The sequence below is a fragment of the Bufo gargarizans genome, chromosome 6 (genome assembly GCF_014858855.1).
Source record: "Bufo gargarizans isolate SCDJY-AF-19 chromosome 6, ASM1485885v1, whole genome shotgun sequence".
NCBI classification, from domain to species: domain Eukaryota; kingdom Metazoa; phylum Chordata; class Amphibia; order Anura; family Bufonidae; genus Bufo; species Bufo gargarizans.
This window is the reverse complement of record NC_058085.1, coordinates 246,719,118-246,782,502: the sequence shown is the minus strand read 5'-3', so window position 1 is coordinate 246,782,502 and position 63,385 is coordinate 246,719,118. Positions and strand designations below refer to the sequence as shown.

The 63,385-nt window shown below is 43.8% G+C and overlaps 1 protein-coding gene across 4 annotated transcripts; it reads left to right on the top strand.

Moving 5' to 3' along the window:
- The first annotated feature begins 11,510 nt into the window (after positions 1-11,510).
- LOC122939822 (zinc finger protein OZF-like) lies at positions 11,511-51,832 on the top strand. 4 transcript variants are annotated; one of them, XM_044295995.1, is made up of 3 exons: positions 11,511-11,617; positions 20,244-21,422; positions 51,055-51,832. In XM_044295995.1, the coding sequence occupies exons 2-3, from the start codon at positions 20,459-20,461 to the stop codon at positions 51,711-51,713; spliced, it is 1,623 nt and encodes a 540-aa protein (XP_044151930.1). In that variant the 5' UTR covers positions 11,511-11,617; positions 20,244-20,458; the 3' UTR covers positions 51,714-51,832. The 4 variants fall into 4 exon arrangements, with proteins under 4 accessions (XP_044151930.1, XP_044151931.1, XP_044151928.1 ...); XM_044295996.1 differs by lacking the exon at positions 11,511-11,617 and adding an exon at positions 18,113-18,188; XM_044295993.1 differs by lacking the exons at positions 11,511-11,617; positions 20,244-21,422 and adding an exon at positions 40,114-40,220 and having other exon boundaries at positions 49,733-51,832.
- The last annotated feature ends 11,553 nt before the right edge of the window (positions 51,833-63,385 follow it).

Below are 63,385 nucleotides of genomic sequence, written 5' to 3'. Positions count from 1 at the left end.
CCATTCAGACGTCCGCATGATTTTTACGGATCCATAGATACATGGATCGGATCCGCAAAACACATGCGGACGTCTGAATGGAGCCTTACAGGGGGGTGATCAATGACTGGCGGGTGATCACCCGTATACACTCCCTGATCACCCCCTGTCATTGATCACCCCCCTGTAAGGCTCCATTCAGACGTCCGCATGTGTTTTGCGGATCCGATCCATGTATCCATGGATCCGTAAAAATCATACGGACGTCTGAATGGAGCCTTACAGGGGGGGTGATCAGTGACAGGGGGGTGATCACCCTGATTACCCCCTGTCATTGATAACCCCCCTGTAAGGCTCCATTCAGACGTCCGCATGTGTTTTGCGGATCCGATCCATGTATCCGTAAAAATCATACGGACGTCTGAATGGAGCCTTACAGGGGGGTGATAAATGACAGGGGGGTGATCAGGGAGTCTATATGGGTGATCACCCCCCTGTCATTGATCACCCCCCTGTAAGGCTCCATTCAGACGTCCGCATGTGTTTTGCTGATCCGATCCATGGATCCGTAAAAATTATACGGACGTCTGAATGGAGCCTTACCAGGGGGGTGATCAATGACAGGGGGGTGATCCGGGAGTCTATATGGGTGATCACCCCCCTGTCATTGATCACCCCCCTGTCATTGATCACCCCCCTGTAAGGCTCCATTCAGACATTTTTTGGGCACAAGTTAGCGGAAATTTTTTGTTTGTTTTTGTTTTTTCTTACTAAGTCTCATATTCTACTAACTTGTGTCAAAAAATAAAATCTCACATGAACTCACCATACCCCCCACGGAATCCAAATGCGTAAACATTTTTAGACATTTATATTCCAGACTTCTTCTCAAGCTTTAGGGCCCCTAAAAAGCCAGGGCAGTATAAATACCCCACATGTGACCCCATTTTGGAAAGAAGACACCCCAAGGTATTCGCTGAGGGGCATATTGAGTCCATGAAAGATTGAATTTTTTGTCCTAAGTTAGCGGAAAGTGAGACTTTGTGAGAAAAAAACAAAAAAAATCTATATCCGCAAACTTATGCAAAAAAAATAAAAAATTTCTAGGAACTCGCCAGGCCCCTCATTGAATACCTTGGGGTGTCTTCTTTCCAAAGTGGGGTCACATGTGGGGTATTTATACTGCCCTGGCTTTTTAGGGGCCCGAAAGTGTGAGAAGAAGTCTGGGATCCAAATGTCTAAAAATGCCCTCCTAAAAGGAATTTGGGCCCCTTTGCGCATCTAGGCTGCAAAAAAGTGTCACACATCTGGTATCGCCGTACTCAGGAGAAGTTGGGCAATGTGTTTTGGGGTGTCATTTTACATATACCCATGCTGGGTGAGAAAAATATCTTGGTCAAATGCCAACTTTGGATAAAAAAATGGGAAAAGTTATCTTTTGCCAAGATATTTCTCTCACCCAGCATGGTTATATGTAAAATGACACCCCAAAACACATTCCCCAACTTCTCCTGAGTACAGCGATACCAGATGTGTGACACTCTTTTGCAGCCAAGGTGGGCAAAGGGGCACACATTCCAAAGTGCACCTTTTGGGTTTTGCAGGCCATTTTTTACAGATTTTGATCGCAAGGTACTTCTTACAGATTTGGGCCCCTAAATTGCCAGGGCAGTAAAACTACGCCACAAGTGACCCCATTTTGGAAAGAAGACACCCCAAGGTATTCCGTGAGGGGCACGGCGAGTTCCTAGAATTTTTTATTTTTTGTCACAAGTTAGCGGAAAATTATGATTTTTCTTTTTTTTTCCTTTTTCCTTACAAAGTCTCATATTCCACTAACTTGCGACAAAAAATAAAAAATTCTAGGAACTCGCCGTGCCCCTCACAGAATACCTTGGGGTGTCTTCTTTCCAAAATGGGGTCACTTGTGGCGTAGTTATACTGCCCTGGCAATTTAGGGGCCCAAATGTGTAAGAAGTACCTTGCAATCAAAATGTGTAAAAAATGGCCTGCGAAATCCGAAAGGTGCACTTTGGAATATGTGCCCCTTTGCCCACCTTGGCTGCAAAAAAGTGTCGCACATCTGGTATCGCCGTACTCAGGAGAAGTTGGGGAATGTGTTTTGGGGTGTCATTTTACATATACCCATGCTGGGTGAGAAAAATATCTTGGTCAAATGCCAACTTTGTATAAAAAAATTGGAAAAGTTGTCTTTTGCCAAGATATTTCTCTCACCCAGCATGGGTATATGTAAAATGACACCCCAAAACACATTCCCCAACTTCTCCTGAGTACGGCGATACCAGATGTGTGACACTTTTTTGCCGCCTAGGTGGGCAAAGGGGCACATATTCCAAAGTGCACCTTTCGGATTTCACCGGTCATTTTTTACACATTTTGATTGCAAAGTTCTTCTCACACATTTGGGCCCCTAAATTGCCAGGGCAGTATAACTACCCCACAAGTGACCCCATTTTGGAAAGAAGACACCCCAAGGTATTCCGTGAGGGGCATGGCAAGTTCCTAGAATTTTTTATTTTTTGTCGCAAGTTAGTGGAATATGAGACTTTGTAAGAAAAAAAAAAAATAAAAAATCATCATCATTTTCCGCTAACTTGTGACAAAAAATAAAAAGTTCTATGAACTCACTATGCCCATCAGCGAATACCTTAGGGTGTCTACTTTCCGAAATGGGGTCATTTGTGGGGTTTTTCTACTGTCTGGGCATTGTAGAACCTCAGGAATCATGACAGGTGCTCAGAAAGTCAGAGCTGCTTCAAAAAGCGGAAATTCACATTTTTGTACCATAGTTTGTAAACGCTACAACTTTTACCCAAACCATTTTTTTTTTTTGCCCAAACATTTTTTTTTTATCAAAGACATGTAGAACTATACATTTAGCGAAAAATTTATATATGGATGTCGTTCTTATTGCAAAATTTTACAGCTGAAAGTGAAAAATGTCATTTTTTTGCAAAAAAATCGTTACATTTCGATTAATAACTAAAATGAATGAAATACCACCAAATGAAAGCTCTATTAGTGAGAAGAAAAGGAGGTAAAATTCATTTGGGTGGTAAGTTGCATGACCGAGCGATAAACGGTGAAAGTAGTGTAGTGCCGAAGTGTAAAAAGTGCTCTGGTCATGAAGGGGGTTTCAGCTAGCGGGGCTGAAGTGGTTAAAGGAGGATTTAATGGAAAAAAAATGTTTTTTTTTTATCGAACATAGATTAGAGTTCCTTAACTGAAATCATGCCATTGCCTCCACTAGAAAAACTTAAAGGAAATGTGTCATCGGAAAATAATGACTTTTTTATGCTTAACATTTTTATAATTTTTAATATTTTTAATTTTCCATGTCACTTTTTATATTTAAACTACAACAAACAATCCTGCAGTGTTTGCACTGGCCACTATGTCTAATAATTGACGCTGTTTTTCGGTCTGTACAGATCATTTTACTGAAGTTAATTCATTCTAATCCAGCCTGTAATTATATCAACTTAGTGTATAGATAAGACAAGATCCACTATTTACAATATGTGATGGTCAGAGCTTATCTATTCATCCACTTCTGCATAGGTCAGGCCTAGAAAACTCTCCCATAGAAGGCAATAGGGTCCCCTCCTGTCATTGTGTCTATGGCCCATGTGGCTGCTGTAAAGCAATTGTTTTTAATGCTGAGTAAATGTTAAGCACTGCTCAGGCAAGATGGCAGCCCCCATAATAATGTTCAGGAAATAAAAAAAAGCTGTGATCAGAAAAAACCCTGAAAAAAAAAAGGAGATGTGTTACTATTTGGTTTTAATTGGCTAATACAATTTTTGGTGACACATTTCCCTTAAGGTATTTTATAATGTGGTTCCTTCCATGTGTTAGCTCTGACCATTACATGTCCCTCATTTGGGGTTAAAGTGTTATTCCCATCTTGGTCTTTCATAGCACTGGCCAGGGATAGGCAGAATTACGCAAATGGCTATGGAAACAGCTTGCTGTGCTACGATGTTTGTGCACCTCCCATTTACTTTTATGGGATATTTCTATAAGTCTGTGCACCCCTATCTGGCACTTTCTGTGTTTATTACCATCTTGGACATGAAAAGCTGAGATGAGAATAATCCCTTAAGACTACCGAATGCTTGTTCACCCACCCTACCACTTATCCTTTGTAGGAGAGAAGGTTGATGGGAAACCCCATTGTCAATTAGATTTTTTTCTATTTCCTTGGCAATCCAACATATTTTTAAAGACAAATTGGAGAGCAAAAATGACATGATAAGGCTACTACCTGCACATATACAATCATACCACCATACAAACCATACCTGCACACTATTAGGCCCCATGCACACGGCCATTGTTCACGGCCGTGTGCGGGCCGTGGAACCGCGGCCTGGATCCCTCCTGAGAGCAGGAGCGCACGGCGTCACTGGTTGCTATGACGCCGTTCGCTCCCTGCTGCCGGCACAGTACAGTAATACACTGGTATAGATCGTACCAATGTATTACTGTACTGTGCCGGCAGCAGGGAGCGCACGGCGTCATAGCAACCAGTGACGCCGTGCGCTCCTGCTCTCAGCAGGAATCCAGGCCGCGGTTCCACGGCCCGCACACGGCCGTGAACAACGGCCGTGTGCATGGGGCCTTACTTAAAGGTTTTTTTAAACCGATCACCTATCCTCTATCAGTATCTGATCAGTGGACATACGACACACGGGACCCTGCCGATCAGCTGTTTGAGAAGGCACCGATGCTTTGATTACTGCTGTGGCCTTCTCCGTGCTTACCAAACACAGCTGTCACATAGTGATGTGGGAGGGAACGCCACATGGACAAAAGGAGGGAAGGGAAAAGGAACTAGGCCTCAAAGCTAGGGTAAGGGAAACGGACACCACCTATGGAAACCCTAATCCTAGCCCTGAATCCTATCCGTATGAACGGACTTTGAGGGTAGGAATGTTAATACAATGGAAACTGAGACCCTGTAAACCCTGTATTTCCCTGGAGTAGTGTCTGGGCTTGAGACAACCTGTTCCTTCCAATATGAAACAACAAGCGTCTCCCTGAGGCCTAGTAACAAAAGACAGAACAAAATAAAAAAGGGAAGTAGCATTTAACTTCTGAAGTAAATGGATGAGCAGGAACTCAGAAGAGGACCATACACCAGCTCTTTCAATACCAAACTGAAGCTATCAACCGCATAGCATGATGGCTGAAGCCAAACTCAATAGGGGAATTGGAATGACCACTAAGCTACACCTGAGACAAGAGATGTGGTCTTTACCAGCAACCACACTTAAACCAGTGAAACCAAATAAGCTGTCAGATCACTTCACGTTCAGCCAGTCTCTTAGATCTTCTGACACCTGTCACGTTAGAAACCGTGACAACAGCGCAGTAAATTGCATAGTAGCTGTGCTTGGTATTAAGCTCAGCCTCATAAAAGTGAGGACTCCCACTGATTAGATACTGATGACCTATCCTGACGATAGGTTATCAGTATCAAAATCCCAGAAAACCCCTTTAATTTTACCTCTGCATAATGACTGAATCCCACGACACCATGAGCACATACTAACGACACATCAGTGATCAATTCCATCATCCTCAGTAATCAATTCCATCATACTATGAGCACGTATTATAACTATTTAATAATACTAATGGTTGTAATTAAATAAAACAATTATATTCAGTGATGGTAGACAAAAAGTTTACTGGGTGACCCTTAGTGCTTTAGAGAGATCCAGAGGCAGTCCCATCAGGTGCCATCCTGTGGGGCCCTGCAGAACAACACTGGAAAGTAGACAGTAAGACACTTTAGAGTACTTGGGTTGTGATAGGCTAAGCCGATAATGTGAAAGGTTGTTGCTGAAGCGGCTAGGTTTACAGTGGCCCCCCTCCTGAGTATAATGACGTGACATCTGTGGCTTGAGGCCTTGTTAAAATGCTTGTAATTGAAAGACTATTGGGAGTGGGTTCCAAAGAGCAGTGTGCAGTTAATACAGTCCCAGAGGTGTCACGTCAACACTGACCTGAGGACAAAGTAACCATTGTATCCTAAAGAATGTTCTTTTAACTCTCAAGCATATGGCACCACCTAGAGTGAACTGCAACCATTAAACAGATTGTGCCCTATTAAAGAGGCAGTAACTATCACAAGTTGTTTTCCACTGTTGCGTGAAAACAAAAAGTAAAATCTTATGTTCAACTATTGCTGTCTGTGATCTTTTTTTTATATTTTTTTTAAGGGACCCCAACACTACTCATCCACCCTTTTAAAAGCAGATACATATTATTTGATATTGCTTCAAGTTAAAGGACCATTAAACCAGGAAAACAAGATTAACCTACTAAGGAAAGCTTGTCATTAGCTCTTTCTGCATATACATCTGCAAGCTGCACCAGAAGGCAATTGTAGCAGGTATCCTGCAGTCAGAGAAGTGCCTTCTTCCTCCCAGCCCCTCCCTCTCCTACTGAGGACCAACTCTGTGAAACTAGGATGACCTCACAGTGAGATTGGGAGAACTAAGATTGGGAAAAGATCAGGCCTTTACACTATATTCACTTTGATCCCTTCCCAACTTGTGTGGTTCCGCAGGTCAGTAGCTCCCGCAATGTGTGGTGATCGTGCCCACACAGGAGCTGTTCTCGTTCGATCATGGCAGGGGTGAGGCTGTTACTAAAAGACAAGGCTCATGCTGTAACTGCCAGCCAGGGGCGTAGCTAGAAATGACTGGGCCCCATAGCAAAAAAAATTATGGGCCCCCCCTCCCGGATCTCCCACCCCCACATACCTATTGGACCTCCCACCCCTTCCAGAGCTCCCACCCAAACACCCCTCCAGGACCTCCCACCCCAACATCCCCCCCAAGTGTCGTCCACAGATCCCCCCCAAGTGTCGTCCACAGATCCCCCCCTTAAGTGTCGTCCACAGATCCCCCCCTTCAGTGTCGTCCACAGATCCCCCCTTTAGTGTCGTCCACAGATCCCCCTTTAGTGTCGTCCACAGATCCCCCCTTTAGTGTCGTCCACAGATCCCCCCTTTAGTGTCGTCCACAGATCCCCCCTTTAGTGTCGTCCACAGATCCCCCCTTTAGTGTCGTCCACAGATCCCCCCTTTAGTGTCGTCCACAGATCCCCCCTTTAGTGTCGTCCACAGATCCCCCCTTTAGTGTCGTCCACAGATCCCCCCTTTAGTGTCGTCCACAGATCCCCCTTTAGTGTCGTCCACAGATCCCCTTTAGTGTCGTCCACAGATCCCCCTTTAGTGTCGTCCACAGATCCCCCCTTTAGTGTCGTCCACAGATCCCCCCTTTAGTGTCGTCCACAGATCCCCCCTTTAGTGTCGTCCACAGATCCCCCCTTTAGTGTCGTCCACAGATCCCCCCTTTAGTGTCGTCCACAGATCCCCCCTTTAGTGTCGTCCACAGATCCCCCTTTAGTGTCGTCCACAGATCCCCCTTTAGTGTCGTCCACAGATCCCCCCTTTAGTGTCGTCCACAGATCCCCCTTTAGTGTCGTCCACAGATCCCCCCTTTAGTGTCGTCCACAGATCCCCCCTTTAGTGTCGTCCACAGATCCCCCCTTTAGTGTCGTCCACAGATCCCCCCTTTAGTGTCGTCCACAGATCCCCCTTTAGTGTCGTCCACAGATCCCCCTTTAGTGTCGTCCACAGATCCCCCCTTTAGTGTCGTCCACAGATCCCCCCTTTAGTGTCGTCCACAGATCCCCCCTTTAGTGTCGTCCACAGATCCCCCCTTTAGTGTCGTCCACAGATCCCCCCTTTAGTGTCGTCCACAGATCCCCCCTTTAGTGTCGTCCACAGATCCCCCCTTTAGTGTCGTCCACAGATCCCCTCTTCAGTGTCCTCCACAGATCCCCCTTCATGTCCTCCACAGATCCCCCTTCAGTGTCCTCCACAGATCCCCCCTTCAGTGTCCTCCACAGATCCCCCCTTCAGTGTCCTCCACAGATCCCCCCTTCAGTGTCCTCCACAGATCCCCCCCCAGTGTCCTCCACAGATCCCCCCCCAGTGTCCTCCACAGATCCCCCCTTCACTGGCCTACCTCATCTTCTGCTCGTGCAGCAGTGCGCCTCGGGCCCGCCTACTCCAGTCCTGACCTGACTACTGCTCTGCTTCCTTGGCTTCCCCCCCAGCCAGGCCCGAGCCGCGGACCGCCCAAGCCCCGCCCACTACAGCAGCGGCCCGCCCAAGCCCCGCCCACCTGGCTGCCCGGCTGTGAAAAAAAAAAAAATGAATGCAGTCCGGGACGGGCCCCCAGTGGCGTAGGGCCCCATAGCCACTGCTATGGTTGCTATGGCTATCCCTACGCCACTGCTGCCAGCATTGGAGATAACTTTGATGCAGGACTGCTGACTGCTGCATCTAAGGGGTTCACCACATCGGCTCCCTGCAATGCGACAGTGGGGTGTCGATGGTTGCTATATCAGATTATATTACCTTTCGTTGGCTGTTCTTTTCTTTTTTGTTGGATTCTGGGTTTAGAATCCTGGTTAGGCTACAAAAACCCCAAAGCATATGTACTGAATCCCCCCCCCCCCCCCCCAAAAAAAAAAATAAGATTATATAAATTTTAGAATGGAACACTAGAACCCATAATTGTAGTGTGGAGTTGATGCTCTGGCTTGAGATCGTTAAGACACCAATTTCAAATATCTGTCCAATCCCTGACCCTATTTTCTGATTTAACCACCTGTTTTTAATAATTTTAAATATCTTTAATTTCTATGGGGAATTGCAGATAATTGAGATCAACGCGGTTTAAACAAGTTTTTAAAAATGTACAGCAATAATATGAAGAACTTTTTGAAGAAAGAACATGGAAAAGAAAAACAGTACGCCACAAGGACATAAAGCAAATGTTAACGTCTTTCATCAGTCTGTACAATGTTTTAGAAATTATTTGAAAAAACCCCACAAATTTTGGTAAGCCACAAACCTCAACTAATTATCAATCCGTAATGTGTTGGTCCAAAAACATGACTCAGATGTGCTGCCCCTTATTTGTTCTTTTGGATTTATCAGTCTGTTAATTTTTGTAGGTGAAAAAGTAACCCCAGGCATAGGCCTACAGGTCTAGCTTCAACAATAGACATAGCTTATTGGATTGCTCTTGTTTAGAAGTTTTGTTCCATCTTGTGGTGTGTGGTTTTTGTATCTGAACTATGCTCAGCATAAACACAGAGACTTATGGGGGACTCAGATACACCATGTTGGAAATTCCCTATTGGAAAGTCCCTATTCTGTTTAGTTCACCGCTAAAGCCTATGATAACTGGAATGACATCAGTTAGTAAAACTCAGCACTTTTTATTGCAGCATAGATCAATATAATTTTTTTTGTCTCCGCAATATTTTTAAGCTGTGTTTTTTTCTAGGGTAAATTGCAGATGATTGAGAACAACACTCTTTAAACAAGTTTGTGGAAGTGTACAGCAATGGTCAACCATATCCTTCTCCGAAATACCAGTCTGTAAGGTATATGTTTACCACATGACTCCTATGTGTTGCCCATTGTTTTTCTTTTGGATTTACAAAGCTGTTCATTTTCATAAGGTATAAGGCAACCTCAGCTAATTCTGGGTACTGTGGTGCGTGCCTTTAATCCTAGCTATCATGAGAGGCTTAGGCTATTGGATCATTTGAGGTTGGCAGTTCCAATCCATATTGTGTTGTGTGGATTTGGTGTCTGTGCTATGCTCAGCATCAATGATGTGACTCGGTAGGATCTCTGAGGCACCAGGTTGACTTAACAGGGGTGCACTTGCCGAGGTTGGAAACAGAGTAGGCATAGCTGAAGTGGAGCAACCTAAATAACACAGTTAAACACAGCCTATATATTGGGACAGAGGTCTATAGTTTTTTGCTCCAATCATTTTAAACAGCATTAACCCATAGGATACCAGCGCTGTACATGTACGGCACTAGAAAGCGGGTCTGAAATCCCAGCACCGTAGATGTATGGAGGGCTGATCAGGTGGTTGCAGGAGCTACGCACAACCGATCAGCGGCAGGGGTTTGGCAGTCACTGATAGCTGGACCCCCTCTGTATGCGCCGGCATCAGTGAAAACATGATGCCGGTGCATTAACCCACGCACTGCCGGGGGCAGCGCTGACCGTGGCACGCGTGGGATACTGCCGGGTGCGGATGGCCATCGGGTTCCCATGCTGCTGTGACAGGGACCCGATGGCAGGGAAGGCAGCACGATGTCTTCCTTAGGCATCAAGGCTGCCTTCCATGACAGCCTGTGAGATCCAGCCCCCTGGATCTCACAGGCAAGCAGGCTGTAAGTGTATTACAGTCTGTAATACACTCACATCCAAAGTATCACAATACAGAAGTATTGTGATGCATTGTAAAGGGTATCAGTTAAAAAGTTGAAGTCCCCCAAACGTTGAAGTCCCAGAGCGGGACAAAAAATAAAGTTAAAAAAAAGTTAAAAAATAAAAAGTTTTGCAAAAAATTTAAAGTTTCAAATAAAAAAAACTTCCTTTTCCCAAAATAAAGTTAAAAAAAATTTGTAAAAAAGACATTACTCTAATTATGGTCACTCTAATCACAATGAAATTATCCCCTTATATTTATTGGGAGGGAAAAAAAAAACTTTAGCACATTCAGGTCACTGTTTTCAAGGACTTGCAGTTTTACGGCCTGTCTCTGCAATAGCTATTGCTCCAAACTCCTGATGAAGCTGCATCGCGGTGAAACATGTCGGGTGGAGTAGTGTTAGGCGTGCCAGTTTAGGCAGGAATGAAGGTTGAATGTGACCCGTGTATGTGTGTGACCACTGTAAGGAAATTATGTCTGTATCCACACACGTTCACATATATGTATTAATTCAGCCTTATATGCTTGTATTAAAGTATACAGAGTTCTTCTTTAAAGGAAATATTTTATACTCTTATAACAACAAGGTCTAGTAACACAAGCTAACAGGAAGTGGCTGTCTGAAGCTCAAAACCGCATGGCTAGAAAGAGATATGCATGCTTTAGCAAAAGAATGCCACATTTGTGATGAAGGTACCTGAAGAGAGAATTGCCCAATGCATGGCATCATAGCTGCAGAAACATATATATGCATATATACCTTTTACACATATATCTAACATGTGCATTAGACATATATTTTACTGCAATACGGGTTATATAAGCATCTTGTATATTGACGTTCGCCTTTGATTTAGATAAGTGAAGGACGTTTTATCAGGTAAATGTTGGTACGAAATAAACAAAGATAATTCCGCGAAATATTTGAACAAAGCGAAGGTCGACAAAGATGGTGGTTAGATATCTGAATTCTAAGAATTATAAATGCGTCACATATGTACCTTGTTTCTAAGAAATTATCATGACTTTTTTACTTTGTTTGTATAAAGGTGACCATGGTAAATTCGTTACCTGATTGGATTAAGCTAAGGGGAGGTTTATGGTAATTATATGGTAATGTTGTGGTTTGAATCTATAAATTAGCTACGAAGTAAAAATAAAGACGCAACCATTTTAAACCTATCAACGTGTATTGGTCTTCAGTAGTTGTCCGGCCGGTGATTCACCCACAGACAAACCAGGGGCCCTATCAATTGGTAGCAGAGGATGGTTCACTGACTATCCAGGTGAGTAATAATTTCTGCCACTATTTGTGTTGGTTGGAATGTTTCTCTCCTGGATACGGTGGATATCTGATGTATACTGGATGGCAGGTTAGTTTAGTGTTCATAAGACTGTGGGACAGACACGAGGCAGCACTCAGTGTTCTGCGTATCCTGATGGGAGCAGCGTCTCCCATAGGCACAGTGGTTGGCAGGGGATGTTGTTCCAGGAACATACATCATATTGTTGGCAGGGAATTTTCCGAATGTAGAACTAGTCTCTTCGGACGTTGGCAGGGATTTTTCAAGTGGGAATTAGTCTCATTTCACGGTTTATTGAGTTAAAGGATAACTCTGGATTTATGTGAAACAATGAAACAAGGTACCCGGAATATGTATAAGGAAAAGAAATACATATGATATATAAAAAAAAGGAAAAAACAGTGAGGGAAACGCATACATCTCAATGCAGATGTTGGTTTCTAACTCACTAGGATTGTCTGTGGAGTGAATTGTTTAAAGAACATAACTGTACAGTTAAAACTTGGAAGGTGACATTGATTACTGCAGTCTATTAAATTCATAAATGGTGTTGCCCATATTAGATATTTTACACGTGTTATAAGAATATTGTATGGGACCACCATAATGTGAGTAATATTATATGCTTTATCCTATATGTGTATGTTTTAAGAAACTGAAGTCAAGTATAATCTCATAATCAAAATATATTCTTTCACTATAGAGAATTAGGTAAGGTTTCCAATATAGTCTCTGAGTGTGTAAATCACTTTTGGAGCTAATTACCTCACTGGTAATTACTGGTGTTCGGCCGAGCATGCTCGATCAACACTAGTCTGTAGTCGGTCGGCCATCTTGTCTGAGCTGTTCTTAATAGCATTTAGAGATATGCTTTACAGCAGTTACCATGGGCCATAGACACAATGGACAGGAGGAGACCTAACTGACTTCTACGGGATAGTTTTCTGGGCATGCCTTGTGACCTGTGCAGAGGTCAGGAAGGAGTAGATATGCTGTGATATCACCTATTGCGGTGGATCTTGTGTTATCCACAACCTCAATTCCCAATAATTGGGATGCTGTGCAATATAAAATGCAATGCAATGATTTGCAGATCTCATAGACCCATATTTTATTCACAATGGATCATATAATGCATATCAGATGTTGAAAGCGAGACATTTTACCACTTGATGGCAGCAACACATCTCAAAAAAGTTGGAACAGGGCAACAAAAGACTAGAAAAGTAAGTGGTACTGGAAAAGAGTCTATCAGAAGCAAAGCTGGGCAGAGGTTCACCAATCCGTGAAAAACTACATCTAAGGCCTCATGCACACGACAGTTTTTTTTCACGGTCCGCAAAAACGGGGTCCGTAGGTCCATGATTCGTGACCGTTTTTTCGTCCGTGGATCTTCCTTGATTTTTGGAGGATCCACGGACCAAAGTCGTTTTGGTGTCCGCCTGGCCGTGCAGAGCCAAACGGATCCGTCCTGAATTACAATGCAAGTCAATGGGGACGGATCCGTTTGACGTTGACACAATATGGTGCCATTTCAAACGGATCCGTCCCCATTGACTTTCAATGTAAAGTCTGGAGCTCTTTTATACCATCGGATTGGAGTTTTCTCCAATCCGATGGTATATTTTAACTTGAAGCGTCCCCATCACCATGGGAACGCCTCTATGTTAGAATATACTGTCTGATATGAGCTACATCATGAAACTCAGATCCGACAGTATATTCTAACACAGAGGCGTTCCCATGGTGATGGGGACGCTTCCGGTTAGAATATACTGAAAAACTGTGTACATGACTGCCCCCTGCTGCCTGGCAGGTGCTGCAAGGCAGCAGGGGGCAGACCCCCCCCCCCTGTTTTTAACTCATTGGTGGCCAGTGGGCCCCCCCTCCCTCCCCTGTAGTTAACTCATTGGTGGCCAGCGCGGCCGCCCCCCCCCCTCCCTCCCCTGTAGTTAACTCATTGGTGTCCAGTGGGCCCCCCCTCCCTCCCCTGTAGTTAACTCATTGGTGTCCAGTGGACCCCCCTCCCTCCCCTGTAGTTAACTCGTTGGTGGCCAGTGGGCCCTCTCCCCTCCCTCCCCCTCCTAATTAAAATCGCCCCCCCTATCATTGGTGGCAGTGGAGAGTACCGATCGGAGTCCTAGTTTAATAGCTGGGGCTCCGATCGGTAACCATGGCAACCGGGACGCTACTGCAGTCCCGGTTGCCATGGTTGCTTAGCAATTTGTAGAAGCTTCATACCTACCTGAAGAGCTGCGATGTCTGTGACCGGCCGGGAGCTCCTCCTACTGGTAAGTGACAGGTCTGTGCGGCGCATTGCCTATAGCACAGACCTGTCACTTACCAGTAGGAGGAGCTCCCGGCCGGTCACAGACATCGCTGCTCGCAGGTAAGTATGAAGCTTCTACAAATTGCTAAGTAACCATGGCAACCGAGACTGCAGTAGCGTCCCGGTTGCCATGGTTACCGATCGGAGCCCCAGCGATTACACTGGGACTCCGATCGGTACTCTCCACTGCCACCAATGATAGGGGGGGGCGATTTTAATTAGGAGGGGGAGGGAGGGGAGAGGGCCCACTGGCCACCAATGAGTTAACTACAGGGGAGGGAGGGGGGGTCCACTGTCTGTGAACACAGTTCACCATTCAATCCACAAATTCAAGTTAAAGATGCATCATGTGAAGAAGAAGCCACATGTCAGCACGATCCACAGTCTTCTCTGGGCCAAAGCTATTTTAAAATGGACTGAGGAAAAATGTAAAACTATTCTGTGGTCAGATAAATCAAAATTTGAAATTCTTTTTGGAAACCATGGATGCCAAGTCCTGTGCACAAGAGTAGAAGGACCACCCAGCTTGTTATAAGAGTACAGTTCATAAGCCGGCATCTCTGATTGTACAGGGTTGCATTAGTGCCTATGGTGTGGGCAGCTTACACATCAGGAAAGGCACTATCAATGCTGAACAGTATATGCTCCCATCCAGACGTCTCTTTCAGGGAAGGCCTTGCATATTTGAGCATGACAATGCTAAACCACACTGCATCCATCACAGGATGGCTTCACAGAGTAGTCCGGGTGTGGAACTGACCTGCCTGCTGTCCAGACCTTTCCCCGATAGAAAATGAATGATGTATTTGATGGCAAAGAAGACCCAGAATCAGGCATGGGATCCAGCCGGTTCTCTCCGGTTCTGCCGAACCGTTTGTTAAAATTACAGGCGGTTCGCAGGACCGGTGAGAAGCAGGGATCCCGACCCGGTCCTGCAGCTGCGCCTGCACCAGTGGCGTAGCTATAGGGGTGGGGGCGGAGCGGAAGCCGAGAGGAGAGGGCCGGCCCTGTGTGACGCGCACTGTGCAGGGCAGCTGGGCAGGCGAAGTGAGGAGGGGCCGGGCCGGGGGAGCGGCTTCAGTTGAGGTGCGACGCAGGACTTAGTCACGTACCTCACTGTGACCTCCTGCGGCGGATCTCGGGAGATGACGCGATGACGCGGCGCGGGAAGGCACAGTGAGCGAGGCATTGGTGACCGCCTGTACCAGGATGCCACAAGCTGTGAAGGAGAGAGAGAGGTAAGTATTAATTATTTCTCCTAAGCAGGTGCCTACTCCACCTTCCCCTCATCCTGACCCAATGTTTAGATTCTTTTAGCCAAACAAGAGTTATGGATGGGGTTGATGACAATATTTAAGGTGGCCACACACAGGGAAACACATCTATTTTGCCCACAGAGTAAGAGCAGCTTTTTTAAGCGGTACTCCACTATGTAATGGCCCACTCTTTATTTTTAATGTAATGGCCCCCACTTTATTATTAATATAATGGCCCCCACTTTATTATTAATATAATGGCCCCCACTTTATTATTAATATAATGGCCCCCTCTTTATTATTAATATAATGGCTCCCTCTTTGTTATTAATGTAATGGCCCCCTCTTTGTTATTAATGTAATGGCCCCCTCTTTGTTATTAAAGTGGGGGCCATTATATTAATAATAAAGAGGGGGCCATTATATTAATAATAAAGTGGGGGCCATTATATTAATAATAAAGAGGGGGCCATTATATATATAATAAAGTGGGGGCCATTATATTAATAATAAAGTGGGGGCCATTACATTAAAAATAAAGAGTGGGCCATTATAATAATAATAAAGAGGGGGCCGTTACAGTAATAACAAAGAGGGGGCCGTTACAGTAATAACAAAGAGGGGGCCGTTACAGTAATAACAAAGAGGGGGCCATTATATTAATAATAAAGAGGGGGCCATTATATTAATAATAAAGAGGGGGCCATTATATTAATAAAAAAGAGGGGGTATATATGGTGTATGTAAATATGTCGTGACTGTGTTGCATATATATGGTGTATGTAAATATGTGTCATGACTCGTGACGCGCTGCGTATCCACCGCTGAGTAGGGAACCTGTTGTTAAAAATTTGAATCCCACCCCTGCCCAGAATCCTACATCAGGCAAGAATGGGACAACTTTCTTCTACCAAATTCCAGCAATTGGTCTTGCAAGACATTCACAGACTGTTAAAATAAGTTTGTATTCTACACAATGGTATACAGTACATGGCGCTGTCCCAACTTTTTTGAGATGCGCTGCTGTCATCAAGTTCTAAATGAGTTTTTTTGTGTGAAATGGTAAAATATCTCATATTCGGCATCTGATATGTATTCTATGGTCTACTGTGGATAAAACATGGGTTCTTGTGATTTGCAAATCATTGTATCCTGTTTCTATTTACAGTTATTTACAGTGTACACAGCGTCCCAACTGTTTTAGAATTAAGGTTGTATATATAGGTAATATCTATCATTCTAATCCTGCCAGTAATGATAATAAGATGACTGCAGTAAAGTGATCCGTACCGACCAAGAAGTGGCATCTATTAGTAGGCTTGGTGGTCAGTGCGAAAACTGCAGAATTGTTCAAACATTGGCAGGTTGCCCTAGCAACTGAATTGCTTCTGCAATCTCATTGTATGGGGGCTTTCAGTCACCAAGAACGCACTCTCAGTTCCACAATCAGTTCAAAAATGACCATGGCATCTGAGGGGCTAAAAGGCCGTGAGGCAATCACGGTCTGCCACTGAAAAACAGCGGGCACCTTTCTTTGGAAACCTGACATCTGCCGAACAGTTTTCTGCCTCTGGAACTATGTAAGGGCATTTTTGGGGGCGATCTGTAGGTATTATTAATACCAAACTGGCAATTTAGCTATTTTTTTTTTTCTGTTATGGCATTAACCTAAAAATTATGGGGCACATTTATTAAGACTGGCATTTTAGACACCGCCAGCCTCTACATAAAGTGTTAACATTCAACAATTAATTGAATTTGTGACAATACATCTGTGCTCAACGATGTACGTGTGACTTCTTTAAGTACGATATGCGACATTTAATTGCTAAAGTTTGACTTTTTAAATAAAAGTGGCATCTATTTGATCTGCCGTGCGCCTTTTTAATGATTGATACTACTACAGAAGCAAGCTAAATATACTGCTACATTTTGCTTCTTTTAAGCCGACGTAATATATGCCAGTTTGGTAGCCCCGCCCCTTTTGACATTCAGAAAACGGCAATATTTTTGGCTTATTTTAAACCATAATTTTGGCGCAATATGATTAGTGAATTTCCCATCGACTTTGGTCTACACAAAAGCTGTGGGATTCACAGAATTCCGCTAGTTAAGAACCCCATAAAGAATTTCATCAAATTATTTTGGCAATTATCACCTGATCGAAAAACATCAAATATTCAATTATATATTATTTATAAGTGATACGTGTGACTGATCGGCCCAAATGTTTAATTCACATTGGTGACTCATTTTTCTCCATAAAAAGTTCATGTTTTGTATAGCAATATTCTGTGGGAACAACATGCTATACCCATATAACTTCGTCAGACTCGTAGCTGAAAAAAAATCCACTTTGATGGATACATTTTGTATCAGGACTTATGTTTGGGCAATTATCTAAAGTGTATAGTGAGCATTAGGGACCTGCTGGTGGGATCCCCAGTGTTCCTAAGGATAAATGGGTCCTGGCCTGCAAAGAGAGTAGGACATCTATTTTAACATGAGTACATAAAATGCCATTCTTTCCACCTTTGATTCTGCTGAATAAAGTTATCTAATGCCCCAAAACCAGTTTGCTTGGTTGCAGTGTTCGCTGGGTAGTACCCTAAACACAAGCAACAATGGCACTGAGTTTCACAGTGACCTACATAATTATCATGTCTATAGTCCTGAATAGGCCAATCAAAAAGAATCAGATGAACAAAGGGTGACCCAAGGTTATTATGTCTACAGCTAACCTGCCAATAAACTATAGATGTTGAGCTACCAATCAGGTACCTGCAAACTACACTGCAGCAGATACTACTAAACATATAAAGCTCAACTGGAGTTAAAACTTTTATGACCGACACTTCAAGCATGCTCAGTAATGTGCTCCATAGGTAAAGAGGAACTGAAGGTTCTCATTTCATCATTGACCAGGACAACTGAGCAGAGCGGAAAAAGGAACATTCAACTGATAAAGGTATATTGAGCATTCTTGATCTAAATCAAAGGCTGGAGACCAATGTCTTGTGCATGATTCAACGTTTGTGGGTTGTGTTGATCTGCCTCTTAGTTTACTGTAGGATCTTGTAAGGTAGTATCATTTGGGGTTTTAATGCTCACTTATGATTTTCATGTTTTTTGAATATATGTGCCCATAAGGGAAGGAAGTCCTACAGGGGGTGTATTTTTGAGCAGAACTCAATAATATGGGAATATAGTGTCTTCTCCCATTTTGTCTTTGTCGCATATGCAGCACTAATTTTTTTTATTTCCTTTGTCAGGTACACTGCAGATGTTATTGCTATTATTATAGCTTGGCAGGATGTTTCCTTGTAGATTGATAGGATGTGAGTTTGTATAATTGCCACAGATGTTTACTGGTGTAATTCGTACATTTATACTGTATATTTATAAATATCATTCATTGTAATTGGATGACTTTTATTCTCATTTCTTTTCTTTGTGTATAAGCTAAAGAAAAGTCTAATCAAAAATGATCTGATTCAATTGTAATTGGATTACAAAGGGGATAAGATGGAATAAAAAGAGGAGCAGGGAGGCTACTGGTAGAGAGTTGTAGCGACTTACTGTGACTAGTGTGGTGGAAGCTGTGATTCCTGGGGAAGCAGGTATGAGCTGCTGTGACTGCTGGGGGAGTTGTGAAAGCTGTTGTGACTATCAAGAACATTGGGGTGGGGCGTGCTGTGACTACTGATGAAGCTGAGGAGAAGACGTGCTGTGACTACTGTGAGGTGGATAGAGAAAGAGAGGAGGTAGCGTCTCATGTATAGTAGGGCATAAACATTGTAGTCACAATTTTATTTGGGTTGTGGATCTCACAACCACGTAATAGCAGGCTGTTTTTTCGTTGCACAGTAGGTGGCTGTGCTGCTGGAACCATCAGCTGGAACTTCAGAAGCTGCTAAGGTGGGGTTGCTGTGACTCCTAGTAACAGGAGCTAGGGACAGCTACTGTTACAACTGGGAAAGTTGGGGAAGAAACCTACTGTGTATTAATGGGAGTTATGGGGAGGGGAGAGTGGGAAACAAAATGTTTCTTAAAACAGGGGTGGGATCTCTATGACTACCAGGGGTGTAAGTGACCCATACTTTAGTCACTGATTTGTATTGCCTACAGATTTTTGTTACTGGCTCCTAGCTCTTTGACCTAGCTAAGGTTTTTCTAGGCCTGCTGTAAATCATCATCTCTGGTCAGTATTGCCCTTCAACATATCAGACACCTGGATTTTTAGGTGTAAACTTGAGTTAGGCTTTTAACTTTTTATGAGCTTGCTGTAATTTCTTTTCTACACTTTTCTAGGAGTAACCATGAAATTATTGTTTCATCTGACCAGATTTTCAACACTCCTTGCAAAAATGTTACACTCTGTTATGCCTAGTGCAGAGCCTCCAAGGCAGTGAATGACACATGGACTGAAAGAACAAAAAGGCACTGCAGTAGGCATAGCACATGGTAAATGTTTTGTCAGGCGTCTTTTCATAAGTGTTGCAACAAAAAGTTGCATTTCTTTCCTTTTTGGGGGGGGAGGGGGGGTGCATATAATGCTAACACACCAGAAGTAGTATAGCTGTGCAATTTGCTTGATTCCAGCTCAGCTGCATCCAAACATATTGAATCTTTTAATTATGGGCATCTGTCTCACCTCCAGTCTAATCACCAGTCCAGACCTGGATCTCCTGTGTAGACAGAAGGCCAGTCTCTCCTGTGTAGACAGAAGGCCAGTCTCTCCTGTGTAGCTGACTTCTTGTAAGTTACAGGATTGCTTAATTACCTAAGAATTCCCTCCTGGAAGCTCTCAGACACTTTAAAATTACACAAAAAAGGTGGCAGGGCAAAGTTGGATGGTGTAGAAAAACAGGAGTAGCACTCCTAAATAAAATGTAAAAGTGCAGCATATTTAACAAAGAGCATGCAACAGTTGATAAATGTGGAATAAAGTAAGCCAATGCAGACTGTTAACTATAGATGAGTGTTGATTAATTATTAAACTTAATTATGTATTTCCCAACAGGTATATGATTGGCCACAATCAAATCCATTGCCGTGGTTACGTACATGAGGGAATAAAACTTGTCTGAAACTGATCCATAATTCTTGGAGAGCTGTACAAAATCCTGTTAGACTGATATTAACTGATACTGGTGAACAGCTGAAGTCCGTACTATAAAGGAAGAACAAGTCTTATCTTCAGCATTCCTGTTCCTTCCAGTGATATGGATCCACAGAATGTCCACAGTATGCAGGCTAGAAGCAGCTCTTCAGAAAGTGATCATTCTCCTGATGAGCAGCATGACTCTGCTGACAACGGGTATGTTTCCTCACACAGGATTAAAACCTTATAAGTGTGAAGAATGTGGCAGAAGGTTTGCACAAAAATTCCAGCTTTCATTGCATCAAAAAAGTCATACAGGAGAAAGACCCTACAAATGTTCTGAATGTGAAAGGAGATACATTACCAAATCCTCTCTTCAAGCCCACCAAGTCACACACACATCTTTAAATTTATTTCCATGCTCTGAATGTAGTAAAGGGTTCCCTACCAAGACCCAACTCCGTCAGCATCAAGTTGTCCACACAGGAGAGAGAGCCTTTGAGTGCCCTGAATGTGGGAAATGCTTTAAAACAACTTCACAACTTAACTACCATAAGATGACTCACACCGGGGAGAAACCCTTTAAGTGCTTGGAATGTGGCCTATGTTTTGCCAGAAAATCCCATCTTTGTGGTCATCAGAAGATTCATGTTGGTGGAAAGTCATTTGCTTGTAGTGAGTGTAAAAAGTGTTTTTATACTAAATCAGAGCTTGCTCATCATGAAGAAATCCATACTAGGTTGGAAATATTTCAGTGTCCATTATGCCAAGAATGTTACCAGGACAAGTCTGAACTTATCGAGCACAAGAAGACCCATGAAAAATGGTATCAATGTGCAGAATGCAATAAAGTGTTTAACCAGAAAAGTCATCTTTCACAACACAAGAGAATCCACACAGGTGATAAACCATTTGGGTGCAAAACCTGTGGCAAATGTTTTACGCAGAAAATAGGCTTGATCTTGCATGAGCAACGCATACATAGTGGTGGAACCAAACAGTTTAAATGCTCAGAATGTGATAAAAGTTTTGTGATGAAGAGTGATCTTGAGAAACACAAAATGGTCCACACAGGTGAGAAACCATTTTCTTGTTCAGGTACGTCTGCTTGTCCATGAAAGGATCCACACTGGAGCAAAGCCACATGCTTGCCAAGAATGTGGTAAACGTTTCAGAGATAATGATTGTTTGTTTAGACACAAGAAAATTCATGGTGGAGTAAAGAAATGTGTGTGTTCTGAGTGTGGAAAGGCCTTTCTTCGCAACGCACAACTTCTTTCACATCAGAGATCTCACACAGGAGAGAAGCCTTACAATTGTCTTGAGTGTGGAAAGAGATACAAAGATAAAAGCGCTCTGGTGAACCATCAGAAGAATCACACAGGGGAGAGACCCTTTGCTTGCTCTGAATGTGATAAACGGTTTAAAGTGAACTCTGAACTTTCAAGACATAAGAAGATCCATGATGGCAATCTGCCTTTCCAATGCACTGAATGTGGAAAACGTTTTATTTCCAAGAAAAGCCTGAACATACATTATCGAAGCCACACTGGAGAGAAGCCATATGAATGCGTGGAGTGTGGGAAATGCTTTAGCTGTAATTCCAATCTTATAGCTCACAAAAGGATACATACAGGAGAAAAGCCCTATAAAGGCATACTTTGTAGAACATCATTTACTCACGTCTCTGGATTGATCTCACATAAAAAAATACATCATCCCAATGAATAGTGGCTACTGTAAACAATATGCTTTAAAGGAGGATTTAATGGAAAAAAATGTTTTTTTTTATAGAACATAGATTAGAGTTCCTTAACTGAAATCATGCCATTGCCTCCACTAGAAAAACTTAAAGGAAATGTGTCATCGGAAAATAATGACTTTTTTATGCTTCACATATTTTTTTATAATTTTTGATATTTTTAATTTTCCATGTCACTTTTTATATTTAAACTACAACAAACAATCCTGCAGTGTTTGCACTGGCCACTATGTCTAATAATTTACGCTATTTTTCGGTCTGTACAGATCATTTTACTGAAGTTAATTCATTCTAATCCAGCCTGTAATTATATCACCTTAGTGTATAGATAAGACAAGATCCACTATTTACAATATGTGAAGGTCAGAGCTTATCTATTCATCCACTTCTGCATAGGTCAGGCCTAGAAAACTCTCCCATAGAAGGCAATAGGGTCCCCTCCTGTCATTGTGTCTATGGCCCATGTGGCTGCTGTAAAGCAATTGTTTTTAATGCTGTGTAAATGTTAAGCACTGCTCAGGCAAGATGGCAGCCCCCATAATAATGTTCAGGAAATAAAAAATCTGTGATCAGAAAAAACCCTGAAAAAAAAAGGAGATGTGTTACTATTTGGTTTTAATTGGCTAATACAATTTTTGGTGACACATTTCCCTTAAGGTATTTTATAATGTGGTTCCTTCCATGTGTTAGCTCTGACCATTACATGTCGCTCATTTGGGGTTAAAGTGTTATTCCCATCTTGGTCTTTCATAGCACTGGCCAGGGATAGGCAGAATTACGCAAATGGCTATGGAAACAGCTTGCTGTGCTACGATGTTTGTGCACCTCCCATTTACTTTTATGGGATATTTCTATAAGTCTGTGCACCCCTATCTGGCACTTTCTGTGTTTATTACCATCTTGGACATGAAAAGCTGAGATGAGAATAATCCTTTAAGACTACCGAATGCTTGTTCACCCACCCTACCACTTATCCTTTGTAGGAGAGAAGGTTGATGGGAAACCCCATTGTCAATTAGATTTTTTTCTATTTCCTTGGCAATCCAACATATTTTTAAAGACAAACTGGAGAGCAAAAATGACATGATAAGGCTACTACCTGCACATATACAATCATACCACCATACAAACCATACCTGCACACTATTACTTAAAGGTTTTTTTAAACCGATCACCTATCCTCTATCAGTATCTGATAAGTGGACATACGACACACGGGACCCTGCCGATCAGCTGTTTGAGAAGGCACCGATGCTTTGATTACTGCTGTGGCCTTCTCCGTGCTTACCAAACACAGCTGTCACATAGTGATGTGGGAGGGAACGCCACACGGACAAAAGGAGGGAAGGGAAAAGGAACTAGGCCTCAAAGCTAGGGTAAGGGAAACGGACACCACCTATGGAAACCCTAATCCTAGCCCTGAATCCTATCCGTATGAACGGACTTTGAGGGTAGGAATGTTAATACAATGGAAACTGAGACCCTGTAAACCCTGTATTTCCCTGGAGTAGTGTCTGGGCTTGAGACAACCTGTTCCTTCCAATATGAAACAACAAGCGTCTCCCTGAGGTCTAGTAACAAAAGACAGAACAAAATAAAAAAGGGAAGTAGCATTTAACTTCTGAAGTAAATGGATGAGCAGGAACTCAGAAGAGGACCATACACCAGCTCTTTCAATACCAAACTGAAGCTATCAACCGCATAGCATGATGGCTGAAGCCAAACTCAATAGGGGAATTGGAATGACCACTAAGCTACACCTGAGACAAGAGATGTGGTCTTTACCAGCAACCACACTTAAACCAGTGAAACCAAATAAGCTGTCAGATCACTTCACGTTCAGCCAGTCTCTTAGATCTTCTGACACCTGTCACGTTAGAAACCGTGACAACAGCGCTGTAAATTGCATAGTAGCTGTGCTTGGTATTAAGCTCAGCCTCATAAAAGTGAGGACTCCCACTGATTAGATACTGATGACCTATCCTGACGATAGGTTATCAGTATCAAAATCCCAGAAAACCCCTTTAATTTTACCTCTGCATAATGACTGAATCCCACGACACCATGAGCACATACTAACGACACATCAGTGATCAATTCCATCATCCGCAGTAATCAATTCCATCATACTATGAGTACGTATTATAACTATTTAATAATACTAATGGTTGTAATTAAATAAAACAATTATATTCAGTGATGGTAGACAAAAAGTTTACTGGGTGACCCTTAGTGCTTTAGAGAGATCCAGAGGCAGTTCCATCAGGTGCCATCCTGTAGGGCCCTGCAGAACAACACTGGAAAGTAGACAGTAAGACACTTTAGAGTACTTGGGTTGTGATAGGCTAAGCCGATAATGTGAAAGGTTGTTGCTGAAGCGGCTAGGTTTACAGTGGCCCCCCTCCTGAGTATAATGAAGTGACATCTGTGGCTTGAGGCCTTGTTAAAATGCTTGTAATTGAAAGACTATTGGGAGTGGGTTCCAAAGAGCAGTGTGCAGTTAATACAGTCCCAGAGGTGTCACGTCAACACTGACCTGAGGACAAAGTAACCATTGTATCCTAAAGAATGTTCTGTTAACTCTCAAGCATATGGCACCACCTAGAGTGAACTGCAACCATTAAACAGATTGTGCCCTATTAAAGAGGCAGTAACTATCACAAGTTGTTTTCCACTGTTGCGTGAAAACTAAAAGTAAAATCTTATGTTCAACTATTGCTGTCTGTGATCTTTTTTTTTTTTTTTTTTAAAGGGACCTCAACACTACTCATCCACCCTTTTAAAAGCAGATACATATTATTTGATATTGCTTCAAGTTAAAGGACCATTAAACCAGGAAAACAAGATTAACCTACTAAGGAAAGCTTGTCATTAGCTCTTTCTGCATATACATCTGCAAGCTGCACCAGAAGGCAATTGTAGCAGGTATCCTGCAGTCAGAGAAGTGCCTTCTTCCTCCCAGCCCCTCCCTCTCCTACTGAGGACCAACTCTGTGAAACTAGGATGACCTCACAGTGAGATTGGGAAAACTAAGATTGGGAAAAGATCAGGCCTTTACACTATATTCACTTTGATCCCTTCCCAACTTGTGTGGTTCCGCAGGTCAGTAGCTCCCGCAATGTGTGGTGATCGTGCCCACACAGGAGCTGTTTTCGTTCGATCATGGCAGGGGTCAGGCTGTTACTAAAAGACAAGGCTCATGCTGTAACTGCCAGCATTGGAGATAACTTTGATGCAGGACTGCTGACTGCTGCATCTAAGGGGTTCACCACATCGGCTCCCTGCAATGCGACAGTGGGGTGTCGATGGTTGCTATATCAGATTATATTACCTTTCGTTGGCTGTTCTTTTCTTTTTTGTTGGATTCTGGGTTTAGAATCCTGGTTAGGCTACAAAAACCCCAAAGCATATGTACTGAATCCCCCCCCCCCCCCCCCAAAAATAAATAAATAAGATTATATAAATTTTAGAATGGAACACTAGAACCCATAATTGTAGTGTGGAGTTGATGCTCTGGCTTGAGATCGTTAAGACACCAATTTCAAATATTTGTCCAATCCCTGACCCTATTTTCTGATTTAACCACCTGTTTTTAATAATTTTAAATATCTTTAATTTCTATGGGGAATTGCAGATAATTGAGATCAACGCGGTTTAAGCAAGTTTTTAAAAATGTACAGCAATAATATGAAGAACTTTTTGAAGAATGAACATGGAAAAGAAAAACAGTACGCCACAAGGACATAAAGCAAATGTTAACGTCTTTCATCAGTCTGTACAATGTTTTAGAAATTATTTGAAAAAACCCCACAAATTTTGGTAAGCCACAAACCTCAACTAATTATCAATCCGTAAGGTGTATGTCCAAAAACATGACTCAGATGTGCTGCCCCTTATTTGTTCTTTTGGATTTATCAGTCTGTTAATTTTTGTAGGTGAAAAAGTAACCCCAGGCATAGGCCTACAGGTCTAGCTTCAACAATAGACATAGCTTATTGGATTGCTCTTGTTTAGAAGTTTTGTTCCATCTTGTGGTGTGTGGTTTTTGTATCTGAACTATGCTCAGCATAAACACAGAGACTTATGGGGGACTCAGATACACCATGTTGGAAATGGAGCAGGCAAAGTCCCTATTCTGTTTAGTTCACCGCTAAAGCCTATGATAACTGGAATGACATCAGTTAGTAAAACTCAGCACTTTTTATTGCAGCATAGATCAATATAATTTTTTTTGTCTCCGCAATATTTTTAAGCTGTGTTTTTTTCTAGGGTAAATTGCAGATGATTGAGAACAACACTCTTTAAACAAGTTTGTGGAAGTGTACAGCAATGGTCAACCATATCCTTCTCCGAAATACCAGTCTGTAAGCTATATGTTTACCACATGACTCCTATGTGTTGCCCATTGTTTTTCTTTTGGATTTACAAAGCTGTTCATTTTCATAAGGTATAAGGACACCTCAGTAGAGTTGAGCGAACACCTGGATGTTCGGGTTCGAGAAGTTCGGCCGAACATCCCGGAAATGTTCGGGTTCGGGATCCGAACCCGATCCGAACTTCGTCCCGAACCCGAACCCCATTGAAGTCAATGGGGACCCGAACTTTTCGGCACTAAAACGGCTGTAAAACAGCCCAGGAAAGGGCTAGAGGGCTGCAAAAGGCAGCAACATGTAGGTAAATCCCCTGCAAACAAATGTGGATAGGGAAATTAATTAAAATAAAAATTAAATAAATAAAAATTAACCAAAATCAATTGGAGAGAGGTTCCATAGCAGAGAATCTGGCTTCCCGTCACCCACCACTGGAACAGTCCATTCTCAGATATTTAGGCCCCGGCACCCAGGCAGAGGAGAGAGGTCCCGTAACAGAGAATCTGTCTTCATGTCAGCAGAGAATTAGTCTGCATGTCATAGCAGAGAATGAGGCTTCACGTCAGCCACCACTGCAACAGTCCATTGGCATATATTTAGGCCTAGCACACAGGCAGAGGAGAGAGGTCCCGTAACAGAGAATCTGGCTTCATGTCAGCAGAGAATCAGTCTGCATGTCATAGCAGAGAATGAGGCTTCACGTCAGCCACCACTGCAACAGTCCATTGGCATATATTTAGGCCCAGCACACACACAGGCAGAGGAGAGAGGTCCCGTAACAGAGAATCTGTCTTCATGTCAGCAGAGAATTAGTCTGCATGTCATAGCAGAGAATGAGGCTTCACGTCACCCACCACTGCAACAGTCCATTGGCATATATTTAGGCCTAGCACACAGGCAGAGCAGAGAGGTCCCGTAACAGACAATCTGGCTTCATGACAGCAGAGAATCAGTCTGCATGTCATAGCAGAGAATGAGGCTTCACGTCACCCACCACTGCAACAGTCCATTGGCATATATTTAGGCCTAGCACACAGGCAGAGGAGAGAGGTCCCGTAACAGAGAATCTGTCTTCATGTCAGCAGAGAATCAGTCTGCATGTCATAGCAGAGAATGAGGCTTCACGTCAGCCACCACTGCAACAGTCCATTGGCATATATTTAGGCCCAGCACCCAGGCAGAGGAGGGAGGTCCCGTAACAGAGAATCTGTCTTCATGTCAGCAGAGAATTAGTCTGCATGTCATAGCAGAGAATGAGGCTTCACGTCAGCCACCACTGCAACAGTCCATTGGCATATATTTAGGCCCAGCACACACACAGGCAGAGGAGAGAGGTCCCGTAACAGAGAATCTGTCTTCATGTCAGCAGAGAATTAGTCTGCATGTCATAGCAGAGAATGAGGCTTCACGTCACCCACCACTGCAACAGTCCATTGGCATATATTTAGGCCTAGCACACAGGCAGAGCAGAGAGGTCCCGTAACAGACAATCTGGCTTCATGACAGCAGAGAATCAGTCTGCATGTCATAGCAGAGAATGAGGCTTCACGTCACCCACCACTGCAACAGTCCATTGGCATATATTTAGGCCTAGCACACAGGCAGAGCAGAGAGGTCCCGTAACAGACAATCTGGCTTCATGACAGCAGAGAATCAGTCTGCATGTCATAGCAGAGAATGAGGCTTCACGTCACCCACCACTGCAACAGTCCATTGGCATATATTTAGGCCTAGCACACAGGCAGAGCAGAGAGGTCCCGTAACAGACAATCTGGCTTCATGTCAGCAGAGAATCAGTCTGCATGTCATAGCAGAGAATGAGGCTTCACGTCACCCACCACTGCAACAGTCCATTGGCATATATTTAGGCCTAGCACACAGGCAGAGCAGAGAGGTCCCGTAACAGACAATCTGGCTTCATGACAGCAGAGAATCAGTCTGCATGTCATAGCAGAGAATGAGGCTTCACGTCACCCACCACTGCAACAGTCCATTGGCATATATTTAGGCCTAGCACACAGGCAGAGCAGAGAGGTCCCGTAACAGACGATCTGGCTTCATGTCAGCAGAGAATCAGTCTGCATGTCATAGCAGAGAATCAGGCTTCACGTCAGCCACCACTGCAACAGTCCATTGTCATAAATTTAGGCCCAGCACCCAGGCAGAGGAGAGAGGTCCCGTAACAGACAATCTGGCTTCATGTCAGCAGAGAATTAGTCTGCATGTCATAGCAGAGAATCAGGCTTCATGTCAGCCACCACTGCAACAGTCCATTGGCATATATTTAGGCCTAGCACACAGGCAGAGGAGAGGTTCATTCAACTTTGGGTAGCATCGCAATATAATGGTAAAATGAAAATAAAAATAGGATTGAATGAGGAAGTGCCCTGGAGTCCAATAATATATGGTTATGGGGAGGTAGTTAATGTCTAATCTGGACAAGGGACGGACAGGTCCTGTGGGATCCATGCCTGGTTCATTTTTATGAACGTCAGCTTGTCCACATTGGCTGTAGACAGGCGGCTGCGTTTGTCTGTAATGACGCCCCCTGCCGTGCTGAATACACGTTCAGACAAAACGCTGGCTGCCGGGCAGGCCAGCACCTCCAAGGCATAAAAGGCTAGCTCTGGCCACGTGGACAATTTAGAGACCCAGAAGTTGAATGGGGCCGAACCATCAGTCAGTACGTGGAGGGGTGTGCACACGTACTGTTCCACCATGTTAGTGAAATGTTGCCTCCTGCTAACACGTTGCGTATCAGGTGGTGGTGCAGTTAGCTGTGGCGTGTTGACAAAAGTTTTCCACATCTCTGCCATGCTAACCCTGCCCTCAGAGGAGCTGGCCGTGACACAGCTGCCTTGGCGACCTCTTGCTCCTCCTCTGCCTTGGCCTTGGGCTTCCACTTGTTCCCCTGTGACATTTGGGAATGCTCTCAGTAGCGCGTCTACCAACGTGCGCTTGTACTCGCGCATCTTCCTATCACGCTCCAGTGCAGGAAGTAAGGTGGGCACATTGTCTTTGTAGCGTGGATCCAGCAGGGTGGCAACCCAGTAGTCCGCACAGGTTAAAATGTGGGCAACTCTGCTGTCGTTGCGCAGGCACTGCAGCATGTAGTCGCTCATGTGTGCCAGGCTGCCCAGGGGTAAGGACAAGCTGTCCTCTGTGGGAGGCGTATCGTCATCGTCCTGCCTTTCCCCCCAGCCACGCACCAGTGATGGACCCGAGCTGCGTTGGGTGCCACCCCGCTGTGACCATGCTTCATCCTCATCCTCCTCCACCTCCTCCTCATCCTCGTCCTCCTCGTCCTCCAGTAGTGGGCCCTGGCTGGCCACATTTGTACCTGGCCTCTGCTGTTGCAAAAAACCTCCCTCTGAGTCACTTCGAAGAGACTGGCCTGAAAGTGCTAAAAATGACCCCTCTTCCTCATCCTCCTCCTCCTCCTCCTGGGCCACCTCCTGTTCCATCATCGCCCTAAGTGTTTTCTCAAGGAGACATAGAAGTGGTATTGTAACGCTGATAACGGTGTCATCGCCACTGGCCATGTTGGTGGAGTACTCGAAACAGCGCAACAGGGCACACAGGTCTCGCATGGAGGCCCAGTCATTGGTGGTGAAGTGGTGCTGTTCTGTAGTGCGACTGACCCGTGCGTGCTGCAGCTGAAACTCCACTATGGCCTGCTGCTGCTCGCACAGTCTGTCCAGCATGTGCAAGGTGGAGTTCCACCTGGTGGGCACGTCGCATATGAGGCGGTGAGCGGGAAGGCCGAAGTTACGCTGTAGCGCAGACAGGCGAGCAGCGGCAGGATGTGAACGCCGGAAGCGCGAACAGACGGCCCGCACTTTATGCAGCAGCTCTGACATGTCGGGGTAGTTGTGAATGAACTTCTGCACCACCAAATTCAGCACATGCGCCAAGCAAGGGATGTGCGTCAAATTGGCTAGTCCCAGAGCTGCAACGAGATTTCGCCCATTATCACACACCACCAGGCCGGGCTTGAGGCTCACCGGCAGCAACCACTCGTCGGTCTGTTGTTCAATACCCCGCCACAACTCCTGTGCGGTGTGGGGCCTGTCCCCCAAACATATGAGTTTCAGAATGGCCTGCTGACGTTTACCCCGGGCTGTGCTGAAGTTGGTGGTGAAGGTGTGTGGCTGACTGGATGAGCAGGTGGAAGAAGAGGAGGAGGAAGCCGAGAAGGAGGAGGTGGCAACAGGAGGCAAAGAATGTTGCCCTGCGATCCTTGGCGGCGGCAGGACGTGCGCCAAACAGCTCTCCGCCTGGGGCCCAGCTGCCACTACATTTACCCAGTGTGCAGTTAGGGAGATATAGCGTCCCTGGCCGTGCTTACTGGTCCACGTATCTGTGGTTAGGTGGACCTTGCTACAGATGGCGTTGCGCAGTGCACACTTGATTTTATCGGATACTTGGTTGTGCAGGGAAGGCACGGCTCTCTTGGAGAAGTAGTGCCGGCTGGGAACAACATACTGTGGGACAGCAAGCGACATGAGCTGTTTGAAGCTGTCTGTGTCCACCAGCCTAAATGACAGCATTTCATAGGCCAGTAGTTTAGAAATGCTGGCATTCAGGGCCAGGGATCGAGGGTGGCTAGGTGGGAATTTACGCTTTCTATCAAATGTTTGTGAGATGGAGAGCTGAACGCTGGCGTGTGACATGGTTGAGACGCTTGGTGACGGAGGTGGTGGTGGTGGTGTTGGTGGTACATCCCCTGTTTGCTGGGCGGCAGGTGCCAACGTTCCTCCAGAGGCGGAGGAAGAGGCCGAGGCGGCAGCAGCAGAATAGGCCGAGGCGGCAGCAGCAGAAGAGGTAGCAGGGGGAGCCTGAGTGACTTCCTTGGTTTTAAGGTGTTTACTCCACTGCAGTTCATGCTTTGCATGCAGGTGCCTGGTCATGCAGGTTGTGCTCAGGTTCAGAACGTTAATGCCTCGCTTCAGGCTCTGATGGCACAGCGTGCAAACCACTCGGGTCTTGTCGTCAGCACATTGTTTGAAGAAGTGCCATGCCAGGGAACTCCTTGAAGCTGCCTTTGGGGTGCTCGGTCCCAGATGGCGGCGGTCAGTAGCAGGCGGAGTCTCTTGGCGGCGGGTGTTCTGCTTTTGCCCACTGCTCCCTCTTTTGCTACGCTGTTGGCTCGGTCTCACCACTGCCTCTTCCTCCGAACTGTGAAAGTCAGTGGCACGACCTTCATTCCATGTGGGGTCTAGGACCTCATCGTCCCCTGCATCGTCTTCCACCCAGTCTTGATCCCTGACCTCCTGTTCAGTCTGCACACTGCAGAAAGACGCAGCAGTTGGCACCTGTGTTTCGTCATCATCAGAGACATGCTGAGGTGGTATTCCCATGTCCTCATCATCAGGAAACATAAGTGGTTGTGCGTCAGTGCATTCTATGTCTTTCACCGCTGGGGAAGGGCTAGGTGGATGCCCTTGGGAAACCCTGCCAGCGGAGTCTTCAAACAGCATAAGAGACTGCTGCATAACTTGAGGCTGAGACAGTTTCCCTGGTATGCATGGGGGTGATGTGACAGACTGATGGGGTTGGTTTTCAGGCGCCATCTGTGCGCTTTCTGCAGAAGACTGGGTGGGAGATAATGTGAACGTGCTGGATCCACTGTCGGCCACCCAATTGACTAATGCCTGTACCTGCTCAGGCCTTACCATCCTTAGAACGGCATTGGGCCCCACCATATATCGCTGTAAATTCTGGCGGCTACTGGGACCTGAGGTAGTTGGTACACTAGGACGTGTGGATGTGGCAGAACGGCCACGTCCTCTCCCAGCACCAGAGGGTCCACTAACACCACCACGACCATGTCCACGTCCGCGTCCCTTACTAGATGTTTTTCTCATTGTTATGGTTCACCACAACAACAAATATATTATTTGGCCCAATGTATTGTATTCAAATTCAGCGGGATATAAATTTGAGGCCTAGTATTTAGGCGCTGGGTGACCGGTATGGATTTAGTGACAGAATTAGACTTGGAAATGCACAGAAGCGTGTGTGTGAAGTTATTCTGAATGACCCAATGTGCACCTTGAATATTATATACCCTTTTTGGGATAGATTTCAAATAGCTCTGATATAGCAGGAACCACTAAATTATGAAATTGCTAAATTGGGAATTGTACTTCAACCCAGAACAAAAAATGTGCTTTGACGGGCACTAAATAACTTTCCCAGCTACAACAGTACAGCGGTAACGAGAGATTTAGAGGGATTTAAATTTGAGGCCTAGTATTTAGGCGCTGGGTGACAGGTATGGGTTTAGTGACAGAATTAGACTTGGAAATACACAGTAGCGGGTGTGTGTGAAGTTATTCTGAATGACCCAATGTGCACCTTCAATATTATATACCCTTTTAGGGATAGATTTCAAATAGCTCTGATATAGCAGGAACCACTAAATTATGAAATTGCTAAATTGGGAATTGTACTTCAACCCAGAACAAAAAATGTGCTTTGACGGACACTAAATATCTTGCCCAGCAACAACAGTACAGTGGTGGGTAACGAGAGATTTAGAGGGATTTAAATTTGAGGCCTAGTATTTAGGCGCTGGGTCACCGGTATGGATTTAGTGACAGAATTAGACTTGGAAATGCACAGAAGCGTGTGTGTGAAGTTATTCTGAATGACCCTATGTGCACCTTCAATATTATATACCCTTTTAGGGATAGATTTCAAATAGCTCTGATATAGCAGAAACCACTAAATTATGAAATTGCTAAATTGGGAATTGTACTTCAACCCAGAACAAAAAATGTGCTTTGACGGACACTAAATATCTTGCCCAGCAACAACAGTACAGCGGTGGGTAACGAGAGATTTAGAGGGATTTAAATTTGAGGCCTAGTATTTAGGCGCTGGGTCACCGGTATGGATTTAGTGACAGAATTAGACTTGGAAATGCACAGAAGCGTGTGTGTGAAGTTATTCTGAATGACCCAATGTGCACCTTCAATATTATATACCCTTTTTGGGATAGATTTCAAATAGCTCTGATATAGCAGGAACCACTAAATTATGAAATTGCTAAATTGGGAATTGTACTTCAACCCAGAACAAAAAATGTGCTTTGACGGACACTAAATATCTTGCCCAGCAACAACAGTACAGTGGTGGGTAACGAGAGATTTAGAGGGATTTAAATTTGAGGCCTAGTATTTAGGCGCTGGGTCACCGGTATGGATTTAGTGACAGAATTAGACTTGGAAATGCACAGAAGCGTGTGTGTGAAGTTATTCTGAATGACCCTATGTGCACCTTCAATATTATATACCCTTTTAGGGATAGATTTCAAATAGCTCTGATATAGCAGAAACCACTAAATTATGAAATTGCTAAATTGGGAATTGTACTTCAACCCAGAACAAAAAATGTGCTTTGACGGACACTAAATATCTTGCCCAGCAACAACAGTACAGCGGTGGGTAACGAGAGATTTAGAGGGATTTAAATTTGAGGCCTAGTATTTAGGCGCTGGGTCACCGGTATGGATTTAGTGACAGAATTAGACTTGGAAATGCACAGAAGCGTGTGTGTGAAGTTATTCTGAATGACCCAATGTGCACCTTCAATATTATATACCCTTTTTGGGATAGATTTCAAATAGCTCTGATATAGCAGGAACCACTAAATTATGAAATTGCTAAATTGGGAATTGTACTTCAACCCAGAACAAAAAATGTGCTTTGACGGACACTAAATATCTTGCCCAGCAACAACAGTACAGCGGTGGGTAACGAGAGATTTAGAGGGATTTAAATTTGAGGCCTAGTATTTAGGCGCTGGGTCACCGGTATGGATTTAGTGACAGAATTAGACTTGGAAATGCACAGAAGCGTGTGTGTGAAGTTATTCTGAATGACCCTATGTGCACCTTCAATATTATATACCCTTTTAGGGATAGATTTCAAATAGCTCTGATATAGCAGAAACCACTAAATTATGAAATTGCTAAATTGGGAATTGTACTTCAACCCAGAACAAAAAATGTGCTTTGACGGACACTAAATATCTTGCCCAGCAACAACAGTACAGCGGTGGGTAACGAGAGATTTAGAGGGATTTAAATTTGAGGCCTAGTATTTAGGCGCTGGGTGACAGGTATGGGTTTAGTGACAGAATTAGACTTGGAAATACACAGTAGCGGGTGTGTGTGAAGTTATTCTGAATGACCCAATGTGCACCTTCAATATTATATACCCTTTTAGGGATAGATTTCAAATAGCTCTGATATAGCAGGAACCACTAAATTATGAAATTGCTAAATTGGGAATTGTACTTCAACCCAGAACAAAAAATGTGCTTTGACGGACACTAAATATCTTGCCCAGCAACAACAGTACAGTGGTGGGTAACGAGAGATTTAGAGGGATTTAAATTTGAGGCCTAGTATTTAGGCGCTGGGTCACCGGTATGGATTTAGTGACAGAATTAGACTTGGAAATGCACAGAAGCGTGTGTGTGAAGTTATTCTGAATGACCCTATGTGCACCTTCAATATTATATACCCTTTTAGGGATAGATTTCAAATAGCTCTGATATAGCAGAAACCACTAAATTATGAAATTGCTAAATTGGGAATTGTACTTCAACCCAGAACAAAAAATGTGCTTTGACGGACACTAAATATCTTGCCCAGCAACAACAGTACAGCGGTGGGTAACGAGAGATTTAGAGGGATTTAAATTTGAGGCCTAGTATTTAGGCGCTGGGTCACCGGTATGGATTTAGTGACAGAATTAGACTTGGAAATGCACAGAAGCGTGTGTGTGAAGTTATTCTGAATGACCCTATGTGCACCTTCAATATTATATACCCTTTTAGGGATAGATTTCAAATAGCTCTGATATAGCAGAAACCACTAAATTATGAAATTGCTAAATTGGGAATTGTACTTCAACCCAGAACAAAAAATGTGCTTTGACGGACACTAAATATCTTGCCCAGCAACAACAGTACAGCGGTGGGTAACGAGAGATTTAGAGGGATTTAAATTTGAGGCCTAGTATTTAGGCGCTGGGTGACAGGTATGGGTTTAGTGACAGAATTAGACTTGGAAATACACAGTAGCGGGTGTGTGTGAAGTTATTCTGAATGACCCAATGTGCACCTTCAATATTATATACCCTTTTTGGGATAGATTTCAAATAGCTCTGATATAGCAGGAACCACTAAATTATGAAATTGCTAAATTGGGAATTGTACTTCAACCCAGAACAAAAAATGTGCTTTGACGGACACTAAATATCTTGCCCAGCAACAACAGTACAGCGGTGGGTAACGAGAGATTTAGAGGGATTTAAATTTGAGGCCTAGTATTTAGGCGCTGGGTCACCGGTATGGATTTAGTGACAGAATTAGACTTGGAAATGCACAGAAGCGTGTGTGTGAAGTTATTCTGAATGACCCTATGTGCACCTTCAATATTATATACCCTTTTAGGGATAGATTTCAAATAGCTCTGATATAGCAGAAACCACTAAATTATGAAATTGCTAAATTGGGAATTGTACTTCAACCCAGAACAAAAAATGTGCTTTGACGGACACTAAATATCTTGCCCAGCAACAACAGTACAGCGGTGGGTAACGAGAGATTTAGAGGGATTTAAATTTGAGGCCTAGTATTTAGGCGCTGGGTCACCGGTATGGATTTAGTGACAGAATTAGACTTGGAAATGCACAGAAGCGTGTGTGTGAAGTTATTCTGAATGACCCTATGTGCACCTTCAATATTATATACCCTTTTAGGGATAGATTTCAAATAGCTCTGATATAGCAGAAACCACTAAATTATGAAATTGCTAAATTGGGAATTGTACTTCAACCCAGAACAAAAAATGTGCTTTGACGGACACTAAATATCTTGCCCAGCAACAACAGTACAGTGGTGGGTAACGAGAGATTTAGAGGGATTTAAATTTGAGGCCTAGTATTTAGGCGCTGGGTCACCGGTATGGATTTAGTGACAGAATTAGACTTGGAAATGCACAGAAGCGTGTGTGTGAAGTTATTCTGAATGACCCTATGTGCACCTTCAATATTATATACCCTTTTAGGGATAGATTTCAAATAGCTCTGATATAGCAGAAACCACTAAATTATGAAATTGCTAAATTGGGAATTGTACTTCAACCCAGAACAAAAATGTGCTTTGACGGACACTAAATATCTTGCCCAGCAACAACAGTACAGCGGTGGGTAACGAGAGATTTAGAGGGATTTAAATTTGAGGCCTAGTATTTAGGCGCTGGGTGACAGGTATGGGTTTAGTGACAGAATTAGACTTGGAAATACACAGTAGCGGGTGTGTGTGAAGTTATTCTGAATGACCCAATGTGCACCTTCAATATTATATACCCTTTTTGGGATAGATTTCAAATAGCTCTGATATAGCAGGAACCACTAAATTATGAAATTGCTAAATTGGGAATTGTATTTCAACCCAGAACAAGAAATGTGCTTGAACGGACACTAAATAACTCGCCCAGCTACAGCACTAGGGACAGATTTAGCTGGATATAAATTTGAGGCCTAGTATTTAGGCGCTGGGTGACCGGTATGGATTTAGTGACAGAATTAGACTGGGATATGGCCAAAAAATGAACAGACTATTGCTGGTTAAATGCACTTGGTGTGACAGCTTCACCCTGATGTAGGCTTTAGCCAAAAAACAACCACACCATTGAGGGTTAAATGCACTTGGTGACAGGCGCAGCTTGCCCCTGATTTTGTATATGGCCAAAAAATGAACAGACTATTGCTGGTTAAATGCACTTGGTGTGACAGCTTCACCCTGATGTAGGCTTTAGCCAAAAAACAACCACACCATTGAGGGTTAAATGCACTTGGTGACAGGCGCAGCTTGCCCCTGATTTTGTATATGGCCAAAAAATGAACAGACTATTGCTGGTTAAATGCACTTGGTGTGACAGCTTCACCCTGATGTAGGCTTTAGCCAAAAAACAACCACACCATTGAGGGTTAAATGCACTTGGTGACAGGCGCAGCTTGCCCCTGATTTTGTATATGGCCAAAAAATTAACAGACTATTGCTGGTTAAATGCACTTGGTGTGACAGCTTCACCCTGATGTAGGCTTTAGCCAAAAAACAACCACACCATTGAGGGTTAAATGCACTTGGTCGCAGCTTGTGCTGGCGCACCACAAGACACAAAATGGCCGCCGATCACCCCAGAAAAATGAGACTGACAAACGGTCTGTGCAGCCTAAAAACAGTGAGCAATTGAGGATCAGCAGCTCAATGATCCACAGCTGCAGATCGATCAGTTAATCAAGTCCTTTGGAGGAGTTAATCTGCCTAATCTCGCCCTACTGTCGCAGCCGCAACCTCTCCCTACGCTAATCAGAGCAGAGTGACGGGCGGCGCTATGTGACTCCAGCTTAAATAGAGGCTGGGTCACATGGTGCTCTGGCCAATCACAGCCATGCCAATAGTAGGCATGGCTGTGATGGCCTCTTGGGGCAAGTAGTATGACGCTTGTTGATTGGCTGCTTTGCAGCCTTTCAAAAAGCGCCAAGAAAGCGTCACAAAAGCGCGAAGAAAGCGACGAACACCGAACCCGAACCCGGACTTTTACGAAAATGTCCGGGTTCGGGTCCGTGTCACGGACACCCCAAAATTCGGTACGAACCCGAACTATACAGTTCGAGTTCGCTCATCCCTACACCTCAGCTAATTCTGGGTACTGTGGTGCGTGCCTTTAATCCTAGCTATCATGAGAGGCTTAGGCTATTGGATCATTTGAGGTTGGCAGTTCCAATCCATATTGTGTTGTGTGGATTTGGTGTCTGTGCTATGCTCAGCATCAATGATGTGACTCGGTAGGATCTCTGAGGCACCAGGTTGACTTAACAGGGGTGCACTTGCCGAGGTTGGAAACAGAGTAGGCATAGCTGAAGTGGAGCAACCTAAATAACACAGTTAAACACAGCCTATATATTGGGACAGAGGTCTATAGTTTTTTGCTCCAATCATTTTAAACAGCATTAACCCATAGGATACCAGCGCTGTACATGTACGGCACTAGAAAGCGGGTCTGAAATCCCAGCACCGTAGATGTATGGAGGGCTGATCAGGTGGTTGCAGGAGCTACGCACAACCGATCAGCGGCAGGGGTTTGGCAGTCACTGATAGCTGGACCCCCTCTGTATGCGCCGGCATCAGTGAAAACATGATGCCGGTGCATTAACCCACGCACTGCCGGGGGCAGCGCTGACCGTGGCACGCGTGGGATACTGCCGGGTGCGGATGGCCATCGGGTTCCCATGCTGCTGTGACAGGGACCCGATGGCAGGGAAGGCAGCACGATGTCTTCCTTAGGCATCAAGGCTGCCTTCCATGACAGCCTGTGAGATCCAGCCCCCTGGATCTCACAGGCAAGCAGGCTGTAAGTGTATTACAGTCTGTAATACACTCACATCCAAAGTATCACAATACAGAAGTATTGTGATGCATTGTAAAGGGTATCAGTTAAAAAGTTGAAGTCCCCCAAACGTTGAAGTCCCAGAGCGGGACAAAAAATAAAGTTAAAAAAAAGTTAAAAAATAAAAAGTTTTGCAAAAAATTTAAAGTTTCAAATAAAAAAAACTTCCTTTTCCCAAAATAAAGTTAAAAAAAATTTGTAAAAAAGACATTACTCTAATTATGGTCACTCTAATCACAATGAAATTATCCCCTTATATTTATTGGGAGGGAAAAAAAAAAACTTTAGCACATTCAGTTCACTGTTTTCAAGGACTTGCAGTTTTACGGCCTGTCTCTGCAATAGCTATTGCTCCAAACTCCTGATGAAGCTGCATCGCGGTGAAACATGTCGGGTGGAGTAGTGTTAGGCGTGCCAGTTTAGGCAGGAATGAAGGTTGAATGTGACCCGTGTATGTGTGTGACCACTGTAAGGAAATTATGTCTGTATCCACACACGTTCACATATATGTATTAATTCAGCCTTATATGCTTGTATTAAAGTATACAGAGTTCTTCTTTAAAGGAAATATTTTATACTCTTATAACAACAAGGTCTAGTAACACAAGCTAACAGGAAGTGGCTGTCTGAAGCTCAAAACCGCATGGCTAGAAAGAGATATGCATGCTTTAGCAAAAGAATGCCACATTTGTGATGAAGGTACCTGAAGAGAGAATTGCCCAATGCATGGCATCATAGCTGCAGAAACATATATTTGCATATATACCTTTTACACATATATCTAACATGTGCATTAGACATATATTTTACTGCAATACGGGTTATATAAGCATCTTGTATATTGACGTTCGCCTTTGATTTAGATAAGTGAAGGACGTTTTATCAGGTAAATGTTGGTACGAAATAAACAAAGATAATTCCGCGAAATATTTGAACAAAGCGAAGGTCGACAAAGATGGTGGTTAGATATCTGAATTCTAAGAATTATAAATGCGTCACATATGTACCTTGTTTCTAAGAAATTATCATGACTTTTTTACTTTGTTTGTATAAAGGTGACCATGGTAAATTCGTTACCTGATTGGATTAAGCTAAGGGGAGGTTTATGGTAATTATATGGTAATGTTGTGGTTTGAATCTATAAATTAGCTACGAAGTAAAAATAAAGACGCAACCATTTTAAACCTATCAACGTGTATTGGTCTTCAGTAGTTGTCCGGCCGGTGATTCACCCACAGACAAACCAGGGGCCCTATCAATTGGTAGCAGAGGATGGTTCACTGACTATCCAGGTGAGTAATAATTTCTGCCACTATTTGTGTTGGTTGGAATGTTTCTCTCCTGGATACGGTGGATATCTGATGTATACTGGATGGCAGGTTAGTTTAGTGTTCATAAGACTGTGGGACAGACACGAGGCAGCACTCAGTGTTCTGCGTATCCTGATGGGAGCAGCGTCTCCCATAGGCACAGTGGTTGGCAGGGGATGTTGTTCCAGGAACATACATCATATTGTTGGCAGGGAATTTTCCGAATGTAGAACTAGTCTCTTCGGACGTTGGCAGGGATTTTTCAAGTGGGAATTAGTCTCATTTCACGGTTTATTGAGTTAAAGGATAACTCTGGATTTATGTGAAACAAGGAAACAAGGTACCCGGAATATGTATAAGGAAAAGGAATACATATGATATATAAAAAAAAAGGAAAAAACAGTGAGGGAAACGCATACATCTCAATGCAGATGTTGGTTTCTAACTCACTAGGATTGTCTGTGGAGTGAATTGTTTAAAGAACATAACTGTACAGTTAAAACTTGGAAGGTGACATTGATTACTGCAGTCTATTAAATTCATAAATGGTGTTGCCCATATTAGATATTTTACACGTGTTATAAGAATATTGTATGGGACCACCATAATGTGAGTGATATTATATGCTTTATCCTATATGTGTATGTTTTAAGAAACTGAAGTCAAGTATAATCTCATAATCAAAATATATTCTTTCACTATAGAGAATTAGGTAAGGTTTCCAATATAGTCTCTGAGTGTGTAAATCACTTTTGGAGCTAATTACCTCACTGGTAATTACTGGTGTTCGGCCGAGCATGCTCGATCAACACTAGTCTGTAGTCAGTCGGCCATCTTGTCTGAGCTGTTCTTAATAGCATTTAGAGATATGCTTTACAGCAGTTACCATGGGCCATAGACACAATGGACAGGAGGAGACCTAACTGACTTCTACGGGATAGTTTTCTGGGCATGCCTTGTGACCTGTGCAGAGGTCAGGAAGGAGTAGATATGCTGTGATATCACCTATTGCGGTGGATCTTGTGTTATCCACAACCTCAATTCCCAATAATTGGGATGCTGTGCAATATAAAATGCAATGCAATGATTTGCAGATCTCATAGACCCATATTTTATTCACAATGGATCATATAATGCATATCAGATGTTGAAAGCGAGACATTTTACCACTTGATGGCAGCAACACATCTCAAAAAAGTTGGAACAGGGCAACAAAAGACTAGAAAAGTAAGTGGTACTGGAAAAGAGTCTATCAGAAGCAAAGCTGGGCAGAGGTTCACCAATCCGTGAAAAACTACATCTAAGGCCTCATGCACACGACAGTTTTTTTTCACGGTCCGCAAAAACGGGGTCCGTAGGTCCATGATTCGTGACCGTTTTTTCGTCCGTGGGTCTTCCTTGATTTTTGGAGGATCCACGGACCAAAGTCGTTTTGGTGTCCGCCTGGCCGTGCAGAGCCAAACGGATCCGTCCTGAATTACAATGCAAGTCAATGGGGACGGATCCGTTTGACGTTGACACAATATGGTGCCATTTCAAACGGATCCGTCCCCATTGACTTTCAATGTAAAGTCTGGAGCTCTTTTATACCATCGGATTGGAGTTTTCTCCAATCCGATGGTATATTTTAACTTGAAGCGTCCCCATCACCATGGGAACGCCTCTATGTTAGAATATACTGTCTGATATGAGCTACATCATGAAACTCAGATCCGACAGTATATTCTAACACAGAGGCGTTCCCATGGTGATGGGGACGCTTCAGGTTAGAATATACTGAAAAACTGTGTACATGACTGCCCCCTGCTGCCTGGCAGGTGCTGCAAGGCAGCAGGGGGCAGACCCCCCCCCCTGTTTTTAACTCATTGGTGGCCAGTGGGCCCCCCTCCCTCCCCTGTAGTTAACTCATTGGTGGCCAGCGCGGCCGCCCCCCCCCCCTCCCTCCCCTGTAGTTAACTCATTGGTGTCCAGTGGGCCCCCCCTCCCTCCCCTGTAGTTAACTCATTGGTGTCCAGTGGACCCCCCCTCCCTCCCCTGTAGTTAACTCGTTGGTGGCCAGTGGGCCCTCTCCCCTCCCTCCCCCTCCTAATTAAAATCGCCCCCCCTATCATTGGTGGCAGTGGAGAGTACCGATCGGAGTCCTAGTTTAATAGCTGGGGCTCCGATCGGTAACCATGGCAACCGGGACGCTACTGCAGTCCCGGTTGCCATGGTTGCTTAGCAATTTGTAGAAGCTTCATACCTACCTGAAGAGCTGCGATGTCTGTGACCGGCCGGGAGCTCCTCCTACTGGTAAGTGACAGGTCTGTGCGGCGCATTGCCTATAGCACAGACCTGTCACTTACCAGTAGGAGGAGCTCCCGGCCGGTCACAGACATCGCTGCTCGCAGGTAAGTATGAAGCTTCTACAAATTGCTAAGTAACCATGGCAACCGGGACTGCAGTAGCGTCCCGGTTGCCATGGTTACCGATCGGAGCCCCAGCGATTACACTGGGACTCCGATCGGTACTCTCCACTGCCACCAATGATAGGGGGGGGGCGATTTTAATTAGGAGGGGGAGGGAGGGGAGAGGGCCCACTGGCCACCAATGAGTTAACTACAGGGGAGGGAGGGGGGGTCCACTGGACACCAATGAGTTAACTACAGGGGAGGGAGGGGGTCCCACTGGACACCAATGAGTTAACTACAGGGGAGGGAGGGGGGGCCCACTGGACACCAATGAGTTAACTACAGGGGAGGGAGGGGGGGGCGGCCGCACTGGCCACCAATGAGTTAAAAACAGGTGCTGCCAGGAAGCAGGGGGCAGTCATGTACAGTTTTTCAGTATATTCTAACCTGAAGCGTCCCCATCACTATGGGAACGCCTCTGTGTTAGAATATACTGTCGGATCTGAGTTTTCACGAAGTGAAAACTCACCTCTGAAAAAGCTTTTATGCAGACGGATCTTTGGATCCGTCTGTATGAAAGTAACCTACGGCCACGGATCACGGACACGGATGCCAATCTTGTGTGCATCCGTGTTCTTTCACGGTCCCATTGACTTGAATGGGTCCGTGAACCGTTGTCCGTCAAAAAAATAGGACAGGTCATATTTTTTTGACGGACAGGAAACACGGATCACGGTCTCGGCTGCAAAACAGTGCATTTTCCGATTTTTCCACTGACCCATTGAAAGTCAATGGGTCCACGAAAAAAAACGGAAATCGGCACAACGGCCACGGATGCACACAACGGTCGTGTGCATGAGGCCTAAAAATTACTGAACAACTTGAGAAAAATGTCCTTCCTTGTAAAATTGCAAAGACTTTGAATATTCCACCATCTACAGTACATAATCTCATTAAAAGAGTCAGAGAATCTGGAGGAAGTCATGTGCGTAAGGGGCAAGGCCGGAGGTCAGTATTGAATGTTTGTGATCCATGGGCCCTCAGGAAGCACTGCATTAAAACAAGGCATGATTCTGGAATGGAAATTACTGCATGGGCCCAGAAAACACTGTCTGTGAACACAGTTCACCATTCAATCCACAAATTCAAGTTAAAGATGCATCATGTGAAGAAGAAGCCACATGTCAGCACGATCCACAGTCTTCTCTGGGCCAAAGCTATTTTAAAATGGACTGAGGAAAAATGTAAAACTATTCTGTGGTCAGATAAATCAAAATTTGAAATTCTTTTTGGAAACCATGGATGCCAAGTCCTGTGCACAAGAGTAGAAGGACCACCCAGCTTGTTATAAGAGTACAGTTCATAAGCCGGCATCTCTGATTGTACAGGGTTGCATTAGTGCCTATGGTGTGGGCAGCTTACACATCAGGAAAGGCACTATCAATGCTGAACAGTATATGCTCCCATCCAGACGTCTCTTTCAGGGAAGGCCTTGCATATTTGAGCATGACAATGCTAAACCACACTGCATCCATCACAGGATGGCTTCACAGAGTAGTCCGGGTGTGGAACTGACCTGCCTGCTGTCCAGACCTTTCCCCGATAGAAAATGAATGATGTATTTGATGGCAAAGAAGACCCAGAATCAGGCATGGGATCCAGCCGGTTCTCTCCGGTTCTGCCGAACCGTTTGTTAAAATTACAGGCGGTTCGCAGGACCGGTGAGAAGCAGGGATCCCGACCCGGTCCTGCAGCTGCGCCTGCACCAGTGGCGTAGCTATAGGGGTGGGGGCGGAGCGGAAGCCGAGAGGAGAGGGCCGGCCCTGTGTGACGCGCACTGTGCAGGGCAGCTGGGCAGGCGAAGTGAGGAGGGGCCGGGCCGGGGGAGCGGCTTCAGTTGAGGTGCGACGCAGGACTTAGTCACGTACCTCACTGTGACCTCCTGCGGCGGATCTCGCGAGATGACGCGATGACGCGGCGCGGGAAGGCACAGTGAGCGAGGCATTGGTGACCGCCTGTACCAGGATGCCACAAGCTGTGAAGGAGAGAGAGAGGTAAGTATTAATTATTTCTCCTAAGCAGGTGCCTACTCCACCTTCCCCTCATCCTGACCCAATGTTTAGATTCTTTTAGCCAAACAAGAGTTATGGATGGGGTTGATGACAATATTTAAGGTGGCCACACACAGGGAAACACATCTATTTTGCCCACAGAGTAAGAGCAACTTTTTTAAGCGGTACTCCACTATGTAATGGCCCACTCTTTATTTTTAATGTAATGGCCCCCACTTTATTATTAATATAATGGCCCCCACTTTATTATTAATATAATGGCCCCCACTTTATTATTAATATAATGGCCCCCTCTTTATTATTAATATAATGGCCCCCTCTTTATTATTAATGTAATGGCTCCCTCTTTGTTATTAATGTAATGGCCCCCTCTTTGTTATTAAAGTGGGGGCCATTATATTAATAATAAAGAGGGGGCCATTATATTAATAATAAAGAGGGGGCCATTATATTAATAATAAAGTGGGGGCCATTATATTAATAATAAAGAGGGGGCCATTATATATATAATAAAGTGGGGGCCATTATATTAATAATAAAGTGGGGGCCATTACATTAAAAATAAAGAGTGGGCCATTATAATAATAATAAAGAGGGGGCCGTTACAGTAATAACAAAGAGGGGGCCGTTACAGTAATAACAAAGAGGGGGCCGTTACAGTAATAACAAAGAGGGGGCCATTATATTAATAATAAAGAGGGGGCCATTATATTAATAATAAAGAGGGGGCCATTATATTAATAAAAAAGAGGGGGTATATATGGTGTATGTAAATATGTCGTGACTGTGTTGCATATATATGGTGTATGTAAATATGTGTCATGACTCGTGACGCGCTGCGTATCCACCGCTGAGTAGGGAACCTGTTGTTAAAAATTTGAATCCCACCCCTGCCCAGAATCCTACATCAGGCAAGAATGGGACAACTTTCTTCTACCAAATTCCAGCAATTGGTCTTGCAAGACATTCACAGACTGTTAAAATAAGTTTGTATTCTACACAATGGTATACAGTACATGGCGCTGTCCCAACTTTTTTGAGATGCGCTGCTGTCATCAAGTTCTAAATGAGTTTTTTTGTGTGAAATGGTAAAATATCTCATATTCGGCATCTGATATGTATTCTATGGTCTACTGTGGATAAAACATGGGTTCTTGTGATTTGCAAATCATTGTATCCTGTTTCTATTTACAGTTATTTACAGTGTACACAGCGTCCCAACTGTTTTAGAATTAAGGTTGTATATATAGGTAATATCTATCATTCTAATCCTGCCAGTAATGATAATAAGATGACTGCAGTAAAGTGATCCGTACCGACCAAGAAGTGGCATCTATTAGTAGGCTTGGTGGTCAGTGCGAAAACTGCAGAATTGTTCAAACATTGGCAGGTTGCCCTAGCAACTGAATTGCTTCTGCAATCTCATTGTATGGGGGCTTTCAGTCACCAAGAACGCACTCTCAGTTCCACAATCAGTTCAAAAATGACCATGGCATCTGAGGGGCTAAAAGGCCGTGAGGCAATCACGGTCTGCCACTGAAAAACAGCGGGCACCTTTCTTTGGAAACCTGACATCTGCCGAACAGTTTTCTGCCTCTGGAACTATGTAAGGGCATTTTTGGGGGCGATCTGTAGGTATTATTAATACCAAACTGGCAATTTAGCTATTTTTTTTTTTCTGTTATGGCATTAACCTAAAAATTATGGGGCACATTTATTAAGACTGGCATTTTAGACACCGCCAGCCTCTACATAAAGTGTTAACATTCAACAATTAATTGAATTTGTGACAATACATCTGTGCTCAACGATGTACGTGTGACTTCTTTAAGTACGATATGCGACATTTAATTGCTAAAGTTTGACTTTTTAAATAAAAGTGGCATCTATTTGATCTGCCGTGCGCCTTTTTAATGATTGATACTACTACAGAAGCAAGCTAAATATACTGCTACATTTTGCTTCTTTTAAGCCGACGTAATATATGCCAGTTTGGTAGCCCCGCCCCTTTTGACATTCAGAAAACGGCAATATTTTTGGCTTATTTTAAACCATAATTTTGGCGCAATATGATTAGTGAATTTCCCATCGACTTTGGTCTACACAAAAGCTGTGGGATTCACAGAATTCCGCTAGTTAAGAACCCCATAAAGAATTTCATCAAATTATTTTGGCAATTATCACCTGATCGAAAAACATCAAATATTCAATTATATATTATTTATAAGTGATACGTGTGACTGATCGGCCCAAATGTTTAATTCACATTGGTGACTCATTTTTCTCCATAAAAAGTTCATGTTTTGTATAGCAATATTCTGTGGGAACAACATGCTATACCCATATAACTTCGTCAGACTCGTAGCTGAAAAAAAATCCACTTTGATGGATACATTTTGTATCAGGACTTATGTTTGGGCAATTATCTAAAGTGTATAGTGAGCATTAGGGACCTGCTGGTGGGATCCCCAGTGTTCCTAAGGATAAATGGGTCCTGGCCTGCAAAGAGAGTAGGACATCTATTTTAACATGAGTACATAAAATGCCATTCTTTCCACCTTTGATTCTGCTGAATAAAGTTATCTAATGCCCCAAAACCAGTTTGCTTGGTTGCAGTGTTCGCTGGGTAGTACCCTAAACACAAGCAACAATGGCACTGAGTTTCACAGTGACCTACATAATTATCATGTCTATAGTCCTGAATAGGCCAATCAAAAAGAATCAGATGAACAAAGGGTGACCCAAGGTTATTATGTCTACAGCTAACCTGCCAATAAACTATAGATGTTGAGCTACCAATCAGGTACCTGCAAACTACACTGCAGCAGATACTACTAAACATATAAAGCTCAACTGGAGTTAAAACTTTTATGACCGACACTTCAAGCATGCTCAGTAATGTGCTCCATAGGTAAAGAGGAACTGAAGGTTCTCATTTCATCATTGACCAGGACAACTGAGCAGAGCGGAAAAAGGAACATTCAACTGATAAAGGTATATTGAGCATTCTTGATCTAAATCAAAGGCTGGAGACCAATGTCTTGTGCATGATTCAACGTTTGTGGGTTGTGTTGATCTGCCTCTTAGTTTACTGTAGGATCTTGTAAGGTAGTATCATTTGGGGTTTTAATGCTCACTTATGATTTTCATGTTTTTTGAATATATGTGCCCATAAGGGAAGGAAGTCCTACAGGGGGTGTATTTTTGAGCAGAACTCAATAATATGGGAATATAGTGTCTTCTCCCATTTTGTCTTTGTCGCATATGCAGCACTAATTTTTTTTATTTCCTTTGTCAGGTACACTGCAGATGTTATTGCTATTATTATAGCTTGGCAGGATGTTTCCTTGTAGATTGATAGGATGTGAGTTTGTATAATTGCCACAGATGTTTACTGGTGTAATTCGTACATTTATACTGTATATTTATAAATATCATTCATTGTAATTGGATGACTTTTATTCTCATTTCTTTTCTTTGTGTATAAGCTAAAGAAAAGTCTAATCAAAAATGATCTGATTCAATTGTAATTGGATTACAAAGGGGATAAGATGGAATAAAAAGAGGAGCAGGGAGGCTACTGGTAGAGAGTTGTAGCGACTTACTGTGACTAGTGTGGTGGAAGCTGTGATTCCTGGGGAAGCAGGTATGAGCTGCTGTGACTGCTGGGGGAGTTGTGAAAGCTGTTGTGACTATCAAGAACATTGGGGTGGGGCGTGCTGTGACTACTGATGAAGCTGAGGAGAAGACGTGCTGTGACTACTGTGAGGTGGATAGAGAAAGAGAGGAGGTAGCGTCTCATGTATAGTAGGGCATAAACATTGTAGTCACAATTTTATTTGGGTTGTGGATCTCACAACCACGTAATAGCAGGCTGTTTTTTCGTTGCACAGCAGGTGGCTGTGCTGCTGGAACCATCAGCTGGGATTTCAGAAGCTGCTACGGTGGGGTTGCTGTGACTCCTAGTAACAGGAGCTAGGGACAGCTACTGTTACAACTGGGAAAGTTGGGGAAGAAACCTACTGTGTATTAATGGGAGTTATGGGGAGGGGAGAGTGGGAAACAAAATGTTTCTTAAAACAGGGGTGGGATCTCTATGACTACCAGGGGTGTAAGTGACCCATACTTTAGTCACTGATTTGTATTGCCTACAGATTTTTGTTACTGGCTCCTAGCTCTTTGACCTAGCTAAGGTTTTTCTAGGCCTGCTGTAAATCATCATCTCTGGTCAGTATTGCCCTTCAACATATCAGACACCTGGATTTTTAGGTGTAAACTTGAGTTAGGCTTTTAACTTTTTATGAGCTTGCTGTAATTTCTTTTCTACACTTTTCTAGGAGTAACCATGAAATTATTGTTTCATCTGACCAGATTTTCAACACTCCTTGCAAAAATGTTACACTCTGTTATGCCTAGTGCAGAGCCTCCGAGGCAGTGAATGACACATGGACTGAAAGAACAAAAAGGCACTGCAGTAGGCATAGCACATGGTAAATGTTTTGTCAGGCGTCTTTTTATAAGTATTGCAACAAAAAGTTGCATTTCTTTCTTTTTTTGGGGGGGAGGGGGGGTGCATATAATGCTAACACACCAGAAGTAGTATAGCTGCGCAATTTGCTTGATTCCAGCTCAGCTGCATCCAAACATATTGAATCTTTCAATTATGGGCATCTGTCTCACCTCCAGTCTAATCACCAGTCCAGACCTGGATCTCCTGTGTAGACAGAAGGCCAGTCTCTCCTGTGTAGCTGACTTCTTGTAAGTTACAGGATTGCTTAATTACCTAAGAATTCCCTCCTGGAAGCTCTCAGACACTTTAAAATTACACAAAAAAGGTGGCAGGGCAAAGTTGGATGGTGTAGAAAAACAGGAGTAGCACTCCTAAATAAAATGTAAAAGTGCAGCATAGTCAACAAAGAGCATGCAACAGTTGATAAATGTGGAATAAAGTAAGCCAATGCAGACTGTTAACTATAGATGAGTGTTGATTACATTAATTATTATTTAAACTTAATTATGTATTTCCCAACAGGTATATGATTGGCCACAATCAAATCCATTGCCGTGGTTACGTACATGAGGGAATAAAACTTGTCTGAAACTGATCCATAATTCTTGGAGAGCTGTACAAAATCCTGTTAGACTGATATTAACTGATACTGGTGAACAGCTGAAGTCCGTACTATAAAGGAAGAACAAGTCTTATCTTCAGCATTCCTGTTCCTTCCAGTGATATGGATCCACAGAATGTCCACAGTATGCAGGCTAGAAGCAGCTCTTCAGAAAGTGATCATTCTCCTGATGAGCAGCATGACTCTGCTGACAACGGGTATGTTTCCTGCTTAGAATGTGGAAAGCATTTTACCTCAAAGTCCTATCTAAACATTCATTTTAGGGTGCACACAGGAGAAAAACCTTTTGAATGTTCGGAATGTGGAAAAAAGTTTACTCAGAAGCAACATCTTGCTTCCCATCAGAAAACTCACACAGGATTAAAACCTTATAAGTGTGAAGAATGTGGCAGAAGGTTTGCACAAAAATACCAGCTTTCATTGCATCAAAAAACTCATACAGGAGAAAGACCCTACAAATGTTCTGAATGTGAAAGGAGCTACATTACCAAATCCTCTCTTCAAGCCCACCAAGTCACACACACCTCTTTAAATTTATTTCCATGCTCTGAATGTAGTAAAGGGTTCCCTACCAAGACCCGACTCGGTCAGCATCAAGTTGTCCACACAGGAGAGAGAGCCTTTGAGTGCCCTGAATGTGGGAAATGCTTTAAAACAACTTCACAACTTTACTACCATAAGATGACTCACACTGGGGAGAAACCCTTTAAGTGCTTGGAATGTGGCCTATGTTTTGCCAGAAAATCCCATCTTTGTGGTCATCAGAAGATTCATGTTGGTGGAAAGTCATTTGCTTGTAGTGAGTGTAAAAAGTGTTTTTATACTAAATCAGAGCTTGCTCATCATGAAGAAATCCATACTAGGTTGGAAATATTTCAGTGTCCATTATGCCAAGAATGTTACCAGGACAAGTCTGAACTTATCGAGCACAAGAAGACCCATGAAAAATGGTATCAATGTGCAGAATGCAATAAAGTGTTTAACCAGAAAAGTCATCTTTCACAACACAAGAGAATCCACATAGGTGATAAACCATTTGAGTGCAAAACCTGTGGCAAATGTTTTACGCAGAAAATAGGCTTGATCTTGCATGAGCAACGCATACATAGTGGTGGAACCAAACAGTTTAAATGCTCAGAATGTGATAAAAGTTTTGTGATGAAGAGTGATCTTGAGAAACACAAAATGGTCCACACAGGTGAGAAACCATTTTCTTGTTCAGAATGTGACATGTCTTACAGAACCAAGCTACGTCTGCTTGTCCATGAAAGGATCCACACTGGAGCAAAGCCATATGCTTGCCAAGAATGTGGTAAACGTTTCAGAGATAATGATTGTTTGTTTAGACACAAGAAAATTCATGGTGGAGTAAAGAAATGTGTGTGTTCTGAGTGTGGAAAGGCCTTTCTTCGCAACGCACAACTTCTTTCACATCAGAGATCTCACACAGGAGAGAAGCCTTACAATTGTCTTGAGTGTGGAAAGAGATACAAAGATAAAAGCGCTCTGGTGAACCATCAGAAGAATCACACAGGGGAGAGACCCTTTGCTTGCTCTGAATGTGATAAACGGTTTAAAGTGAACTCTGAACTTTCAAGACATAAGAAGATCCATGATGGCAATCTGCCTTTCCAATGCACTGAATGTGGAAAACGTTTTATTTCCAAGAAAAGCCTGAACATACATTATCGAAGCCACACTGGAGAGAAGCCATATGAATGCGTGGAGTGTGGGAAATGCTTTAGCTGTAATTCCAATCTTGTAGCTCACAAAAGGATACATACAGGAGAAAAGCCCTATAAATGCATACTTTGTAGAACATCATTTACTCGCGTCTCTGGATTGATCTCACATAAAAAAATACATCATCCCAATGAATAGTGGCTACTGTAAACAATATGCTTTAACCACCTCTGGACCGCCTAACGCAGATGTGCGGTCCGGAGGTGGCAGCCCTGCGCAGAGTCACGCATATATGCGTCATCTCGCGAGGGCCGGGATTTCCTGTGAACGCGCGCACACAGGCGCGCGCGCTCACAGGAACGGAAGGCTGGAGATCCGAATTTTTTAACCCCTAACAGGTATATTAGACGCTGTTTTGATAACAGCGTCTAATATACCTCCTACCTGGTCCTCTGGTGGTCCCTTTTGTTAGGATCGACCACCAGAGGACACAGGTAGGTCAATAAAGTCGCACCAAACACGACCCCACACCCCCCCCCCCCCCGTCACTTATTAACCCTTTATGAACCCCTGATCACCCATGATCACCCCATATAAACTCCCTGATCACCCCCCTGTCATTGATCACCCCCCTGTCAGGCTCTGTTCAGACGTCCGTATGATTTTTACGGATCCACGGATACATGGATCGGATCCGCAAAACACATGCGGACTTCTGAATGGAGCCTTACAGGGAGGTGATCAATGACAGGCGGGTGATCATCCATATACACTCCCTGATCACCCCCTGTCATTGATCACCCCCCTGTCATTGATCACCCCCCTGTAAGGCTCCATTCAGACGTCCGTATGATTTTTACGGATACATGGATCGGATCCGCAAAACACATGCGGACGTCTGAATGGAGCCTTACAGGGGGGTGATCAATGACAGGCGGGTGATCACCCATATACACTCCCTGATCACCCCCTGTCATTGATCACCCCCCTGTAAGGCTCCATTCAGACGTCCGCATGATTTTTACGGATCCATGGATACATGGATCGGATCCGCAAAACACATGCGGACGTCTGAATGGAGCCTTACAGGGGGGTGATCAATGACAGGCGGGTGATCACCCATATACACTCCCTGATCACCCCCTGTCATTGATCACCCCCCTGTAAGGCTCCATTCAGACGTCCGTATGATTTTTACGGATACATGGATCGGATCCGCAAAACACATGCGGACGTCTGAATGGAGCCTTACAGGGGGGTGATCAATGACAGGCGGGTGATCACCCATATACACTCCCTGATCACCCCCTGTCATTGATCACCCCCCTGTAAGGCTCCATTCAGACGTCCGCATGATTTTTACGGATCCATAGATACATGGATCGGATCCGCAAAACACATGCGGACGTCTGAATGGAGCCTTACAGGGGGGTGATCAATGACTGGCGGGTGATCACCCGTATACACTCCCTGATCACCCCCTGTCATTGATCACCCCCCTGTAAGGCTCCATTCAGACGTCCGCATGTGTTTTGCGGATCCGATCCATGTATCCATGGATCCGTAAAAATCATACGGACGTCTGAATGGAGCCTTACAGGGGGGGGGTGATCAGTGACAGGGGGGTGATCACCCTGATCACCCCCTGTCATTGATAACCCCCCTGTAAGGCTCCATTCAGACGTCCGCATGTGTTTTGCGGATCCGATCCATGTATCCATGGATCCGTAAAAATCATACGGACGTCTGAATGGAGCCTTACAGGGGGGGTGATCAGTGACAGGGGGGTGATCACCCTGATCACCCCCTGTCATTGATAACCCCCCTGTAAGGCTCCATTCAGACGTCCGCATGTGTTTTGCGGATCCGATCCATGTATCCGTAAAAATCATACGGACGTCTGAATGGAGCCTTACAGGGGGGTGATAAATGACAGGGGGGTGATCAGGGAGTCTATATGGGTGATCACCCCCCTGTCATTGATCACCCCCCTGTAAGGCTCCATTCAGACGTCCGCATGTGTTTTGCTGATCCGATCCATGGATCCGTAAAAATTATACGGACGTCTGAATGGAGCCTTACCAGGGGGGTGATCAATGACAGGGGGGTGATCCGGGAGTCTATATGGGTGATCACCCCCCTGTCATTGATCACCCCCCTGTCATTGATCACCCCCCTGTAAGGCTCCATTCAGACATTTTTTGGGCACAAGTTAGCGGAAATTTTTTGTTTGTTTTTGTTTTTTCTTACTAAGTCTCATATTCTACTAACTTGTGTCAAAAAATAAAATCTCACATGAACTCACCATACCCCTCACGGAATCCAAATGCGTAAACATTTTTAGACATTTATATTCCAGACTTCTTCTCAAGCTTTAGGGCCCCTAAAAAGCCAGGGCAGTATAAATACCCCACATGTGACCCCATTTTGGAAAGAAGACACCCCAAGGTATTCGCTGAGGGGCATATTGAGTCCATGAAAGATTGAATTTTTTGTCCTAAGTTAGCGGAAAGTGAGACTTTGTGAGAAAAAAACAAAAAAAATCTATATCCGCAAACTTATGCAAAAAAAATAAAAAATTTCTAGGAACTCGCCAGGCCCCTCATTGAATACCTTGGGGTGTCTTCTTTCCAAAGTGGGGTCACATGTGGGGTATTTATACTGCCCTGGCTTTTTAGGGGCCCGAAAGTGTGAGAAGAAGTCTGGGATCCAAATGTCTAAAAATGCCCTCCTAAAAGGAATTTGGGCCCCTTTGCGCATCTAGGCTGCAAAAAAGTGTCACACATCTGGTATCGCCGTACTCAGGAGAAGTTGGGCAATGTGTTTTGGGGTGTCATTTTACATATACCCATGCTGGGTGAGAAAAATATCTTGGTCAAATGCCAACTTTGGATAAAAAAATGGGAAAAGTTATCTTTTGCCAAGATATTTCTCTCACCCAGCATGGTTATATGTAAAATGACACCCCAAAACACATTCCCCAACTTCTCCTGAGTACAGCGATACCAGATGTGTGACACTCTTTTGCAGCCAAGGTGGGCAAAGGGGCACACATTCCAAAGTGCACCTTTTGGGTTTTGCAGGCCATTTTTTACAGATTTTGATCGCACGGTACTTCTTACAGATTTGGGCCCCTAAATTGCCAGGGCAGTAAAACTACGCCACAAGTGACCCCATTTTGGAAAGAAGACACCCCAAGGTATTCCGTGAGGGGCACGGCGAGTTCCTAGAATTTTTTATTTTTTGTCACAAGTTAGCGGAAAATTATGATTTTTCTTTTTTTTTCCTTTTTCCTTACAAAGTCTCATATTCCACTAACTTGCGACAAAAAATAAAAAATTCTAGGAACTCGCCGTGCCCCTCACAGAATACCTTGGGGTGTCTTCTTTCCAAAATGGGGTCACTTGTGGCGTAGTTATACTGCCCTGGCAATTTAGGGGCCCAAATGTGTAAGAAGTACCTTGCAATCAAAATGTGTAAAAAATGGCCTGCGAAATCCGAAAGGTGCACTTTGGAATATGTGCCCCTTTGCCCACCTTGGCTGCAAAAAAGTGTCGCACATCTGGTATCGCCGTACTCAGGAGAAGTTGGGGAATGTGTTTTGGGGTGTCATTTTACATATACCCATGCTGGGTGAGAAAAATATCTTGGTCAAATGCCAACTTTGTATAAAAAAATTGGAAAAGTTGTCTTTTGCCAAGATATTTCTCTCACCCAGCATGGGTATATGTAAAATGACACCCCAAAACACATTCCCCAACTTCTCCTGAGTACGGCGATACCAGATGTGTGACACTTTTTTGCCGCCTAGGTGGGCAAAGGGGCACATATTCCAAAGTGCACCTTTCGGATTTCACCGGTCATTTTTTACACATTTCGATTGCAAAGTTCTTCTCACACATTTGGGCCCCTAAATTGCCAGGGCAGTATAACTACCCCACAAGTGACCCCATTTTGGAAAGAAGACACCCCAAGGTATTCCGTGAGGGGCATGGCAAGTTCCTAGAATTTTTTATTTTTTGTCGCAAGTTAGTGGAATATGAGACTTTGTAAGAAAAAAATAAAAATAAAAAATCATCATCATTTTCCGCTAACTTGTGACAAAAAATAAAAAGTTCTATGAACTCACTATGCCCATCAGCGAATACCTTAGGGTGTCTACTTTCCGAAATGGGGTCATTTGTGGGGTTTTTCTACTGTCTGGGCATTGTAGAACCTCAGGAATCATGACAGGTGCTCAGAAAGTCAGAGCTGCTTCAAAAAGCGGAAATTCACATTTTTGTACCATAGTTTGTAAACGCTATAACTTTTACCCAAACCATTTTTTTTTTTTGCCCAAACATTTTTTTTTTTATCAAAGACATGTAGAACTATACATTTAGCGAAAAATTTATATATGGATGTCGTTCTTATTGCAAAATTTTACAGCTGAAAGTGAAAAATGTCATTTTTTTGCAAAAAAATCGTTACATTTCGATTAATAACAAAAATGAATGAAATACCACCAAATGAAAGCTCTATTAGTGAGAAGAAAAGGAGGTAAAATTCATTTGGGTGGTAAGTTGCATGACCGAGCGATAAACGGTGAAAGTAGTGTAGTGCCGAAGTGTAAAAAGTGCTCTGGTCATGAAGGGGGTTTCAGCTAGCGGGGCTGAAGTGGTTAAAGGAGGATTTAATGGAAAAAAAATGTTTTTTTTTTATCGAACATAGATTAGAGTTCCTTAACTGAAATCATGCCATTGCCTCCACTAGAAAAACTTAAAGGAAATGTGTCATCGGAAAATAATGACTTTTTTATGCTTAACATTTTTATAATTTTTAATATTTTTAATTTTCCATGTCACTTTTTATATTTAAACTACAACAAACAATCCTGCAGTGTTTGCACTGGCCACTATGTCTAATAATTGACGCTGTTTTTCGGTCTGTACAGATCATTTTACTGAAGTTAATTCATTCTAATCCAGCCTGTAATTATATCAACTTAGTGTATAGATAAGACAAGATCCACTATTTACAATATGTGATGGTCAGAGCTTATCTATTCATCCACTTCTGCATAGGTCAGGCCTAGAAAACTCTCCCATAGAAGGCAATAGGGTCCCCTCCTGTCATTGTGTCTATGGCCCATGTGGCTGCTGTAAAGCAATTGTTTTTAATGCTGAGTAAATGTTAAGCACTGCTCAGGCAAGATGGCAGCCCCCATAATAATGTTCAGGAAATAAAAAAAAGCTGTGATCAGAAAAAACCCTGAAAAAAAAAAGGAGATGTGTTACTATTTGGTTTTAATTGGCTAATACAATTTTTGGTGACACATTTCCCTTAAGGTATTTTATAATGTGGTTCCTTCCATGTGTTAGCTCTGACCATTACATGTCCCTCATTTGGGGTTAAAGTGTTATTCCCATCTTGGTCTTTCATAGCACTGGCCAGGGATAGGCAGAATTACGCAAATGGCTATGGAAACAGCTTGCTGTGCTACGATGTTTGTGCACCTCCCATTTACTTTTATGGGATATTTCTATAAGTCTGTGCACCCCTATCTGGCACTTTCTGTGTTTATTACCATCTTGGACATGAAAAGCTGAGATGAGAATAATCCCTTAACCCCTTAAGGACACAGCCCTATTTCACCTTAAGGACCAGGCCATTTTTTGCAAATCTGACCACTGTCACTTTAAGTGCTGATAACTTTAAAACGCTTTGACTTACCCAGGCCGTTCTGAGATAGTTTTTTCGTCGCATATTGTACTTCATGACACTGCTAAAATTGGGTCAAAAAAGTTAATTTTTTTGCATAAAAAAATACCATATTTACCAAAAATTTTGAAAAATTTGCAAATTTCAAAGTTTCAGTTTCTCTACTTCTGTAATACATAGTAATACCCCCAAAAATTGTGATGACTTTACATTCCCCATATGTCTACTTCATGTTTGTAGCATTTTGGGAATGATACTTTATTTTTTGGGGATGTTACAAGGCTTAGAAGTTTAGAAGCAAATTTTGAAATTTTCGGAAATCTTCAAAATCCCACTTTTTATGGACCAGTTCAGGTTTGAAGTCACTTTGTGAGGCTTACATAATAGAAACCACCCAAAAATGACCCCATTCTAGAAACTACACCCCTCAAGGTATTCAAAACTGTTTTTACAAACTTTGTTAACCCTTTAGGTCTTCCACAACACTTCATGGCAAATGGACATACATTTTTAGAATTTAAATTTTCCAATATAATCAATTTTTTCCTGGAAAAAAACAAGGGTTAACTGCCAAACAAAACTCAAAATGGGTTGCCCTGATTCTGTAGTTTGCAGAAACACCCCATATGTGGTCGTAAACTACTGTTTGGCCGAACGGGAGGACATAGAAGGAGGGGAACACCATATGGGTTTTGGAAGGCAGATTTGGCAGGACTGGTTTTGTTTATACCATGTCCCATTTGAAGCCCCCTGTTGCACCCCTAGAATAGAAATTTCAAAAAAGTGACTCCATCTAAGAAAGTACACCCCTCAAGGTATTCAAAACTGGGTTTACAAACTTTGTTAACCCTTTAGGTGTTCCACAAGAGTTATTGGCAGATGGAGAAACAATTTAGAAATTTCTATTTTTTGGAAAATTTTCCAATATAATCAATTTTTTCCAGGAGTAAAACAAGGGTTAACTGCCAAACAAAACTCAAAATGGGTTGCCCTGATTCTGTAGTTTGCAAAAACACCCCATATGTGGTCGTAAACTACTGTTTGGCCGAACGGGAGGACATAGAAGGAGGGGAACACCATATGGGTTTTGGAAGGCAGATTTGGCAGGACTAGTTTTGTTTATACCATGTCCCATTTGAAGCCCCCTGTTGCACCCCTAGAATAGAAATTTCAAAAAAGTGACTCCATCTAAGAAAGTACACCCCTCAAGGTATTCAAAACTGGGTTTACAAACTTTGTTAACCCTTTAGGTGTTCCACAAGAGTTATTGGCAGATGGAGAAACAATTTAGAAATTTCTATTTTTTGGAAAATTTTCCAATATAATCAATTTTTTCCAGGAGTAAAACAAGGGTTAACTGCCAAACAAAACTCAAAATGGGTTGCCCTGATTCTGTAGTTTGCAAAAACACCCCATATGTGGTCATAAACTACTGTTTGGCCGAACGGGAGGACATAGAAGGAGGGGAACACCATATGGGTTTTGGAAGGCAGATTTTGCAGGACTGGTTTTGTTTATACCATGTCCAATTTGAAGCCCCCTGTTGTACCCCTAGAATAAAAATTTCAAAAAAGTGACTCCATCTAAGAAAGTACACCCCTCAAGGTATTCAAAACTGGGTTTACAAACTTTGTTAACCCTTTAGGTGTTCCACAAGAGTTAATGGCAGATGGAGAAACAATTTAGAAATTTCTATTTTTTGGAAAATTTTCCATTTTAACCCATTTTTTCCAGCAATAAAGTAAGGGTTAACAGCCAAACAAAACTCAATATGGGTTGCCCTGATTCTGTAGTTTGCAAAAACACCCCATATGTGGTCGTAAACTACTGTTTGGCCAAACGGGAGCACGTAGAAAGAGGGGAACGCCATATGGGTTTTGGAAGGCAGATTTTGCAGGACTGGTTTTGTTTATACCATGTCCCATTTGAAGCCCCCTGTTGCACCCCTAGAATAGAAATTTCAAAAAAGTGACTCCATCTAAGAAAGTACACCCCTCAAGGTATTCAAAACTGGGTTTACAAACTTTGTTAACCCTTTAGGTGTTCCACAAGAGTTAATGGCAGATGGAGAAACAATTTAGAAATTTCTATTTTTTGGAAAATTTTCCATTTTAACCCTTACTTTATTACTGAAAAAAATGGGTTAACAGCCAAACAAAACTCAAAATGGGTTGCCCTGATTCTGTAGTTTGCAGAAACACCCCAAATGTGGTCGTAAACTACTATTTGGCTAAACGGCAGGACATACGCCATACGGTTTTTGGAAGGCAGATTTTGCTGGACTGGTTTATTTACACCATGTACCCTTTCAAGCCCCCTGATGCACCCCTAGAGTAGAAACTCCATAAAAGTGACCCCATCTAGGAAACTACGGGATAAGGTGGTTGTTGATTTGGTACTATTTTAGGGGTAAATATGATTTTTGGTTGCTCTATATTACACTTTTTTGAGGCAAGGTAACAAAAAAATTTAATTCTAAAATTTTTCTACATTTGCTATTTAGTTTTGTGGAACACCTAAAGGGTTAACAAAGTTTATAAAGTAACTTTTGAATACCTTGAGGGGTGTAGTTTCTTAGATGGGGTCACTTTTTTGGAGTTTCTAGTCTAGGCTACATCAGGGGGGGCTTCTAATGGGACATGGTGTCAAAAAAAAAAACTGTCCATCAAAATCTGCCTTCCAGAAACCATATGGAGTTCCCTTCGTTCTATGCCCTGCCGTGCGGCTATATAGCCATTTACGACCACATATGGGGTGTTTCTGCAAACTACAGAATCAGGGCCATAAATATTGAGTTTTTTTTGGCTGTTAACCCTTGCTTTATTACTGGAAAAAAAGGATTCAAATGGAAATTTTGCCCAAAAATGGGTGTTTTGGCACCGTTTTTATTTTATATTTTTAACACCGTTCATCCGAGGGGTTTGGTCAAATGTTATTTTTATAGCGACGACTTTTACGCACGCGACGATGCCCAATATGTATGGCTCTCAGACTTTGGAGACACTAAGCAGGCATCCTAAAACTGCGGCCCTCCAGATGTTGTAAAACTACAATTCCCACCATGCCCTGCTGATGGCTGTAGGTTGTCTGGACATGCTGGGAGTTATAGTTTTACAACATCTGGAGGGCCGCAGTTTGAGGATGCCTGCACTAAAACTAATATTTTTTTGGGGGAAAAAAATTGTTTCTGTGTCTCCAAAGTCTGAGAGCCATAGTGTTTTATGTTCTCTAGGGGACTGTTGGAGATTATAAAAATTTAGTACTCCATGGAAGTGTGATACTCCCTGAAGCAATCGATAATGCAGAGGCCCGGATGATCGGGGCAAGTGTCACACTGAGTAGTGGTGTCCTTCCGTATCCCCCTCTTGTGACACACTCTGCATCTTTTTTGGGTTTGTCCCTTCTTTCCAGTATGGGGGACCACACCTGGAAAGTGTTGGCCAGGGACGATCCGGGCGCCTCCAGTTCCCGAGGTACTCCGGCCTGCTCTTTCCCGGTCCGAAAAGATCAGGTCTTTGAGGACTGCCTCATAGAATTGGAGGAATGTCCCTGTGCTGCCAGCGCTTCGGGATAGTACAAAAGAGTTGTACATGGCAACCTGCACCATGTAGACCGCAACTTTTTTGTACCATGCCCGGGTTTTGCGCATGGCATTATATGGCTTGAGGACTTGATCAGAGAGATCAACTCCTCCCATATACCGATTGTAGGCGACGATACAATCGGGCTTGAGGACCGTTGCCGTGGTACCTCGCACAGAGACTGGGGTGGTGCTGTTACCGTGGATTGTGGACAGCATAAGGACATCCCTCTTGTCCTTATACCTGACCAGCAACAGGTTTCCACTGGTAAGTGCACGGGTCTCACCCCTGGGGATAGGTACCTGGAGGGGGTGGGCAGGGAGGCCGCGTTGATTTTTCCGCACGGTCCCACAAGCGAACGTGGATCTGGCGGCAAGGGACCTGAACAAGGGAATGCTGGTATAAAAGTTGTCCACGTACAAGTGGTAACCCTTATCCAGCAGTGGGTACATAAGGTCCCACACGAGTTTCCCGGTAACACCCAGAGTGGGGGGACATTCTGGTGGTTGAATCCGGGAATCTCGCCCCTCGTACACACGAAATTTGTAAGTGTACCCTGAGGTACTCTCACAAATTTTGTATAGCTTCACGCCATACCTCGCCCGCTTTGTGGGAATGTATTGGCGGAAACTGAGTCTCCCCTTGAACGCAACGAGAGACTCATCAACCGCGACCTCCCTTCCAGGTACGTAGGCCTGCTGAAATGTGGCCCCAAAGTGATCGATGACCGGCCGTATCTTGTACAGCCGGTCATAGGCAGGATCACTTCGGGGGGGACATGCTGCATTATCGGAATAATGCAGACATTTCCGGATGGCCTCAAACCGGGAGCGTGTCATGGCCGTACTGTACAGTGGGGTCTGGTATAGGACGTCCCCACTCCAGTACAGCCTGACACTGGGTTTTTGCACTAGACCCATATGCAGCACGAGGCCCCAAAATGTCCTCATCTCGGCTGCACTGACCGGCGTCCAGCCACCGGGTCTAGCCAAAAATGAGCCCGGGTTTTGAGCGACGAACTGTTGGGCGTACAGATTCGTCTGCTCCACCATCAGATTCACCAGTGGGTTACTGAAAAAAAAACTAAAAAAGTCTATTTCAGTAAACCCCACTGTGGGAATCTGGATTCCAGGATTGCCAGCGAAATCCGGAATCTCAGGCTCAAAGTCCACTGGGGGACACCAGCTAAGTTCATCGGCAGGGGGCTCCGGTGAACTTATTTGGTGGGCCGGGAAACCAGTACGAACCCCAGGGCGGCTCGTACTAGGGTGGGCCACAGGATCCCTAGCATGTGTGGCCCCTGGCTCCGCCTGGCGGCGTCTCCGCTGCCTTGGTGGCTCATCGTCATCCGATGATGATGAGGAGGATGCGGATGACAAAAGGAACGTGGGGTCATCCTCATCCTCACTGGGGCTCTCAGAGTCGGAGGCAATCTGGGCATATGCCTCCTCGGCCGAGAACACCCGGCGGGCCATGGGTGTGTGTGTGTGCGTGTGTATGTGCGTGCGTGTAAACCTTTATTCTATGTGCGTGTGTGTGGGGGCACGGGTGTTCACGTACTAAAAGTCCAGGCAAAAAAAATGGGCAAGTGTTAGAAAAAAAAAAAAAAAAAGTTCAAACTTGCTGATCAGCGGTTCAACGCTGATCAGCGGTCGGTGGGGTGGTGGGGCGGTGGGGCGGGCGATGCGCTAACAGTGGACGGACGCTAAAAAGTGCCGGCCAGTCAGCGCACGCAGAAAAAAAAAAGTTTGGAATAAATGTGATTTTTTTTTTTTTCTAACTTTTCCCTTCTATCCCTGCCTAAAGGTGTCTCTCCCTCACTGACCCTAACCTACCTGGGTGGCGATGGGTGCAGGAGGGTGATGGATGGCGATTAGGGGGACACAGGAGCTGGTGCTGGACGATGCTGCCGGGTGCTCGTGCAGAACAGGAAGAGGAGGGGAGAGAGGAGCGCAGGAAGTTTGAATCTCGCGCCTCTCTCCCCTGCACCAATCAGCACCCTGGACAGCGGCGTTCAGCACCAGGGCCAGCTCCGCCTCTGCAAATCCTCGGACTGCGATTGGTGGTGTAAAATTACGCCACCGATCGCAGTCTTTTTCCGGTTCATCGGGTCACAGGACACCCGAATGGACCGGAAACGCAGAAAACCGCAGGTCTGAATTGACCTGCGGTTTTCTGCGATCGTCGATGCGGGGGGGTCAAATGACCCCCCCCTGCATTGTTACAGGATGCCGGCTGAATGATTTCAGCCGGCATCCCGTTCCGATTAACCCCCGCGGCGCCGGCATCGCTATTTAAAGCCATGACGTACCGGTACGTCATGTGTCCTTAAGGACTCGGGAAACATGCCGTACCGGTACGTCATGTGTCCTTAAGGGGTTAAGACTACCGAATGCTTGTTCACCCACCCTACCACTTATCCTTTGTAGGAGAGAAGGTTGATGGGAAACCCCATTGTCAATTAGATTTTTTTCTATTTCCTTGGCAATCCAACATATTTTTAAAGACAAATTGGAGAGCAAAAATGACATGATAAGGCTACTACCTGCACATATACAATCATACCACCATACAAACCATACCTGCACA

Coding starts and splice junctions, on each gene's coding strand:
- LOC122939822 (XM_044295993.1), top strand. CDS start 49,935: ATGGATCCACAGAATGTCCACAGTATGCAGGCTAGAAGCAGCTCTTCA.